Source organism: Sabethes cyaneus, chromosome 2 (genome assembly GCF_943734655.1).
Source record: "Sabethes cyaneus chromosome 2, idSabCyanKW18_F2, whole genome shotgun sequence".
In the NCBI taxonomy this organism is placed as follows: domain Eukaryota; kingdom Metazoa; phylum Arthropoda; class Insecta; order Diptera; family Culicidae; genus Sabethes; species Sabethes cyaneus.
The window spans coordinates 93,240,958-93,313,046 of NC_071354.1; the positions used below are offsets into that span (position 1 = coordinate 93,240,958).

Here is a 72,089-nt window from a genome sequence, read left to right on the forward strand (position 1 = left end):
ATGCAGATTGAAAGTTCAACATGCAACTTGAAAGTAACTAAGAGTTCGGATAATGGTGTCTAAGGAAAGTTAAAAAGCCTTATGTCTATGGATCTATAGCTTGCTAAGCAGATTTACCTGTAATTAACCGAACTTTAAAATTGCCTTGAGTTCGCTGCAAAGAGCGCTAAGCAGCTTCTAAAGAAACGCAGTAAAAAATTTATAAAATAGCACATTAATTTATATTTTTATACTTTTCTATTTTCTACCTCCGCCTCCTTCGAATTTCTATAAAGTCGGTTCATGTGATTAAGATAGACTAAAAAACTCTAACTAACACCTACCGCTGCTGGATTTGAACCCGAGCGTTCCACGTTGAAGCCTATCACAACAGTTCCAGGTTAATTTTATGGACTCAAAAGGAGGAGAAACTACCGCAGGAATAGATGGCAGGTGTGATTGTGATTTTTTTCATCTACAAGATCATCATCGGCTCAATTCCAGTAATTACCGCGACTTCCAGATCTTGCTATATCGTCTATCCAGAAAAACAAGATATTTCATAGGGCAGTATCTGGCGGCCTATAATGGGGCTTGTGCCTCTACGGATCAAGTTGTCAATCTTCGATAAATACTCCACAAATTTCGGAGTACAACGTGCCTACACTTCATATTCTCGTGGATTTTTAAGCAGCATACAATACAGTCAAACGCGGAGAGCTATGGCAGATAATGCACCAGAACGGATTTTAGGACAAACTGATGCGGCTGATCAAAGCTTTCCGGGTCTGCTTTGATAAGCGAGTGGTCATGGATTCGTATCTTAGTAGAATCAGGCCATTCGATGTCAAGTGACTTTAGCATGGGTTTATTTTCAGGCTCCTCATTACTTGACAGTGCTAAAGTCACTATTATAGTTTATAACTGGTCAGAAGAACGCAATAAGCCCTCGCCAGGGAACAGCTATAATGTGGGATAGTACTGGTTGGTAGTAAGAAACCAGTGGGTAAAGTAGAGCAAGCTATGAAGGAAGGGTAAACTCAATACACACAAGCACGCATAAAATTTAATAAGCATATCGCTCACTCAATAGCGATTATAGCAAAAAGAAATGAATCGTATGTATGAGAAACCCCACTACCGCCATTAGACATGAGTCGACTTTCATGACAGTTTTGACAGTGTTTTTGACAGTTTTGAATCCGCGGGACTTTTATACATCTTCGCTCAAATTCCGGAGAAAGGTTGGTTACACAAATAGCTTTTAGTTGGGGTTGAAAAAATTTCGATAAAATCAGTTTTTTGTTGTTTTCCTACAACTGTGTTAAATGCACATGTGGGGTTTCTCAAACAAACGATTCAAATGCAGTGCAGGATACAGCAAACACCTGAGCGATATTACAACCAATCGACAACACTGGTCGCATGTTATTTAACATTGAAGGTTGAAGGTTGTTGAAGGTGCGATTCGGACAACAAGAGGTATGATCTTCGGCAAAAGTAGCAAACTACAACCGTGCTAGTAGGGTAGGAACTCTGGGACGGCGGAAGCAAAGTATGCCAGAAAATGGAGGCCAGCAGAATTGGATTATTAATAAATGCGTCAAAAACCAAATATATGATAGGAAAAGGCTCCAGAGAAAGTAACGTTCGTCTCCAATGGTGACTTTTGACGGCGATGAACTGTAAGTGGTTGATGAGTTCATATATTTTGGTTGATTGCCACCGCCGACAACAAAACGCTAATCAGCCCGGTAGTCCTCTACGGATTTGACCCTGTAATTTTGTGTACGGACGACATGCACTTACGTATTCGAACGAAAAATGTATTTTTGGCGGAGTACAAACCGAAAGCGAAGAAAGGCACTATTTGGAGAGATTCTCATCGTACAACTGGCGGAATCTGTTCTCTTCAAGAACTTCACTGGTGCCAAAAATGGAGGGGACCCAACGTGCTAGAAGGCTCGATCAGGTTGAAGTTGACAAGCGCGGGTCGAGATGCTCAACGAATTAACGATGAGTAGCCTAGATCCGTGTACAGTGGAGAGAAATTCCGTTAGAAGTAAGTATAAAGTAGTGGAAGAGCTTTTTTTGGGAAATGGCGTATGTTACTCTCCGACGTTTCGCTTTTATTTTTAAAGCTTTTTCAAGGAAACGCTATAAACATTGGGATTTTAACTGTATGTCTGTATAGCGATTCCTTGAAAAAGCTTTAAAAATAAAAGCGAAACGTCGGAGAGTAACTAAAAATTTGTTACGATTTTGGTTTGACTACATACGCCATTTCCCAAAAAAAAGCTACAAACAAATACAAGTCGAGACCATACTACGTAGTGGAAGAGTTAAATTTTTAGTGAAATTTCAGGTCTATTTTAATTTTAACTTCAGGCTCAAATTCCAATCCTATCTCAAGTTAAATTTCATATTCAATTTGAAGTTGAATTTAAAGTCCAAATTCAAGTCCATTTTCGTGTTTAATTTTTTTTGTTCTCGTTAAAAAGTTATGGCAAATACAGTGGGATCAGCGCAAGGGAAGTGCATCACTGTACGAAACTTTAAACGCGTTTTCATCGAAACCATGTTTATTCAGCTGGCGGTATCTCAGAATCTAGTGGACTCATTAAGCTAAATTTGAAGATCCGATTTAAAGATCAATTTTAAGTACGATTTCAAATCCACCTTAAGTCCTATTTTGTATTTACAATTTCTCGTCTAATTTTGAGTTTAATTTGAGATCAGGCGTCAAGCCTACATTGGATTAAATTTAAGTCCAATTTCAATTCTAATGTCAAGTACAAGCCCAAGTAACAATGTGAGATTTATTGTACTCTTATGGCGGTCTTCATGGCCAATTTTGGTCTTAAATGCCATCATAAGTGTATAATAAAAGCCAAATTGTTACTTGGGAGTTCAAGTCCGAATCCAAGTTCTAATTTTAACGTAAATTCAAGTCGAATTTTATGTCTAATTTAATGTAACCTAATGAGGAACCCAGAAGTCTGGAGTTTTTAGCCTAATTGGTCGGTATTTTTGCGAAAAATACATTAATTGCGATAAAATAGATATACCATCCTACAATTAGCTAATTTTTTAAGACCGAACATTCTTTCTGAAAGGTCCATACTCCATATTCTTTTTGTTTGTTTTTTTATGGCTTGGGACACACTAATTGTGCTTAAAATTCAGTATTTATGTATTAAGAGAAAACATTGATACAGTTCGTTTTTCTAAGGTTAAGAGCTCCTCATTTATTTCAAAATCAAAATGAATCAATAGGCTAATTAATGTATTTCCGTTTGCTTGCTATTACTTTTTGCTAGCTGCCAGACGACCATTTCAAACCATTTTGTAAACCCAATATTTAGAAACACATTTTAAATATAATAGAGAATAACTGATGACTATCATAGAGTTTTTCCTATTGAACAGGTCTTTTCAGTACTTCATATCAAAAGGTACAATTTTGTCCGCTACTAGACAACACAGTTCGGGTGTCATCATTCCCAGGGAGCTAATTTATCTAAAAGCTAACGAATTCACTCGCCGACACAGAGAAAGAGAGCATGGTTTGCTTTCATTACCAGCCAGCCAGCCACCCACGGCAGCGAGTCGATTTGCGAGGCTTAGTTCCATTTGTAAATTAAAAATGAAGAACTCAACGATGCAGAACAAATTAATTAAAAATTATTTCCTCGGTCATTAGTTTATTTCCCCAGGTTGCTTCCTTTCGAGTGAACCTGGCCTCCTCGGTGACGGTACATCGCATCCGGTGTGACTGGCAAAGAATGACACTTGAGCAGGAAGCTGGCAAAAGTTTTCTGACTTAATTTGAATACACTTTGATGATGTTATTGTGGAAAAATATCAACTTTCCGCTCTCCAGTTGGTTGAGCGACGCTAAGCCATTTCAACTAAGCCGTCGGGGACTTACCGAATCAAGAGTTTTACCAGCAACTGTATTGAAGTTGCAAAATGCAAGAAATGGTAAGATATGGAATTGATGTGAGTAATTTATTCTCGGTCTCTAAAACGATTAGAATAAGATATTCATTTTTCTCGATGAATAAGAAATAAACGGTAATTAATCTTTCATGAGCTTTGCAGGGATACAATTCTTATTGCTTATGAAAATCGTAAAATGGAAAATAAGATAAAATCACTCCATTATGTTATCTTTTTGTTGAAATTTTCAACCAAGCCTGAAGAGAGTGATCTTGCGGTGACTTAAAATCACAGAAAAAATTTAATGTGCTAGACGGCGAATTTCTGGTTTTGTTTTGTATTTTGTGTTTTTTTTTTTGTTTATGATTGGGAATAATTAATGGTTGAAAATTGAAACTGGTGCAGTCACTCGATTAATACAGATCCTATAAGAATATTTTTTGGGTAAAGCGCTAACGTAATATGAAATTCTGATTTGACATTGAAGGGTGAAAAACAATGATAATAATTCAACCCGTATGTGGGCAGAAGTTTTCTATCCCATCAAACTGAATAAATCTATTAATTCGTTTTTGTGTTTTACGTTTCCGCTCCATTGCAGTCTGTTCGTCAGTGAAGATTACAAGCCTGAAAGTGCCATCCACCTACCTGTTAGATAAGAATTCTAAGAATCCGGACCCGCTGATACTGGATTGTGAGTACGAAGTCGACGAGAACGAGAAAGGATTTGTGCTCAAATGGTTCCTAGACGGACAGCCGGTGTACCAGTGGATACCAACCAAGAATCCTTTTCCATTTGTAAGTATGCATAGAAAAACACCTCTTCACTAGCATATTCGTTATGCTTTATACATACAAGCATTTTTTAAATTATGGTGCAAGTTGCGACGAAGGTTTCAAAATTCCATATAGCTTTTTACACGAGCATACAGGATATCTTCTATTTTCTCAGAAAACTTCAATGGAAATGTTTTGATTTTCTTGAATTTCGCTTATTTCAAAAATTCATAACACTTGAACCAAGCATCATAGAACAATAACATTGACATAAGAATGAATGCATACGTCTCAGCAATCCAGCAAAAATATTTGGAAATTGGCGGTTATATCGTATTTTGAAGGTTGTCTTGTGGTACCGGGTAATTTTAGATAGAAATAGAAACTGCTGGATAGAAACTGCTCACTGCTTGATGATGCTGATTGCTGATGCTGATGGCTTAGAGAACTTGTTCAAAACACAAAATATTTGTCATCAAACAACTTAGGCTTATACAAATTTGGAAAAAAATTATGTCCTGGTCCTAAACAAAGGTCCTGATAACTAAACAAAGAAGAAGAAACCAGTGATTATTTGTCCATATTAATTCAAATTTAATACAAAATTTTTGTACAGTACTTAAATTTTAATTCAAACCGAACCAACCTTCAAAGTTTTTCAATTCAAGCACATATAGAACATTGTGGTAGAGATGAATCAGCTTGGTATTAATGGAGTGCTACAGCATCACCTTAAAGAACCGCACGCGTGTAACTTGCGTGTCACTCGGTTAGTTACTTTGTATTTTAGAATAATACAAATTGGTGTTACTTACTAGTTTAGTACTCGGTAACCACGAAATAGTATCGGAATCTAATTATCTTGTAAAAATGGCAATTTAGTTCTCTATAACTTTTTTACTTGGGACGAATGTGCTGTGCTGCGAAGTCTGTCGATAAAGAAAGGTCAAGTTCTTAAGGACGTTTATATCCATAGCCTTGCTTTTTTTGCATGTGCTGTGCTACCGACATTTTTAAAGTAAAAATCTAAGACACTATTCACGTATGAAACCGCTTGTTTCTTGATCAAGCTCTTAGTCAAATGGCCATTTCTGCTGGTTCTCAACAATAACGTGTTTATCTTTGTATATTAAAGAAGCAAACGCAACACTATCAGAAGCGATTGTAATTGCTTGACTAATAGTATTTGCCCAGGTCGGTGATGCACTTCGAATGAAGTTCACTACTGCGGTGGAAGTTGTTCTTCGAATATCAAGGGTTCTAACAGCCCTCTGTCGAAGAACCTTGATCTTTAATTAAAAATTGCCAGACATCGGCATAATAGGTGTCCCGAGTCTTTTTTTAAGCTTCAGATTCAAGCGGTTCGGACAATGTCCTGTTATAAGACCAATATAAATAATTAGATCTTTCTTCGCAAGCTCCAGGATTTTGCGAATCATTGAAATGTTTGGAGAGATAAACCATTACGACTGGCTAGCAATGAAAATGTTATTCCAATTTAATTCCAGTTTCGCAAATTTCCATAATACATACTAAAACTCCATTTTTAAAGCAGAAGAAGATGAAGCTCAGTATAAAAGCAAAATAACTTAACGGGAAACTAGCAGTCATTAGCTTTTCGTCGAAGAGTCCAATTTCGGAAGCAGTTTTTGGAGCCAAAAGCGGGATTCTGTTTATAAAAAAGTAAATACAGCAGTCCCCCGAATAACGCGGTTTCGAATAAGAACGTTTCCAATAAGGACGGTCTCGAGAGATTCCATTAACGCGGTCGAACGTCCTTATTGGAGTCTACGTTGCATATGGGAATTGACTTAATTGGTTCCAACATGGAATAACTCGTGATCCTGACCGTATAGAAGGTTGGTGTCTTCGACAGAGTTATTCAGTACAACAACGGGTTTTCATTGGATTATATTATTGCGGAATTGTCACACTACGTGGCGCTAGCGTACATGTAATACTCTTATATAGGCTATATCTTGCCCTGCTGACTATCTAGAAAGTTGCGGTCTTCGGGAAGGTTGCTCAAATGACTACCACCTCAAAGATGGCACAGAACTGACTCACTACGTGGCGCTAGCGTATATGTAATACTCTTATACAGGCTATATCTTGCACTGCTGACTATCTAGAAAGTTGCGGTCATTGGGAAGGTTGCTCAAATGACTACCATGTTCAAGATGGCACGAAAAATATCGCAGAACTGGTTTACTACGTGGCGCTAGTGTATATGTGATATGCTTAAACAGGCTGTATCTTGCGCTGCTGACTATCTAGAAAGTTGCGATCTTCGGGAAGGTTACTCAAATGGCTGACACCTTCAATGAGGTATGGAAAATAGCACAGAATTCACTCGCGGCGCGTATGTGTAGTATTCTTATACAGGCTGTATCTTGCGATGTTTAACGCTCAACGCTCAATTTTATTTTCTAGCAACATTTACTGCCTCCAAAAAATGTATCGTGCTAATCTACCAATTATTAATGCTACTTCCTAAATGGCCAGAGAAATACCACCAACTCACTTATTTAATTAGTCTCAGTCACGTTTCCAGTTACTCACGTCAGCATTTCCAGTTACTTTCTAAACATTCTTAATGATTCATGAACAATTATATTTGCATTTTTATCACTATTTTTTTTATCGAAACTTGCAACCACTTAATAGGCATTTATGTCACACAGTATTAATAATATGAAGTCAACGGCATACGTAATATTACTTTTAGTAATTCAGCTTTCTCGTGTTGCAATATATTTTCCATGTCCGTGGCAAGTTAAATGCGAGCAGTGAAAACATTCTAAGGAATTTCATCGACTGCCAACGTTGCATTTTCCAGAGGATGTCACTTAAACAACCTTTCCGAAGAAAGCAACTTCTTATACATTACCAAAATCATGAGCTATGGCAAACACAAAAAAATGCCCTGATCTTGAAGATGGTAGTTATTTGAGCAACCTTCCCGAAGACCACAACTTTCCAGATAGTCAGCAGCGTAAGATACAGCCTGTCTAAGCATATCACATATACACTAGCGCCACGTAGTGAGTTAGTTGTGCGCTATTTTTCATGCCATCTTGAAGGTGGTAGTCATTTGAGCAACCTTCCCGAAAAACACAACTTGCTAGATAGTCTGCAGTGCAAGATACAGCCTATACAAAAATATTACATATACGCTAACGCCACGTAGTGAGGCAATTCCGAAATACTACAATCCAACGGAAAGCCCTCGATTTGCTGAACAACTTTGTCGAAGACACTATCGTTCTAGACGGTCAAGATCATGAGTTATTCCATGTTGGAACCAATTAAGTCAATTCCCATATGCAACGTAGACTCGATTATACGGTTTAGATTAACGCGGTTCCTATTAGCGTCCTTATTGGGGAGATTACTGTAATTGAAAAAGCACAAGTTAATGCGCCCTTAGCCACGAACGCAGATTTATCGCAGGTCGAATTGTTTTTCTTCATTTAAAATGTTTAAGTGAATCTTTAGGTGAAATTCATAGACTGTTGTAGACCTATCGAACTGTAGCATACACTTCGACCGAATATTGTTCAAATTTAATATCTTCATACGAAATCTATAGAAAGGTCCGTAGTATCAATATTAGGGAGAGGGACAGTACCTGTAGGCAGGGTTGTCACATGCACAGATTATTCTGTGTTTAACAGATATTTGAAAGAAATCGCCAGTACAGAATCTGTATGCACAGAATACAGATTTTCGCCAATTACACAGATTAAACAGATTTTTGAGCTTTTACTTGAGAGTGAAAGAGACGGAAATAGTCAGCCAAATGACTCTCCGTCTCTTTCACTCTCATTGATTTGCATCTGACAGATTTTTGCCCAGATATTTTTCCTCGCTATACAGATGGCCAGATATTTCCAACAAAAAAACACAGAGTTTTATGTGGCATCCCTGCCTGTAGGAACATACATTCGTAGTCCTACGCCCATCCTATATATGTCTCCGCAGACACAGACACTTGACACAGACACAAAACAATGAAAGAGACGGAGAGTCATTTTGCTGACTATTTCCGACTCTTTCATTCTTATTGTAAAAGCTCAAAAATCTGTTTAATCTGTGTAATTGGCGAAAATCTTTATTCTATACATACAGATTCTGTACAGGTGATTTCTTTCAAATATCTGTTATACACAGAATAATCTGTGCATGTGGCAACCCTGACTGGGACGTTCAATGGCAAGTGGGGCTCACACACACTCTCTTTCGGGTAGTAAGTACCTGAATGCTTTACTGACTAAACTACTGCAGCACGCTTATGGTGGTCTGATACCTAGTTTTGTTTCTTTTAATCCTATCACCAGGGTTGTCCTGCACTCAGTGCATCTATTTTGCTTTTTTAGCTGTAACACCTCTGCCAAACAAAATTCAAAAATGTTATGTATGGGGCATTTATAGAGTCGATTATTATCCATAAGATTGCTGAACTAAGTAATGCTCTATCTTAAGTATTTACGGCGCACTCTCACTTCACACTGGGTGGTGAACAGAGAGCGCTCTGGGTGGCTCAATTTTTAACAGCTAAAAAAGCAAAATAGGTGCACTGAGTACAGCCCTGCCTATCACACCTCACCTAAGCGACAATAATTAGTTTTGTATGATTGCTCTTTGTTTTTGCCGTCGAGATAATAGACTATTATCTTCTCAGTCAGTGTGATAGAAACAGGCTGTCTGTTGCCGGACGTCGCTACGGCAAGTTTAGCGATGCTACCACCAGGGTTGCCACATACACAGATTATTCTGTGTTTAACAGATATATGAAAGAAATCGCCTGTACAGAATCTGTATGCATAGAATACAGATTTTCACCAATTACGCAGATTAAACAGATTTTTAAGTTTTTACAATAAGCGCGAAAGAGATGGAAATAGTCAGCAAAATGAATATCCCTCTCTTTCACTCTCATTGTTTTGCATTGGACAGATTTTTGCACAGATATTTCGCTGTACAGATGGCCAGATTTTTTCAACAAATAACACAGAATTATATGTGGCATCCCTGGCTACCACCACCAATCACCTACCGATTTCAGAATAGTATTTATTTGCTCCATGCTTACCACTTCAAGCTAATCTTTATATAGTAGGGGATTGTCGTCGTGGTTGGGCCACGTTTTGGAATTCGCCCATAACTTTCGATTCAAAAGAAATTTTGGAAATCTAAATAAATCGTGGCAAAGGTCTAAGAATAAGGTATATTTCCGGAAAGTTTTGAACTGATTGCTTGAAAAATAAAAAAGTTAGAGGCATTTACGTGAAGACAAAAAATGTTGTCATAGTCGGGCCATGTTGTACAGCTTGGGTCACCGCAGAAAACCTAAGACATACGTATTGAAATTCTATACAGAGGCATGAAAAGAATGAATTCCGTGAACAACGGCTCATATATGCACAAATACCCTATTTTTAATTGCATTTTTGCGAAATTTTGGCGATCTTGTAAAATCAGTATTGCAGATATTGCCTTTTCCGAATTGTACAACTACAATGAAATTACAACAAAAATCTAAGTATTTATCGTATTAATTTTGCTTCATTTCATCACATTTTACGTAACTGACACACGCGTACCAGGAATAACAATATTATGTAACTAGAATGAACCCAAAATGTTTCTTCACAGGGATTTAGTATATGATATACCCTTTCAGAAAAACATAATCCCAAAATATTCTATCGGTGAAAAATTGAAAAAATCATGTTTAAAGATTTTTGCCGTGACATACTCGAGCAAGACTCGTAGGTTGTTCGGGCGACCAAATAGTTTAAATTTACCTCCAGTGTCTCTCAGCCTCTGAATTCGTCAAAATGGTGTAAGAAATATTTGTAGATAATAAAATTACCTATAATTTTTCCAAACATGGTATTGTTCTATCTCCAATATACACGTCACCAGGGAAGCGAGACCTCCAGCGCATGTAATATGGAAACCAGTTTCTTAACCTTCATCTATTCCTTCATTCCTTCCTGTGCTTCAAAAAAGCACAAATTAAACATTTTCTACTAGATGTTCTAAAGCATGCTCAATAAACTTGTCGGTTTGTAGTTTTTTCGCTATTTTGAATATGAAAAATCCGCTATACAAACAATATTTACCCTATTCAAACTAAAAAAAATTTAAAATTTCTTCATTTAGGGTGATTCAAAAATCGTCACATTTATTGTTTGTAAAAACTCACAACTTTGAAAGTTTTGGTACAATGTAGCAAATTAATAAGTTTTCAAAAGCTTTCTAAAAAATATAAATAATAAGTGCACAAAATTGAGACAAAGTTACAAATATTACGTCAAGTCGTTGTATTGGCAGAGTTATTTATTTTAATCGATATTTTTTCCTGAAAGTTCAAACTATAGCAAACCAACATTCAGCAAACATGAATCTCAAAAGATTTGAATCTCATATTGCAAGAGATTGAATTTTAATTAATATTAACCTAAATTAAATTAAATATTCCAAGAGATTGTCTATCTGACCGGCAATGATCGTACTATCAAATGATCCTACTCAAACAATTCCTCTCAGGTAAGAGTCGAACATGGAGGCTGGTTTGTTAATCTAACATCGAAATGCTAATCAAAAGCATGTTTAAGCCCTCTCTCGTGACAAAAAAAAACAAAATTTCATCCTTGGTTCTAATAATATACTCATATAATTTGCTGGATTTCTCATATTATAGCTTGGTTCGTCTCATGCACCTTCCAGCATTGGACAAAAGGTAGGTGTCAAAATGACAACTTGTCAAGCGTAGCTACCAATATCCCCCCCCCCTCCTCCTTTCCTTTCCGCTCTTCCCCACCTTCAACAAAATTTTCATTTCTTTCCCCTACCGTCCCTTCATAAATTGTAGAACCATCGTTTCAAAAAATATTAATATCGTTTAATGGTTTCATAGCTACTCGAAATCCCATATGAAGTTATCAAGTAGGATCATTCGCCTTGTAATCATTCTGCATAAAATCACTCAGAATTTCAAGTTCCAGTTTTCTGAAGGATAACGTTACACCTACGGATTTGGTTTCATTTGTAATTGAAAAATGGCTAAATATTCACCATCAAAATCTAAAATCCATGATTTGTTTTGCAGAACGTTCTGACCTTTTAGGGAAAAATAACAAATTCCATATGGCCACTAAATATTTCAACGTGAAAATAACAAAATAAATGAGTTGTTAATGGGACTGTTGCTGTAGGCGGCCATGAAAATCATCAAAATCGACCTGGAAACTAAAAAAACTGTTTTTGTTTAAATAACATACGTGACTTCACGAATAACCGTGAGTGGTTAAAACGTCTCTAACAAAAAACACGTGACGGCTTTTCGAAGCGCCCTAATACCAAAAGGTTCACCCTAATGACTAAATTCTCAAATTTGAAACAATTTTGAAACATTCTGCAAAAGATTGCAGCAGTTTTGATACGTGAAGTTGCCAGCGAATTGTATTGAAAGTGCATGTGCATAGGAATCTATAAGATTTTAAATCCCAATATTCCCATACCTACGCAAAATATGTTTTTCATCGAAGATTTTTATATCAAAAATATTACGAAAAACTAAAAGTCAAGAAGTCTTGTAAGCACTTGTATAGAACTTTACGAAGAAATTCATCAAAAGTTAGATTTGTGCTTTTTTCAATGTGAGGAAAAAATGAAGGTTTAGACATTAGTTTCCATGTTACATGCGCTAGAGGTCTCTGTTCCCTGGTGACGTGTATATTGGAGATAGAACAATATCATGTTTGGAAAAATTATAGATAATTTATTTATCGACAAATCTTTCTTATACCATTTTCACGAATTCAGAGGCTGAGAGACACTGGAAGTAAATTTAAACTATTTGGTCGTCAGAACAATGTACGAGTTTTGCTTATTTCATGGAAAAACCTTTAAACATGTTTTTTTCAACTTTTCACCGATAGAATATTTTGGGATTATGTTTTTCTGAAAAGGTTTATTATATACTAAAACCCTGTAAAGAAACATTTTAGGTTCATTCTAGTAAAATAATATTGTTATTCCTGGTACGCGTGTGACATTCTCTGGCGATTATTGCGCTTCTGCGCTTAAAATTATGGTGGCCCAACCATGACTACTCAAGTGACCCGACCTGTACAAATAGCGCTTTTCTAGTATTTCACCTTAGCCTTCCCAAACACCTTACTGGAGGGGATTTTTCTATAGTCTACGTGTGCAGCACAACACACTTCATACATTTTCAAAATTTATCTCGATAATTGCATTTCATGAATCATTTCCTGAAGAAAAGTTCATTGCGCGTGGCAAACTTTTTTTTGGATGATTTAGTCACTGAATTCAGTACGGGTGTTTTGAATATACGATTGAAACTCACAATATTGTGAAAAGTTAGCTATCACAGTAAGAAGTTTTGCAATGATTGTATCATAGATATCATGAGTTACTAAAACTGTAAAATCGTGATGGCCCGACCATAACAGTGTCCCGACGATAACGACAATACCCTACATTTTCCTTACTTTCCCGTTGATTCAATCTTTCTTGAATGTTTAAATATCGCTCGCTGGTTTCACGTACATATATCCCAGCTAGCTTTTATATATGTATATGAAAATTAAAAATCAGCATTACGTACATATATACATGCTAATAAATCGTATTTGATGCGCAAAATTGGCATATCCGTATTTTGGAGGCGATATACGTGATGAGAAATAAACATACGCATGTCATCGATATAAGTAAGGGGGCATCCATAAAGTACGTCACGCTTATAGGGGGGAGGGGGGGTAGACTTAATCGTGACGATTTGTGACGTAGGGGGGAGGGGGGGTATGAAGTTATGTGACGTCACATGAAAAAAAATATCAAATGAAAAATTTATTCGGGAAATTGTATTTTAGCCTTCATTTTAAGACGTTCTGATGGATTTTAAAACAAATAGTTAAATTTTTTGAATGAAAACTTTTTTTCAACATATATGTGTGAACAGGACTCATTTATTCTTCTATGTAGTATAAACTCTCCATTAAGGCTTTACAGAATATGCAGTACACCGCTGAAGAGCTGCTTGAGTACCGTCCTACCTAAAAGATTTTTGCATCCGCAAATAGCAGTCACACAAACTCCTGAGGGGCTACGGGGTGCTACCAGAGACCCACGGCAATGTTTTCCCTTGATATTCGTGCTAAACTCAATCGATCAACATAAACTCAAACCGAAGTTCCACGGCTGCTTTTAAGGTTTTTCGGTATAATTTATACTGCCCCTCACTCAAAAGCTATCTGAAGAATAGAATTTATGCCACTTGCGGACTAAATTTCGCATCTAACGTAGTGTTGAATGATTGCACGATTGAATGAATACACAAAATGACAAAATCTTCCAATGCGTGTTACTGCAAGACGTCAGCAGGAAGTCCTGATTCTTTCAACTAGATCAGACGAATTTGAGTGGATGGATGTAAAGGACGTGGATATGCGCGAAACATTAATCGACTTCACATCAGCGACTTCTGATCATCTTCAAAATCCGTGAATCGATGACTTATAAGCTCGAAAATTTTCCTTATTTTATTTGCTGAAATTCATTTGATAACTTTAAATAAAAAGGTTGAAATGAATATCTATTTTTTTGTTGTGAAGGGGGGGGGGGTTACCGTGACGTGACGTACTTTCTCAGGGGGGTCACCGAAATGTGTGACGAAATGTGACAAGGGGGGGAGGGGGGGTTGATTTTGGTCAAAATTTGCGTGACGTACTAGATGGATGTCGCCTAATCATATTCGACAATATCCGATTAAGCATGACCGCTCCGTACTGCTATACGATTCTGTGCTGAATATCGTATGTATGTCAGCTATTATCATTATACTAAAAATCGACTAAACGACTAAAAATCAACTCGGGCGGACTTTATTAAACTTTAGTTACGATTCCGAATTTGTTAGGGGTTGTTTACCATAATTTTCAGTTATTGATGTACGATTTGGTGCTAGCTGGGATCCTCAGCTCACCTTTGTTAAAATTAGTTAGTTTGGCGGTCTCTTTTCTTTGGTACATTATAGGTGATATTGATGTTTTTCTTAATATAATGGTAGAAAGCAAGATCAAGACAGAAACTTGAAGGTTTATTATGCTGTTTGATCAGTTTCATCAAGCGCAAAGCACTTTTCTGCAAAAACTTTCAAATAAATGTTACCATTCATTGTATCTATACCTAGTAATAATTGAATCGATTATCAGAGCTGGGTTGTCTCTCGCGCCTCGTGGAATCTGCGTAAAGGCACTGTTCTCCATCCTTCCAAAATGCAGCTTGGACTACTCCTACACTCACATCTCTCTACGTGGTCAGTTTCATGAAGGACAGGCGAAATAATGTGTGATATATTTATTATAATGAAGACAATCCATAGCCATCTATACTAGCATTTTCTACATTTACATTCTTTACATTTACATTTACATTTACAGTCTACAGTCTACATTTTTTGTCGCTATGATTAAATATATCAAAGAAACCTTATAGGCAAGCCCCAAAAATCTTTTTGAGAATTAGTTAGGCAAAATTATCTGCCTATAGTAATGCAGTTATGAGTCTCGACGAACATACATTTTTCATTTAGAGTTACAAGCTACATAGAAAATCATATTCTATAAAAGATTTCAGCGAAATAAAGTACGTGACATATCTGCGTTCAAAAATTGTTGCTTTGTTGACAGTCTCCTCCTCTTTAGAAGTTGTTGACGTCTGACGTGCATGAATTTAGAATATGAAATCCAGTTCTATTTGGGACAGTAAGCTTTTAATACTAACTGTCCCGATTCTATGCTAGCTTTCAACAATAGCATAAGCTGTCAGGTCAGCACAACAATAATAGATTTTTCTTCTTTTCAATGGTTTTTTATTTTCAGCAAGCCTTCAAAAACCGCGTCGACACCAGCTACGTCGTGTCACAAGAACGGTTGCACAGGCATCGAGCGATGGCCATCATCAAACCTTTGGCCAACTTCACCGGAGAGTACGCTTGCATGGTTCAAACGTTCGCTTCGATTGACCGGAAGTCAGCCAAGCTGAAAATCATCGGTAAGCCAAAGTCCGCAAACAACTCTTTCTGCTTCAGAATATGTCATACAAGATGAGTGGAAGTTAGGGTGTTCCTAACGTAATATTGTTATAAAACATAATTATTCAAATTCGATCGTTAGTTTTTAGAATTATTTTTTTATCAGCCGAATAGCTTGTAAATTCAAATAGGGTGAATCGTCTAAAATATGGCTCACCCAAATTCTACTACAGCTGTTAGATGCGTTAATCTGCTTCGTTTCTAATTGATTTCACAGTTCAAGAGTCCAAGTTCGATCTCAACTACTATCTAAACGGGGACGGCTACATCACGGTCGATTGCCATGCACGGGACATTTCACCGCTCCCGGAACTGCAGATTCGGTAAGTGTTATCAACTTTCAACCCCATCGTGTTTGACCCGGTATCCATGGTAGCAGCAGCGGCTACAGCTTCAGACTGTAATGACCCGAACTACACTTTTCAACCATGTATGTAAATGGGAACCGACAAAGTTAGCTCAAGCGGAAACAAGGATCTGTTTTGTAAAATAAGCGCAACGAATTTGATGCCGTGATCCATTATGCGACCGGACATCGTTCATTCTCGCGTGTGTGAAGTGACATTGATGGATAGGCAGGACCAATCCACGGTAGCATAGGAGCGGGAAAATAGTAATTTTAAATTTCCAATTTTTCATAAATGACAAAGCGCTCGAGATATGGCAACCGGTATTCACGCTTCACCGGCCGACGAAAATTTAACTCGATATCATGACCGGTATGCATATTTAGCGAATATTGTAAAAGTTTGTCGTAGGTGCCTAGTCACCTGAGTGCTTCGGATGGTTTGGCAACAGATTTGATTGAGATATAAACTGTTTAGACGTTTGCGCATACGTCAAATGAACCGTGGCAAGTCACAACCGGTATAAATATGCGGGAGGATGTGTTTTATTTTAAATTAGTTGTTGACTCAATGGAATTGAAATGAAAAATTTTTATATATCATAATGAGATTGGTATTGCTTTTCGTAAATGAAAAAAAAATCAACTCTAAAGAAGGCAATTAACCTTTTGTAACGAATGAAATGGATTTTCCTTTATGGGCCGATTTTCGGTAATCGAAATATCTCCCACTGCTCCATACGGAAGACCGAAATTGTTTCAATTTATGTAGATTAAATATAACCTGTGAGAGGATGGAAAACAATTCACCATTCACAATAGAGTGTACCAAACAATCGTTAATTGTGTATAAAATAAGGCCATGTAAAGCATAAACATGACGAATTTTTTACTTTATTTACGAAAAAAAATTCTCTTATGTCGGTAGGTAAACTCAATATTTCGATAAATTTACCTTAGTGCAAAACCGAGTGATATATCCTTATAACATCGCAATATTTCAAATTGTCTTTGTACTCACGCAAAAGATTTGCTTAAGGAGAAAGAATGTGGTGAATGTGCGTAACTAAACCCTGAAATATATCCGCTGACAGACTCGTATCACGGAAATGCTATACGATGATTATTTATTTCCATGAATTACATGGAAAAGGCAACGAAGAGGGGCAAACTTTCCCAGCTGAAGATATTGCCCCGTATTCTAGTGGCGAACGTAGTAAAAAAGAATGCCATTGGGCCATGAAAACTGTTGTTCGGATAACGAATACAGTTGTGGAAGCTTGAAAAATAATTGCTACCTGCTTTTGAGAACTCGCATAACAAATCGAGGCACTGAGTAAATTCTTTCTGTCAAGCCCCCCTATTGCATTGCATAAAAGACAGAAAATCGATCCACATAATTGGAACTGCTTTTACCCCGGAGGTTAATGTGATGCTTTCCGGGACGGTGATTTTCATTTTTCTTACATCAAGCTTTCCTAGACTGTCATTCTCAATAAATAGAAAAAACATCCCCAAACAACAGATAAAAGAAGGAAAAAGACACGAAATCAAACCGATTGCAAACATTTTACTTTCTGTTTTTTTTTTCTTTCACTTCTTTACATGTTTCCCCACATCGGACATGCACCGCCCGTCGCCACTCGCAGGATCAACGATAAATTATTCGAAACGCAAAAGCTCAAGTCGGTCCAGGGTGAGAATAATTTGTATAACGTGTCCATCAGTGGCAGCATACCGAAGGAGGAGCTCGAAAGTCCTACCACGATCGAGTGCTTCCTAATGGTGCCGGAGACCAACTACACCAAAAAGCGTTCGACGATTTATTACGGTAAGTGGCAGACATCACGGAAAGCTTGTTATAGTAAGCGATTTTTTCACTTTCTTGGGTTTCGTGCTTTCTCGTGAGTTTTGTGTGTTGGCATTTGTATTTTTTTCTTTTTCTTCCTCGCTCGGTTTTGTTTGTTGTTTCTTCACGAAGGCATGTCTGCTTGGCCGTAGCGAATGTGCACTGTTTTGGAAATACAATTCTAAATGTTAAATCACTGATTGGATGTAATGATTTATAGTCCTGTTCGCACCCCAATCATATCGATCATACCTTTCTAGATTTTCTAGAGACTGTTACATCCTACTGCCGTGAAAACTGTTTACCACCGAAAAGTGAAGGCTTTCTTGTTTCCATCAATTGAAAAGGGAAAAAAAGTTATTGTCTATTTTATCACCGCGTTTACTGAGATCCAAATTCATATATCTTGATTTCCTAATTTTAGATAAATCCAAACAACGTTCCAAAATAAATGAAATTTCCATAACACAATTTCTACATAAGACACATTCCATCGTTACGGGACACTATGCCCACCACGCAAATCAGTTCCTATTCAACCAAATCCCTGGAATTCAACTGGAAAGTAAATTCCTCTTTAGTCACTAATTTTACAAGCTATTTTCCAAAAATTTGGTGAAACAACATCCAATTTACACAGTAAAAAAGGTTGCTAATTGTTTCCCGTAACGCTGGAATGTGTTATAAATAATTAGTTTAATTCCAAAGCTGTCGTCGTTTTGTCGTTAAAAAGATATACTTCAAAAAGAAAAATTTAGTACTGCAAACAACAAAAAAAAAGGAAAAATCTCAAAGAATATCTCTGTCTGGTATCAAATATTAGTTTCTTATTGCCTAGTGAACTCTCCTGCACTTAATTTAAATAACCTGTGGTAGTTGCCGAATTTTAACGTATTTTACGACACTTTTATTCTCTTTCTGAGGTTTTCTGTCGGTGCCGTATTTTTCAGTGCTTTGTTGTTTTCCCGCAAATCGAGCGGAAAGCAAACGATGTCAACTCCTACACGAGCGAGAGGAGTGAGAAGCATACTCCACTGACGAGCATAGGACGAACAGCCGCTAGTGCTGTGTGCTTATATTTTGTTACCTACACACACACATAACTTGAAATTATTAGTTTTAAAGGAATAACGAAAAATTCTTCTTTTAGTAACCACTTTGTTACTTAAAGAGAAATAGCGTTCGTCGCCAGTTGAATAATAACATATACTAATGCATATTGTATACATTATGCAGTCCAATTTTCTGTTATTTGTGTAAAAACGATGACACCATTACGAATTCTGCAATAAAAGCAACTACCCAAGCAACAATTAAGTTTTATTGTACTCTTATGACGGTCTCTATGACTAGTTTCGGTCTTAAATACCATCATAAGAGTGTAATAAAACCTCAAATGTTATTTGGGTAAACAACCATTTAGTACCTGAACTGACAGGAACATCAGAGCTGGAATGACAAAGAGTAACAGGAACGAATTTGAAAACGCTTACGATTTGTTCGATGCCAACTGCAAAGGTGTTGCATCCTATGAGCCCGCCGCGCTGATTTATACTTGGAAAGCGTAGCTGTGTTGGTTTAATTTGTTAACTCATTCCGATACGAAAAAGAAAAATATGGTGGCCAAAACTTTCATACTAGAAGCAACTAATTATCAATTATTTTGAAAGCAATGGGTTGCTAATTGCATATATTTTTACAGCTAAATTTGTACAAAGTTGCAATAATAAACGAGGAATTGTTAATTGCATTAGCTTTTGCTAAGAAAACAAGGTATGGTAGAGTTTGTTTTTAATCTTCCGTTGTGGAAAAATGAATTAATATTCGGCCGCATACAAATTTCCAAAAGTAAAATAAATCTGGCAGCTCTAGTCAGGACGAATTCAAGTTTATCTATAGGGGTTGTTTACCAGTATGGACCCTTCCATATAGAGTAGGGCGGGACATAAGTGCGATGTGTGAAGTTGTCATCAATTTTCGTGAGATATAAAGAAGGACAACAACATAATATATTTTATAGTGATGCAGTAACTCAATGTCTTCACATTCAACTATAAATCATCTGCGGTAATAGTGTTTTGCAAAATAAACTCTTCTTTCTTCTTCAGATCAAGTGCAGATTCGCACTTGACCGCGGGGCAAAAGTGCGAAGCTCGAATCCATGAAATTAGCAAAACTGTAGCTAACAGAACCATATTATCTTCAATCTGCGTTATGTTTCGGCAAGGAATATTCACAATTTGCACCTTTTCTATTTTGCGCTGGTGTATTGCAGCCTCCGTTAGATCGAAACTTTTCCAAACGTTTGTCTTTTGTATCATCAGCGGAAAAACATTGTTTTTCTTCGGCCAACATCTGTAGAGCACACAATTTTCTGCAGATCTTCCAGTTCTAGTATCTGTAATATAGTGCCTAAAGCTGTATATAATTAGTTCTACATTTTTGCCTCGTCCATGAATCGCACTTTTGCCCCGTCCGTGAATCGAACTTTCACCCCGCTAGGCGCTTGACGGGGTTAGATTAAATTACGGAAAAGCGAAATATATTTTGTAAATTCTTTTCACCGTATTTTCAAAACAGATATGTGAGTGATGTAAAACGCTGCTACAAATTTTCAATAAGTAATATCCTCCTGTTGATATCATGTTTGCGGTATAACGAAGAATTACATCAAAACCGCCCTAAAATAACATTTGCAAAGAGGCGAACCAGCCGCAGGCTGAAAACCTCTCTAATAAAAAAAAAAACATTTGCACATAACTCAGCAACTATGCTTCGTAAGCAACCAAAGTTTACGTTAGATTCAAGCTGTCAAAGTAGTCACCCATCCATGTCAATGTAGAAATTTTACTCGGAATATACACCGATAAATTATTGAATCGCACTTTTACCCCTCCTTACTCTAATGAACTGTTACTTACTTTACAAGCCGAGAGCTGCGGTGGCTCTTGCTGTATCAAGAATTCCTTTCCATTATATTTGATTCTGGGCTACTCGTCGCCAATTCGTTGCGCGTCTCGACACACGCAAGCTGGCTTCAACCTGGTCGAGCCATCTAGCACAGTCATCTGGCATCATTGCGACGTGAGCGGGGCACCGAAGCCTCCCAGCTTTCGCCAGGTTTACGATGGGAATCTCTACAAGCAGTGCTTGTAGCCTGTGCCGTGATTCATACGCCTCTGCCACTCTTCGTTTTCCGTTTGTATTCCGCAAAAAAATAGTCCGCAACACCTTTCGTTCAAATATGGCAAGCGCACGCATGTCTTCCGTAGGCAAAGTCGGTCTCTCAAGTCCGTAGAAGACTACCGGTCTGATTAGCGTTTTGTATATCATCTGCTTTGGGCGGCTGCATATGCTGCTTGATTGAAGCGTCTTGTCTGATACATACAATATTACTTCCAGCTTAAAAATATTTTTTGTAGAGATGCGACTCAAAACAGGATAAAGTAAACATGATACACATTATAATTTAAAACATATTTTTTGAATTAAACATAATATGGATTTCGACATTATAAGCAAACATCCATTGAATGATTAGGCGATTTACAATTTGCTGTCAATAAATCATTTTTTTAAAATTTTGCGACTTGGTCCGGTCTGATTTAACACCGACCAAATATTCCCAGTAGGTTTTGGGTGCACCTACTCACGAGCCTACAGCCTACTAGCGTCTTCCTGCGCAGCGCGCTCACGAGTCAAAAAAATGCCAACAACTCATGAGCCCGAGCGTCTCACTAGGATGTTTGCATACACATTTTGTTATACTTATTCTTTCTTTTTTCATCGTATGGTCTTGCTTAAACTTGCGGTAGAAATGCGGTACCTTTTTTCATCTTATGGTCTCGCTTAAACTTGCGGGTAGAGATGCGGTATCAACTGTTGGGTCGCAATGACGAGCGAGACCGACAAGCAACGGTTGTAGCTAAATACCCATTTGCATAAGCTCATCGCAGTGCACAGTAAAAGACGAAGGGAAGTCCAAACGAGATGCTAATGCAAGTGCGTATGAAAAAACTATACCACACGAGTACGGACTTTGCAAAACAGTCTCAAACTCTAGCCTAAACACTAACCCAAACCCTAACGCAAGCCTTAGCTCAAACTCTGGCTTAAACCATAGTCAAACCCTACTCTAAATTCTTTTCCAAACCCTAAGCTAACCCTAACTGTAGTCCAAACGGTACCCTAGCGTTTTCCAAACATTTAGCAAAATAGTATACTGAATTGCTCCAGAGGGTTCAACCACTGTCCTAGTTCAAACCGTGGTCCAAATCCTATCCCAAACCCCAGCTTTAACTGTAGTCTAAACGGTAGCCCAAATTCCGGTCCAAACCCTAGCCCAAACCCTACCCCAAATCCCAGGCCAAACTCAGGCCTTAACACTAGCCCAAACCTTAGCCCCTAGCCCTAGCCCAAACCTCAGGCCAACCTGTAGCTAAAACCGTAGCCCAATTCCTAGACTAAAGGTCATGCCTAGCTCTAACCTAAGCCGTAGCCTAAGCCCTAATCCAGACCCTAGCCCAAACTCTAGCCTAAACCCTTGCCCAAACTGCAACTCATGCTCTAGCCCAAATCCTAGCTTGAGCAAAATTCTAACCTAAACTGTAACCCAAGCCCTAACCTAATCCCTAGCCAAAACTCTATCCTAAATCTTAGTCCAAATCCTAGTCCTAACCCTAGCTTAAACCCCAGCTAAAACTTTAACCCTGGTCTAAGCCCCGGGTTAAACCCTAGCTCAAACTCTAACTTGAACCTTAACGCAAGGCCTAGCCCATACCCCAGCCCAAAACCAAGCCCAACTTTCATCACAACAACATGTTTAACGTAGTTCTAGGGAGTTTTGCAACCGCAAATTAGAGGGTTTGCGATTGTCTGGATTCACTTGGTGGATCTACAGCTTTGTTACCAACCTCAGTCATTTTCCTAAATTTAAAAAATTTCTTTTCCTATATTTGTTGATGGCTAAATCTCGTTCATCAACCTATTCAACAGCCTGTCGCATTGGTATCTCCGATGATTAGCCACCTCTAACCTTTAGATAAAATAATTCTCCGTTTTGATATTACAAAACGTTACAAAACAGGTGTCGATATGGTCTGGTTCCTAATGTAGTTAACCGTTGCAAAAAATGGTGCGATGCTACTGCTGCAGTTTCTTACGACAATAAAATCTGTTTTCGGCAGCTTTAGTATCTCGGTATCTCTCCTTTTCAGTGAGTTCAGTCATAATGCCATGCGTACAACACGTAGTGTAGCCATGGAGGCAATGTTTGCTTGCTGCCCTTGTAGAAGAAAGTAGAGCTCGGCGTACTAAGGTTGCAATAAAACTAAGGTGCTTACTGAGTTAGCTTAACGTCTTATGGCAAGGCCTGCGCAGTACAATTTCTCCATCTATTTCAATCCATGGCAGTTGGTCTTCAGTTCCGCGGGCACCCAGTGCTCGCCAGATATCGCTCCACCTGGTCTTGCCACCTCGCTCGCTGCCCTACTAGCACAGTTGTTATAAACTAGTTGTAGTAACCGATTATTGACTGTTTTCAGTCATAAATAGGTTGCAGCAACCAGAAGTGACAAAAGTGTGCTCCTAGGGTGTGCTCCTAGGGTGTGCCCCTCTTCGTTTTGTTTGTACCGGATTCAATGCGAAAACCATTTTTGCACAATAGATCTCCGGCGTTCTAGCAACATATCCTGCTAAACGTATCCTTCCAGCTTTACCCACTTTCTGAATACTTGGTTTACCGTAGAGATGCGCGAGCTCGTGGTTCTTTCTTCACCTCCATACACTGTTCTCTTGCACTCCGCCAAAGATGGTTCTTAGCACCCGCCGTTAGAAAACTCCGAGTATTCGTAGGTCCGTAGGTCGTAGCATTGTCTACGTTTCGTGCACGTAGAGGAGAACCGGTCTAATTAGCGTTTTGTACAGTGTGCACTTTGTACGGGGGCTCAGATTGTTCGATCGCAAGTGTTTGTGGAGTGCGTAATAGGCCCGACTTCCGCTGACAATATGCCTTTTAATCTCACGGCCGGTATTGCTGTTCTCTGTTGCCAGTGTACCAAGGTATACGAATTTGTCGACTACCTCAAGGTCATCCCCGTAGATTACCACGGTACTGCCCAAGCGGGCCCTGTTTCACTCGGTCCCGATCACCAGCATATACTTCGTTTAAGACGTATTTATCTTCAACCCAATCATCTCTGCTTCGCGTTTTAGTCTGATGTACCGATCTCCCACCCCTTCAAATGTTCCGCCGATAGCATCCACGTCGTTAGCAAAGTAGATAAATTGACTGGATTTATTGAAAATCGTGTCCCGCATTTCGATCGCCGCTCGTCTTATAATACCATCAAGCGCAATGTTGAATAACAGGCAGGAAAGACCATCTCCTTGTCTAAGTTGCCTGCGAGATTCGAATGAATCCGACAATCCACCCGAGATTCTCACACAACACTGCATCGTTGCCATGATAAGTCTAGTAAGCTTACCCGGAAAGCCGTTTTTGCCCAAAATTTTCCATAGCTCTTGTCGGTTTACACTATCATATGCGTCTTTGAAATCGATGAGCATGTGATGCTTGGGGACTCGGAATTCGCGGCACTTCTGGAGGATCTGCCGCAGGGTGAAGATTTCTTGTAGATAGGGCAGCTAATCCCGTCTTTCCACTCCTCCGGTAGTCGTTCCATATCCCAAATTTTGACAATTGGTTGACGCAAACAGCCGGCCAACTTGTCCGGGCCCATTTTAATAAGTTCCGCTCCAATGCCATCCTTTCCCGCTGCTTTGTTGTACTTCAGCCGCTGGATGGCTTCTTTAACTTCCCTTATCGATGGGGGTGGCACATCTTCGTTGCTTGCTACACCAATGTGGTCACTTCCTCCACTATCATGGTCTTCCGCCTGTACACCATCCAGGTGTTCATCGTAGTGCTGTTTCCACCTTGCGATCACGGCACGATCGTCAGTCAAGGTACCACCATCTTTATCTCTGCACATTTCGGCCCGCCGCACAAAACCTTTGCGAGATTCGTTGAGCCTCTGATAGAACTTCCGTGTGTCGTGAAAGCGGTACAGCTGCTCGAGTTCTACGCGCTTCTTCTCCTGGAAGAGTCGGATTTGCTGTCACCGCTTCTGTTTGTATCGCTCCATATTCTGACGGGTGGATCTACGCAGCATGCACTGCGAAATCGATGCCAATGAATTTGCTGACAACCTAGCAATTCATGGCCCTGAACCATTTCTAGGCACCTCGTAAAAGGCGAATTGCAGACATGGCTGTCCACTGGACAGCACTTACTAGAAGTGGCTACATGAGCAATACTGCCTGTTCATCGCACGTTCAGGCTATCACCATATCATCAGTTTCCCGCAAGTAGGTATTCTGCAGCAACTTTTTCCACTGTTAACCTCCAGTTATCAGCCAACAGGATCTAAGCGAGATTTGAACGCTGGTGGAAGTGCAGAGATTTCGTCTCCTATAAGCATAAGCATAGGAAGTGCAGTGATTTCGTCTCATATAAACAAAAAGTCGGTTGTTCAGACGTATCAGCATCTTTGGCTCGAGCAGCCAAAGTTCAGACGTAGTTCTTCTTCGTTAGTTTTGATTTGAATGCGTTGGATAACTGGACGCGAATGTTGCGAAATAGTGATCCGAGTCGATGTTTGGTCTCCAGAAGGTCCGCGCGTGTGTGACATCCAAAAACTGCCGACCGTCAACCAGAACAGGGTGGATATGATATGATTGCAGGCATCTCTCCTAGGATGTTTCCAGCATGGTCATTCCCAAGCAGCACACTTTTCGCGCTTTTGGTTGCAGAAACTTATTTATGACTAAAACTATCCATAAATCGGTTGCAACAACTGATTTGTAACACCTGTGCTATTAGGGTTTCTCTGTCTGCGATGTAGTTAATTACCCCCCTTAGACCGTTATCGTTTGTGGTAGAGTAGAAACTTTCTCTACCAGTAATTTGCATTCCCGATAACGATCTTTATATAATTTTCTGGGCATTCTTCGTACGTTATCGTACGTTATCGTTATCATTATTGTCGACGCTACGTTCCGCGGTAGCAGATGTGATACTCTAAAGTCAAGCCCCCAGTTCTACTGACCGGAATTCTGGTTCTTCCATTTTAGGTCATCTCACTTCCTGAATGGCTACAATCTCGACCGTTATTTTTTGTGGCTCTCTTGCCCCTATACAGCCACTCTGGATGTGGCAATTACAGTGGCAAATCCGAATATTTGAAGATTCATGTGGGAAAAAGTTCAATTGGTTGCCATCCGTAATTGGCAGAATACATATTAAAAAATGCATACTTGCATTGCATTTTGTTCAAACTTTCGAATGGTTCTATGTGGAACCACCCACAAACGTCACCAATTTCTTCTTCATGGCAGATCCCATTTCGACACTGTGCGTTCAAACAAAAAGCGAAGGCGTTGCGTCTGTCGACGTTGTTGCTCCTGAGTTTATCCTGTTTCTTTTCTTTTCCGTTGTTATTAATGTCTACGAGTGCGTGGTACATCAGAGTAGCTTAATAAATAGCACCCCGCATCCCGGCCGGCACCATTTGCCACGGATTTTCGGTGGTCGATGTGGTCGAGTATTACAACCGTCGTCGTCCACGTCTCCGCGGCAAGTTTCTGCCGCTTGCGAACCACTTCCCGCGGTTATTCCAGACAAGATGGATGTGTTATTTCAATTTGTTTTGCATGATAACTTTTACGTATTTGGTGGAAAGCTCGTCTGCTAGTGGCTGTTGCTCTGCAAGCAAAAGGAAATTTTTATTAATTGCTTTGTTCGGCTTGTCCCGAGCACCCCATAAATTTTACTCCGAAGCACTACTTGTGCCGGCGACTGCACAATAATGAGCGCTGTTTTATTATTTGTATGTAGTACAAATGCTTTCGCACTTTTCGACAGACATTTACATAACATAAATGAAAGACAAGGAAAGATTAAACGTGAATAAAGTGGCTTCGCGGATGACGTATCTTGTTGGTGAAATTAGTTAGAAATTATAAACTTTGCAATTCAATCGATGAATTTATGAAATGGTTTGTAGAAATTAATTTTATTTTAAGCATTCTTCAAAGAGATACCTAGATATAACAACGTAGAATTACAAACTCCATCGCAGTTCTGAAACTTAATTCTGAAACAAAAATCTGCAATCAGCTGTCTTTATTCACCTTTTTTTACTGTAAGACACTTCCAAAGTAGAACAACTGGACACGGGAGGTTTTGTGTTTATTTAAATTACAACCGCACACTATCTCCGGTAATCCGAGGATATAGCTAGAAAGACTACCGCTGTGTGCGAGCTGCAAAATTGAGTTTCAAGAAGCGAAAGCTTATTCAGGGTAAGAAGGAAAATACACACTTAGCGAAGAGAAATGGTTCCTTCAGAGGACTTGTTTTTAATTAGCGTGCTTCTGCCTGTTTCTCCATTTATTCATTTTCCACGACAACCGACCAAAATAACTAATGGTAAAAAGCTTTCCCGATTGTGGTGTGACCGGTTCGAGAGAGCGGAAGAAAAATGGTAGCCCGCTGGTTGCATCTTGCAAAAAAGGAAAGAGAATTAAACAGAAGCATGAAAAGTTGATTGTAAATGTTTGCAGCAGCTATTTGCATTTGTTTTACGTTGTACTGCTCGCTGAAGTACGCAACTTACTAATTAGTGAACTAGTTTTCAATTTCATCGTGTCAGATAGCGAGAAGCACTCTCGTTTTTTCTTCCAAAGAGCACAGCTTGACATGAGTTTTTATTTCAAACACAATTCGCAAAAAAAAAGCCATGAAAAGGTCCTTCCGTATTGAGTCGAGCAATTTGTTCAATTTCAGTGAAAGTGATTTTTGTGAATGGTACTAAATTCATTTATTATTAAAAAGATGTTGCATAAAATCTTCATTTCAATATCTTTACTCTTGACTTGGTTAAAATAGCATATAGCGAAAGTGATTTATCGGATCGAAATTTAAAACATTTTAAATAAAATGTTTGAACGGAAATGCTGGAAGGGTCAAAACAGCCTGTATCTTCTCTTAAGTCAGTTAAATTCTTTATAAAGATATTATCATCAAATTAAAATAATCTCCTTAGACACCTGCACAGTATCAAAATCTATTTCCGGTCTAATAAATCGTAGATAAAAAAGCAACACCTTAGGCTCGACTTTTCCAGTTATATAAAAGCGTGCTTGGTTTTATCTAGATCGCCAGTCCGCAACTCTTTCAACGACGTGAACAATGACGAGCTGAAAATTTATGAAGCAAATTTCGCATCCGCGTTTAGTGTTTGGTGTAACCGGTAGAGGGTCGCTTTTTCCGTAGTTGTGGTTACTCTGTTCCACGTCTTGTATTTTTTGGTGACACTAACTTTCGCGAATGTTTAATCAATTATAAACTACCTTAATATAGCACACTTTTGGTTACTATCTCACAATTGCTTTTGATTTGGTTTAATACATTTGAAATGGTGAGTTATAAAAAAGCAGATAACAAAAGTTGGATAGTAAACGAGCCCGTGCTAGGTTAAATCAAAACTTGGTTGGTCATTTTACGTTCATTAAAACTATTTTACTTTACTTTTAAAAATTACAACCATGACACGACAGACTTACCGAAACGGCAACTCAATTAAAGCATTAATAGCGACGATTATCGTTATTGTGCTCTATATGATGCGAACCATCTCATTATACTCTATTTTAACGGGTTTTCCTTTTGTTGGAAAGCTGCGGCTCTCAAACTGCGATAGGATGTGGACATGACAGTAGATCATTCTGCACGTCGCTCTCCTTTGTCGTCCTGCACAACGGTCCTGTGCAATCGTCAGAAAGAGAGATACTGCGCGCGTAACGAGCAAATTTCACTAATTATATGAAACTTTGCTGTCGCGAACTATTCTGTACGGACAATGGTTTTGATCAGACACTAAAGTAGCAGTCAGTGGCTTTATAATTAATTAAACTTCGCGTCTGCCGGGAGCATCCAGAGATGAACACAACAACTACGCGACACCTTTGTTAGTTGCTATTCGGCCGAAAGCTCTGCCAGTGTAGGCTTTATTCACGTAGTAGCGCTAGAAACATGCTCTTCGAAAGCAGTGACATCAGTGTTGCATTTGGCCAGTGGGTCAATCGTTGGGGACTGACTTCCTGGGCTTCCATAGCAATTTTTGCATCTGCACATACAACGAGTGGCTCTGCGAAATATGTTGTGATCGTCCACTACCGGGTGTCATACGCAACGTGCCATTGGTCTTGCTGATGTATTAGAAAGCATTAACTTCTCCTGTATCTGGAAGCACCTTTCGGCCTCCCTCCAATCGGAGAATACCACATATCTAACACATCGTGCGAATTATTCATTGTCTCGAAAAGTCATTTATCAAAGCGGCAATGGCGGAATGATAGTCCCTGTTCCTTCGTCTCTTCCTCTTTCCCTAACACTGACTTCTTCTCTATCACGTTTATATGGTCTGTGACAAATGCTTGTTGCCTTTGATCACTGATGTGTGTGTATGTATGCCTGTATTTATACACATTACCTACCATACGGTAGGGCACTTTTCGGAGAAGTGATGATTAATTGACACGTCGTCGCATTCAGCTTGCTTGCCGCTTGTTGTTTGACTGGAGCTGGGAAACGCCACCGACATCCTTACGGTACCCCCGGTGAGATGCAGAGCGCTTTCGAGGCCGGCATGTGCTGCCAACAGCGTCAATAGTAACTGTTTCACTACTGCTTAATTAATATATAGGTTGTGGAAAGGCGGAACATTTTTATAAATGAATTGCACTGCTTTCTCATTGTATAATGTTCCGGCATTCACGGTGGCGCTAGGTTGTAATCAATTAATTGCGTTTGTTGATTCATTTAATTTTAGATGACTGGGAATATGGTTTTTTGCTTGATTTGCTTGGTTGATTGAATCAGATGGTTGACCAAGGGTGAGAGTAAAAGATAACAGCAATATGACTCATTCGAGCATTTTTCTGTAAAAAAATACCTTTTAAAACTATTCTGATTTAATATTGTCTGGTGGCGATGGTCTACCATGGTATCTGGAATATACATGGGCTAATAAGGGCTATCTTAAAAAATCAAATGTGCCGTGATGGGAGAATACATCTTTCAAATGTTTGGAATGGTTTTGTGTAAGCTTGAAAATAACCATGCGTTCCCGTACTTTGAAGTTTGAAGGAGGCGCATTATTCACCACGATTTCCGCCATTCCGCTTAAACTGAAACGATAAGATTAACCCTCAAGAACTGGTGCTGTTGTATTTGGTACAGCACAAGTGGAATGTTAAATTCATCATGTTATATCTCGGGCAATGAAGAAAGCTACTATCTCCAGCAAAGTCTAAATATTCAATATAATACTCCTCCCGTCTACTGGGGTACAGTGAGTTAAAACCGTCACATTTGTGGATATAGTTTTCAAATGATGACTCTTTAGCTCGTCTGTAGCTATCATCTTTTTCATCATTATTTTTTTAGATTTAAAAAAAAAAAGAAAGAAAAATGTCACACTACAGACGTTTTTTTCCCTACAGCTGTTGAGTAAGCGCACTGCCTATTTTTTCCATGTGTGGACTCATCACTGCGACCAGTATAGTTGATCTATTGTGATATCGCCCGGGTGTTTGCTGTATGACCTGCACTGCATTTCTTTTTGCTATAATCGCTATTGAATGAGCGATATGCTTTTTGAATTTTATGCGTGCTTTGTGTATTGGGGTTTACCCTTCCTTCAAAGCTTGATCCACTTTACCCGCTTATTCCTCGCTGCCAGTACTATCCTATATTATAGCCGTCCCTGGCGAGGACTTATTCGTACCTCTGACCAGTACACTTAGCTATAGGAGCGACATTTGCACTGTCAAGAGGCTTCAGAGGGTAAATATAGAATTCAACATGAAGGAAGGGTAAATGAGAGGCCTGAGAATGAACCCATGCTAAAGTCACTTGACAAGGAATGGCTTGATTCTACTAAGATTCGAACCCACGACTACACGCTTGTCAAAGCAGACTCGATAACCTTGCGGCTACGGAGTCCCCCTAAGCGCATTGCCTATCTACCATATCTATTTTTATAATTTTACAATACCAACTTCACTCCAACAGACTATTCTTAAAACATGGCACTCTCACTTGTTTGTTACTTTTTACGGTGTGAGTAAAAATAACTGAATGTAGTTGAGAGTACATTATTTACATAGGTAGAGTGGCAATAAAATCAATTCGTTACCAACTTTTCAAAAGCGCCTATCTGCAAAATGTCAACAAACCGAGTGAGGGTTTTTTTCCTATGCTAGTCCAGCAGAAAATAACCCTCATTCGGTTTATTTACATTTTGCAGATTGGCCCTTTCGAAAGTTGGTGCCGAATTAAGTGCTTCCGATAAAGGTTTGGGAACAAAAGAAATTGCTTAAAAAATGCTGGGCATCGACGGATCGGTAAACAATTTGAAATAGTAGATTCAACAGTATTTCATGTGATCAAAATACTCAGGGTGCATCAGACCACCAAGCGGAAGAATGGGCGCGGCAGGAGAAATCCCAGGAAAGCCAGGATTGTGGTTAACCAATTCAAGCCTCAATCCATCATTTCGCTTAGGGATTTGGCAACAAAGGCAAAAGCTTCTCTTTGTTCTGTGCGCGTAACGATGAAGGGCTCTAAACTTACTTATTTTATTTAGAAGCGACGGTCCGTCAGTTCAAGGTTAGGCAAGAGAGGTTTCCTGATGTTCAATTTTGTTTTTCACCCCCGCTGGGTCACCCTTGACGATCACCGAAATTTTTAAAGCGGAAACTGTTGAATGTATAAACAACGTCGATGGTTGCTAACCAATCGTTCCGCGCATTTCTGTTCTACAAACTGTGAAAACTAGATCACCTATTTTAACTCACCTTGCGTCAGTGATCCTATGCCGCACGAATTATGGTTCTCCAATATTGTCGGTCCTGGGCTGCCGTTCTACAATTTTCTCGAACATCAGCAGAACGTGCATCGTTCTAGATAGCGCACATCCATCGAGTGCGAGGACTGCCCCGGAGTCTACGAACTTTTGCTGGCCAAAAGTTCCAAGCACTCTTCGATCAATTTTCTTTGGCACCCATGTCCGTGGAGATCCACTGAGAGGATTATTTTTCTGTAGAGCACCAGTTTCGAGTGAATTTGCTCTTTATGGCTACGTAATCCGTAGAAAGCCCGATTCGCAGGCCTTAAAATTTCTTCCAATGATTCCCTTGGTTCAATTCAACGTCATGAAAGCGTTTGTGGTCTAACCCGCTATTCTAAAGCATGATGTTGATCCAACCAGCGTCACACAAACCAGCTTAACGAGTTTTATCAGAAACCTATGTTCTAGCACTATCTGCAACAGCTCGTTTCGTTTGACTGAGTCGCACGCTACCTTTAGGTCCACAAACAGATGATGAGTCTACAAGTCTACAGAGTCTACTCCCGAAACTTGTTTACCGATGCAGGGTAAATATTTGATTCGTCGTGAAGCGACTTCTATGAAAGCAAGCTTGCCGGTCTAGAACTCTACTAGCAGCCGTAGTCTACAGAACTGGATGCGGGATCGATGATGCCCTTTTTTAAAATAGGGTAAATGAGGTTATTTAACCACTCGTCCGGCATTTGTTTTTCTGCCCAGATCCTGATATTGATCCGGTGGATTGTTTCGTTCAGCTGTTCGCTCTCCGCTTCTAGGAGTTCAGCCACGATACCGTCCTTCCCAACAGCCTTACCATGTTTCAGCTCACTAATTAAACTAATTATCATCTCCTGTGTTAGTGACTCCAAAGCTAAGCCATCGCTCACAATCCTGTTCTTGCTATTTACTGTTTTTATCTTCATTTAAAAGCGTCTGGAAATGCTTCTTCCACCTGGCTGCCACCTGCAGGTTGCAAGTTGCCAACACTATCAATGCACATCACAAGCATGGTAAAGTTTTCTCACCTTACCTTACAGCATGTGCTCCTCGTACTCGGGATTTTTTTGATTTTTGTGGGTTCTTTTTTCCGCCGCTCAAGTCTATCTTTCTCTGTTCTGACACGGAGCCGCAGTGAGCATGCGACTCCTGGCCATGTTTTTCTCCCTCTCTGATATTCTGCATCAAACGAGCTGTTACGCTATCCTTCACGCATCAACCGCTCTCAATGATTTCCATGGCACCATGGGTGCTTCTTCACAACCCACTTATATTTTCTACCTTTTCTTCCTGCTGTTCTGCGATTCGTGGGTCTTGCTTTCTAATGGTGTCCGCTGCCACACCATCTGCCGTTATCCGCTGGATGTTGAAACGCAGAGTTTTCTCAGTGCGAGCCCTCATCGAGTTTGATAACCTTGCAAGAATTTTTCATACGAGGTGGTAGTGGTTAGAGGCGATATATGGTTAATCAGACCATGATCCATCTACGAGCTAGAGTCCCCATTAGGATGTCTCCAGGTGTGTTTCTAAATATTCAGATGTTGAAAGTATGTGCTACAAATGGGCATACTTGCGATCGCGGCACAGTTGATGAATCTCAGACTGTCGTACTGCGCGTTTGCATCTCCGATGATGATTTTCACGGCATCTTTTGGGCACTCTTCCTAGGTTCGCTCGAGACTGCCGTAGAATTCGTCATTAACATCATCGGATGTATCATTTGACGGAGCGTAAACTAGTAGTAATTAGATCGTAGCTTAAGAACTTGCTTTCAATTTTCAACACACAAATACAGTCATCTACGGACCTCTACCGGGTAACTCGCAGCTCTACAAAACCAACTCTACGCTCTGTCTGTCTAACGCCTCTGTAGTAGATGTGGTACTTGACAGAAGTGCCCGCAATAAGGTCTACGGCACGGAACTCCTTTCTCCGGAATTTGGCCACCAAACTTCCCGATTATCTACTATCTGCATTTGGAGTCTATTGAGCTCTCGAACAAGGAAGCAAACTCATTCCGGTTCATGAATGATTCTGAAATTCCAGGTATCGAATTTCGAATAGTTAGCCATTAAGGTAAAATTAGTCATCATCGATTTTGCAAATTTCAAAATCAGTTTTTTTTGTTTGAAACAAACATTTTGTTCATGAAAATATATTCGGTGTGTTCAGATTGGCAAAAAAATGCAATGAATACATTTCTATAAACAGAACCCCGCTTTTGGGTTCAAAAACTGCTTCCGAAATTGGACTCTCCGAAGAAAAGTTTATGACTGCTAATTTCCCGTTAATCATTTTCTTGTTCTCTGTCGTCTCCTTATCCGATTGATCCGTTCTGTATTTCCATTTTCGTTGTTCGTGGTATGTGAGAGTTTCCGTGTGACCCCTTATCGGGGTCATTTTTTTCTGTATGGACTCATCACATCATATTGAGTGAGCGATATGCTGATTCAATTATATGCGTGCTTGTGTGTAATTGGGTACCATTCCTTCAATGCGTTTCTCTACTTTATCCACCTTGTTCCACATGACAGCGCTGTCCCCAATTATAACCATCCATAGCACAACTAACCAGTGCATTTTACTATAATGGTCATTTTTGCACTGTCAACAGACGTGATAGGGTGATGAGGGTTCTGAGAATAAACCCGTGCTAAAGTCATTTATTTATTTATTTATTTATTATTATTAAAGTCAACAGGTAAAACATCACCCCAATGACAGAGCTAACTACACAACTACAGATAAATTATACTACAAGCAAATATACAACAGAAATCAACATAAAACACGTCTAAAACTACACTTATTTGTTTCTCGCGATACATTAAAATTAAATACATAGTAACAAGTGTTGAAAATACGAGACATACTACGTACTGGCTCATGTAAGCCATAATTTGTTCTTGCTGGAGTAACGTTGAGAAACGAATGAGATCGAAGACTTCGGCGACGTATATTGATATCCAGCATGCTGAGCAGTGTAGAGGAATCAATATTACCCTGCAGAAGATCACCAATAAAACATGCTTTTGCCACATTTCGTCTCTCCTCTAGTAAATCCAAGTTGATGAGCATACAACGACTTTTATAGCTGGGTAGGTTCAATGGAGCCGTCCATCTAAGATGACGTAAAGCAAAGCGGATGAATTTTCGCTGAATAGCCTCAACGCGTCGAGTTTCATTTTGGTAATACGGGGACCAGACGACCGACGCATATTCCAGCACAGGTCGCACAATTGAGCAATATAATGTTTTTAGGCAATAGATATCCTTGAATTTTTTCGCAAAGCGAAATAAGAAGCCCAGCTGTGAAGAAGCTTTAGTCACTACGTATGAGATGTGGTCCTTGAATGTTACTTTAGTGTCCAGCAGAATTCCCAAATCCTTAACTGTGGATTCACGATGCAAACGTGCGCCTTCTATGGCATAGTCAAAGTGAAAAAGTGAGCGTTTTCGGCCAAATGAGATTACCGAGCACTTAGATACATTTAGCGATAAACGATTGATTCGACACCATTCAGCGAAGACTTCCAACTGTTTCTGCAGAAAGACTGTGTCTTGAGGCTCCTGTATCGTATGGTAAAGTTTCAAATCGTCAGCATACGAGAGTTTCAGGCATTTTAAGATAAAGTTCACATCGTTCATGTACAGTAGGAATAAAAACGGCCCTAGGTGGCTTCCTTGTGGAACACCAGAACAAACTGGAAATGGCGATGAAATGTGATCACTGATTTTCACAGACATGCTTCGTCCGCTAAGGTATGATTGAAGCCAGAGAAGCATATGTTCATTCATGCCAAGTCGTTCAAATTTAGCAATTGCGATTTGATGATTCATTTTATCAAATGCTGCGGATAGGTCAGTGTATATAGCGTCTACTTGATGACCCTTCTCTATTTGGCGTATTACAAACGAGGTGAAACAGGTCAAGTTGGTTGTTGTAGATCGTTTGGGCATAAATCCGTGCTGATCCGACGAAATGTAGTGATTGTATCTCAGAGTAAGCTCCTGAAGAATTATCAGTTCGAACAATTTAGACGTGGCACTTAATGCAGCTATGCCCCGATAGTTCGAGACGATTCGCTTGCAACCTTTTTTGAAAACAGGAAAAACATATGATTGTTTCCAGCAGTTTGGAAATACGCCAGTAGCCAAGGATAGGTTGAACACTGTTGTAAGCGGTTTAGCAAGTGTCTCCATACAGCGCTTCAAAATGATTGAAGGGATACCGTCAGGGCCATATCCCATGGAGGATTTTAATACTTTTCCAGCTGATGTGACCATATCAGCGGAGACAACAAACGGCAGCGCAGGAACGGAAAGTTGAGGAACATTTTCAGTGGCGGCAGCTACATCCTGCGGTTCGAGATATTCGTCAGTGAAAACATTACTAAAGTGAGAACGGAATAAGTCGGCAATGTCAACGGTTGAATCAGCTTCAATTTGTCCATTGGACATCGTAGAGGGCAATCCTGATTCTTTACGCTGTTCATTCACGTATCGCCAGAAACTTTTAGGATTTGCCTTCAGGCGGCGTTGCAGATTATTCTGGTAGGCGTTATACAGGCGGTCGTTGAGTTGCTTGTAATTAATGTTTGCAGCTACATATCTTATCCTCGTCGCGTCAGTACGGTATTTGCTATATTGTCTGAGGGCTGCACGTTTAGCTGTTTTGAGGCACTTGAGATCGGCGTTTGTCCAGGCTGGTTTAGCCGGTACGTATTTTGATTTTACGGGTACGAATTGGTCGATAGCATACGCAATGATGCTAGAAATCGTCGTCGCAGCGAGACTGGCGTCATAATCACAAAGAACTTCGTCCCAATCAACATGCGCCAGAAAATCGTTCATGCCATTGAAATTAGCCTTTCTGTAGTCATATGAGAGGCTTTCAGAAACGTCCTGGAAGCGTTGTTGTGGGTTAATCTTTAGCTGCGTTAGTATGGGAGGATGATGCTTGCAGAATTTTACTAGTGGTGCCGGAGCCTCCATAACCGTGCAGTCTACACATAATTCATCACTAACGAAGCACAGATCCAAAATACGATGATTTTCGTTTTCAATCGCGCATATCTGTCTAAGTCCAGCGGTACTATATGCATCAAGTAGTTTTTTTGCAGCTGTACTAATAGAGGAACGAGAGGTGTTTGCAAAAAGAGAACTGCAAGAATTACGCTGCCAAGAGATCGCGCTTAAGTTGAAATCACCAAAAACTATAATTTTATCTCTAGGCTCCAATTGCGAAACTACCCAGTTGAGTGACTCGAGATGGCAATCGATTAGATTATCGTCGTTAATCCGATCTGGAGGGATATAGACTACACAAAGGTAGATAGCTGCGTCAACAGTGGCAATGGCGACCCACAATTGTTCGACTTTCGAACAATCTGGGGGGTTTACTATACGGGATTTAAAATTAGAGCGAACAGCTAACAAAACACCACCTCCAGTGGTTTTATGACTATTCGAAGGCGACCGGTCTTGCCGGTAAACGGAGTAAGAGTCGTTAAACAGCTGGCTTGTCGTTGTATTTTGATTCATCCAGGTTTCGGTTAGGGCGTAGACGTCAAAACAGCCGTCGGCGAAAGCTGACTGGTACTCAGCAATAGAGGTGTTAATTCCGCCAACGTTCTGATAATATATAAGGGCGTTCGAGGCAGCTGATGTCGGATTAGCCATAAAGGGGGGCATCCTAGGAGTTGGAGGATCGTCAGCGTCGATATTAGTGTTACTGCTAGGATACTTGCCAAAGTGAGAAGCTTGGAAGACCCCTTCACCGGCACTAGACTCAGGGCCGGGACGGCTTGGATGGCAGGAACGAGAGAATTGTGATCGGCTATCGGTAACTGCAACAGGCTTGACTGAGCTAGGCGGATAAGGGGCTTCCATGATGCGTTGTGATTGGCGTCCCGGACCGGATGTTGATGAACAGAACTGCGTTGGAGAACAGCGAACAGACGAGGCGTATAAATGCGGCAAAGATGTAGATGTAGCTAAGTTGCAGTCGGATGTGACAGCAAATGAACCCCGGCTGGAAGCGGAAGAGCGTTGAGGAAGTGGGAGGCCATCGTATGGTACGTACTTGCCTGTGAGAGTGGGTTGGAGGACCTCGACCGCAGGTTCGACAACAGGACCGCGACGACTATGATGACCGAAGGCAGCGAACGGCTGGACTGTGTCGACCTGGGAGGAGGCCTCCATAGAGCTTTCTGATATGCATCGCGGTGTCGTTAGTCCATCATATCCGTTTCTTCCGTTACCAAGGGGGCGCTGGACGTTAGATTTATTGGCACGGTGCCATTGCGAGTTGGTGTCACTTCTGGCTTCCAAAAATTTGCACTAGTCCGAGTATCCTGGAATTCCCGATAAACGATTCCTTTCGGCCAGGTCGAAGGAGACAGTGCTTGAGCTTTGAAATTAGTGCTTAATCCAATTTTGAAGGAAATAAAGGACAGAGTGTTTATATCGCGTCCTTTTCCAACAAGGCTTACAACATTGACATCGTCAGTTTGTAAACGGCGGGAAACTAAGGCTCGCACTTGCTCGACGGTAACATCACGAGAGATACGTGATAAATATAGCCAAAATCGTTCAGTGGGTGCAGCAGCGAAATTTCCGAGTGACGGTGATAGTGACTCGGATGTGCCAAGCATAAGGGGTTGTGCTTGCCCCATGTTAACACTAGGCTTCTTGAAAAGCCGACGGCGTTTAGTTGAGACGAAGCCTGAGGCAGAAAGCTTTGATGTTTTGGGTGTCATCGAGTTGGAATTGATGAGTACGGAAAAGTTTGATCTAATTTCATTTTTCAACTCGACTAATATCTCCTGTTTCAAACATTCAACAATTTCGTTATGCGCAGAAAGTACTTTTTCCTGGCCCGATTCGTACGCCGCACGAACTGCCTTCCTCATACGGATGTCGTTCATCAGGTTCGAACACGTCTTGCACATCCAAAAAAGCTGGTCATTTTTTATCACTTCATCGATTGCAGACAAAGCGATCCCACAGCATGATGGATGAAATACCGCATTACAAAAACCACGGCAAGTAACATGCGAATCCGTGATTTCATTAGCACATGAATGGCAAATCGTAGCCATGTTATACAAAATCGAAGCTGACACAATCTCTTGTTAGAAAAAATAAATTACACCAAAGCGCAGTAATTTATTTTCAAATAATCTCCTACTACTCGAACGCCGCTGCCACTCAATACACGCGTAGCGAAAAGACAAAATAGAAGCGAGAGATGATTCAGCACCGTACCACACACGACGAACAATGCGACGACGTTGAATTGCTGTTACCAGATCGATGCGATCGATGCTAGAGAAACACTTTCAACACTCTGTTTACGATCGTATCTGCACGAAATGAATAATACTTGGATGTAAATCGACGGAAGTAAATAGCGCTTTATCTACTGATTGCTTTGCAGATCTAATTAATCACAAAAACCACGGAAAACCAAAATAATTCGAAGCGCGTACGCAACTGCTACTATCAACTATTGATTGAAGATTAGAAGCCATGACCATTCGCTTGTCAAAGCAAACTCGGTAACCTTGCGGTTACAGAGCTCCCCTGTCGGGGTCATGATACTTACATCCCGCTGATGGGAGTGCCATCTTAGGTGTAGCTTACGGGATACAGCATTGCATTCATATTCAGCCGCTCGCTCCGAGACAGACGCTGTTTGGGCAGCCCCTCACCTAGGGAACAGGCGCTCAAGTTCGCACCTGCTAGCTTATTTACTATGTACAGGATGTTCAATAAGTTCGAATACAACTTTTCATCGTTGTGTAAGTGCGCATCAAGTGCATTCTGTATATTGGTATTGGTATCAGCTTTACCCTGATATATAAGCTAACCGACGCGCAAGGTGTCGACTAGATGTCATTTGTTATTTGTTTACCGCGCGTGATGAAGGAGTAAAATAAAGTTGTTTGCGAGAGGGGAGCGACCCGGCGACATATTTCGGCGGTTGAAATTCCACGGGTGATGCGGAATTTCATCTATAATACCATCCGTCGGTACCGGGAGACGGGCTCGACCAAGGACCGTGCTAGATCCGGATGACCTGGATGTGTCGATCGGGACTGCCCACACCATCATGGCGAAGGTCCTGGGATGCAAGCCGTACAAGAAACGCAAGGTTCACGGGGTAACGGACGCTACAACGAAGAAGAGGCTGGACAGAGCAAAACTGATACTTTCGCGGCACGCTGATCAGGAGTTCGTGTTTTCTGATGAGAAACTTTTCATCTTGCAACAGCAGCACAATGTCTAGAATGATCGGTTGTGGGCGCCGACGTTGGCCAGCATCACCCGTCCCACATAATCTTTCCGCGGTTCCAGAGCGCCGCGTCGGTGATGGTTTGGGGACCGTATCCAAGCGTGGGAAGCTTCCACTGGTGTTTATCGAGCAAAACGTGAAAATCAATACCGCGTACTATAAGACCGAGGTTCTGGCGAAGATTGTGGCCCCAGCACTTCGTGACCTCTACGGGAAAAATCATTACGTCTTTCAACAGGACGGCGCACCGGCCCACCCGGCGAATATCGTCCAAGCGTGGTTTGTCTGATTTTCTCGATAAGACTTTGTGGCCTCCCAGCTCCCCGGATCTTAATCCCGGATCTTAAAAAATTTAAGAAGCTCATTTCCAAGATCTGGGACGAGCTTCCCGTACAAATGGGGTGGAACGGAAGTCAGTTATGCAGAAGGCGAGCCACAAAACATCTTATCGATCGATCTTATCGTTCGTGTTCTGACGGTTTTTGGTTTTTTCCTCGTCATGATTTGGAGTAACTAGTTTTTTAGGTGTAGTCATTTTTAGGTTCGATGTCCATTTGTAGAGGACACTTCCAGCGTGTTCGTGACATATCCGACGTAGAGGTGGGGATTCGTTTAAAAGCGCTGGTCACTTGCTGGTCGTCGCTGCGACATCCAGCTTCTGATTTGCCCCCAGTCAAAGCTATCTGACTGTTGAAAACCGTTTACCGTACACTTTTATAACACTGTTTTAAAGGTGATACAACTATGAAATGAGGGCTGTTCTGGTTTTGAAATGCGTCAAGTAGAAGTCGACTAAATTTTAATCATAATAGTAATGAGTAAAGCAAAGCACGGCTAGATGCTACATTCCATTATCGAAACTTGACCTTATATTTTTATACGACAGACTTCCCAGCCAGCTGTTGGAGTTCGGGACAATTGCAGGGCCAGTTGCTACGATTTTTACCTTTGTTATACTATATAATTACCTTTGTTATACTATATAACAAAGGTTTAGAAATTGGTCGAAAAACACGAAATTGATCCGAGGCCCGCAGGGCCGAATGACATATACCAATCGATAGAGCTCGACGAACTGAGCAATGTCTGTGTGTGTGTGTGTGTATGTGTGTATGTGTGTATGTGTGTATGTGCAGCTCATTTTCTATCGCCTGTTTCTCGAAGATGGCTGAACCGATTTGATCGCTTTTACTTTTGTTTGAAAGGTATTATTGTCTAGTATATCACTATTGAATTGCTTTGCGGTCCGACGTTTCGTTTAAAAGTTATAAGCAAAAATGTGAAAACTACGTGACACGCGTTTCTCTTGAACTACGCAACCAATTTTAACAATCTTAGTACCAAACGAAAGATCTTGCTGTTACTAAACTTTTTACCAAGTTTTATTGAAAACGGACAAGCAGTTTAAAAGTTAGCCTTAAAAAACCATTTTTGATAAGGTTCAAATGATCGCCTGTTTCTCAGAGATGGCCAAACCGATTTATGCGCTATTAGTTTTATTTGGCAGGTAATATAGCCGGATAGATCACTATTGAATGGTTTTTGGATTGGACGTTTAATTTGAAAGTTATGAGCAATCGTATACACCACACCAAAATTAACAATAATTTATAATGATTTTAACCAAGATAATTTACCTAATTTCAATTATTTTAATATCAAACGAGAGGTTTTGACACTACGAATATATTTACAAAATTTCATAAGAATTGGTTTTACCGGTCAAAAGATATCAATCCTCGAACGCTCGCGCCAACTTTTGCAACACAGTTACTCGCGCGCACAATAACCCAAAACCAAAGAAAACGTGTGCACTAGAGTTTTGACTAGGAAAACTTGTTTTTAAGTTTATCGAACCTTTGGAAGAGTTTCTTGAAATTGAATGCTCTTTCATCTGGTGCAATTTAAATTTGGATTAATCCCCCTAAAAGTGAAAAAAAAAAAATTTTTTTTCAGTTTCAATATAACACATTGATATGTTCTGCAAAGTTTTAGAGCCTATTATTACAAGAAATTTTGCTGAAGACTGTAACCTGAGATAGAAGCGAAGACAGAGAAATCTTATTTATTGTTTCTGTATTTGTAAAATCAGTTTTTCTATTTTAGCTCTTTTTGTAATTGTTGTATGACTTTTTCATGTGTTACAAAGTTATACAAATAGTAAAAATACACAACTTTGCTGAAAATAGTATACCTCTATGTTTGCTTGTTTAGGAACTGTAGAACTTTGATTATAAAAATACCCTGATATTAACCCCGAATTACTCGACTACCAACTGACGGATACATTTTAAACATTTTACATTTGCTGATAGTTTTGCTACATACAGACATCATTTTTCCATATGAAGTAACGTGAAAAAATTCCAGTTTGGGGCCAATAGCGGTACACTACACCTCACATGCTGCTTGCTTCGTTTCTGTGCTCTCGGTTTATGCTGATCTATTTTCCTAAAAATTTAAAGTATTATTGCATTGAATAATTCAGACATTTTGCTGAACATTTTTTTGAAGAATATACGTTAGTTAAACACCGATTGGTAAATATGGCATTTAAAAACCTACACATGTTATTATGAATACAACAGTGTGAGTAACCGAAGGTTAATAAAAATTGATGAAATTTTTTCAAGAAAACCTTATTGATGCATAATTATGCATAGTTCAAAAACCTATAAACTAGACCTTTACTACGCAATGTATATGTTAAAGAATAATATTTCTTCTTACAACTTACTTTTACTTGCACTTACCCACATTAGTAACAACTTACTCAACAATTTCATGAGAAAAAGAACTATCAAAATTTGTAAGTGCTACTATTTTGTTCAAATTTTGTAAGCTTATTCAATTTCCAAAATTTTTATGTAAACCAACGCACAATGCAACGTTAACTAATAGATGAATTATGTTCCGAAGACGTGTAGATTTCTATCTCAAAAAGCAAGTAAGACCGTATAACAAAGGTTCCTTTCACCAATAGGTGGATTAAATCAGGTTTTTTGACTCTAACAGCCTCTCCCAGTCGAGATTCGAACATACGACTGGTTTATTAGACCAGCGACATATCTCGTAGACAACTCGGAGGCCAATATTAATGAGTGTTAGTGCCTTAAAAAATTACTGCAGGCCAAGCACAATGAGGTCCGATATTAATCGATAGTAGTTTATAGATTGGCTAAGAATATCCTTATCGTTCGAGCGATATATGCTAATAATGGCCCTCACTATACAAAAGCAGAAATTTAAAAATATAATTACCTTCTAACATGTGAGTTTGCTTTAAATCATCCGTCATTTGAACGGGCGCATTACCAACCTGATTATATAAACGAAATCACTTATCCAATTGATGTTTGCAGTGGAATGTAATACATAATTAGCAATCACTCCTTCCTGTCGCAAGCCTGATCTAGTTTCGATTCCTCCCTGGATTCGCTATAGCAAATCTTTGAATTGGGTAACGACGACGACAGGGTAAGACCGTGCGACCGACCGCTCCGGCTTGTTGCGAGCAGTGCAAGCAAAACAGAACAAATGTGGTTATATAATTGTGATAACACCACACCGCCGTTGCCATTGCCATGAAACCGAAACAATCGCTCTGCCAACATTATCATATGCAAACCAAACCTTCCAATTTGGGCACCGCCAGTTGTGGCCGAGTGGTCAAGGCGCATCCACAGTCGGCCGGACATTTGCAAACCGGGCATAGAGATGTCAACCACGTAAGCGCACATGTGTACGTGGCAGTAGGCATGTTGGCGTCACGAGGCGATCTTGAAGCTCGGATGATGTGATGAGTGTGGAATTATATTTCGGAAATGATTGGGCCCTAATCTGCACAGCGGACGGGTTTAATCGCAATCTATGTCGATGGGATATGTGCACATAGAAAAATCATTTTTGCTGAATTCCAGCAGGTAAAGTTTTTTCCTGCGTTATATAACGGAGTTAAATTGAAAGAAATGTTGTTGCTTTGACGTACTTTAGAGAACGGTCTAAAATTTAATGTCCCACACAAAATACCACATTTCTTGTTTCAGTGTACATAGGTACATGTGGAAAGGGTGCACACGCCTAACTTCACCGTATCGTTAGCGCTGGCCCGCTTTGTTTGGCACCTAGCAGTAGATCTCATATTGATTTCGATAGGCAATTAATTCCTGCGCCTAATGTGGTTCTAGAGGGGGCTCAACAGCGTTAACAGCATTAGTTTTTGGCACTTCTGCTAGAGTTGTTTCCCACGCGATAGCTGCCGGTAAGAGCCTGGGTTGGGATGCGTATGAATAGGCGGTCGGTGGTCGTTCAACTAACTTCAGCCTGGATGAATTTAATTAAAACACATTCTGAGCTATTGGCCCGGTAGGCAAGGTGATTGGCAGTAATTTTCTACAAGTGTGGTTAGCGGCTGTAGGGTGCGAGTTATTATCGCACACGGAGTGCCGTATTTACATAAATATCATAAAATACTGCAGTAATTGAAATTGGGTGTCCGTAACCGTTTTCAAGTGTTATATAAAGCGACAAGTTTTATTAAAGCTATTGCAGTTTATGATTCGCAAGTTATGGCTCCAGAATATCACTAACTACAAATTGAATTCGGCTGATGCTAAGTCTGCTTTCGCCTATTAAAATATGATCATGATTTTACCGGAATAAAATATCTTGTCATAGTTCCGGGGGATGGCTTTAATCCTCTGATCTAATGGACGGTATGGATGGAGCATCACGTGACTGCTCACACCCATCCCATTCAATTTATGCGAGTTTTGTGCATCCTAACTAACGTCCAAAATATATTCAGTTGAAGTCCACCGTCCTTCACCCTTGTTTATTTTATTTTTCAGATCCCGCCAAATATTACCGGGAGCACATTTGGCTTGCTAACATCATTCCCAGTGATGATTTGATCCGCTTATCCTCAATTTTGAAGATGGCTCAAATAGTCGAAGGTGGTTTTGATTACGTGTGTTATAGGTTGCCTTCACGTTGTCACGTTTGTCATGTTTGCTCACATGTTGAACTGCACAGTCTTTGAAGTTCCAATCATGAAGTGCAGTTTGCTCTGCTTTAGTCAAACAAAAAGACTCTAATAATGCTGTTTATTCATTAGATTGTATACTAACAAGCTCTGATTTGCGTATGAAATTGCATCTTTTGATATGCATGCCGTTTGATCGAAATGATATGTGCATTCATGCAAGGAACCCCTTTTCCAATCATCGTCGTTTTTATATTTGAAGAAGAACAGCATTTTATCAAGAATATCGTCCCACATCTGTCCTTTTCTGTTTTCTACTGCTATCGTTGATCAGGACCATGCAAAAAATAAACGACACTTTGATTAAATACTATTCGACAAGGCACAATCGAAACCGCATTGTGTGACGGAAGCAAACATAAGCCAATACATCGTACTGCCTCGTCAATAAAACGGATCTGTCTCCGTTCAGTTGCCGGTTTCCGTTCAGTTCATCAGCTTCGTGTACGGAGCATTCTTTTGTGAACTCTCAATGTAGAGATCTTCGGAGCGCAAAAAACCATCCCTCCCGTTAAGGTCGGTCTAAACCACGCCATGGAACACACAACGGCCGTACTGATCCCTATCTTAAAACAATACGTAGCGGGGAAAATTGATGGCATGAAAATCAAACGAAGCACGAGATGAAAGCGGTTTATGATTTACTCTTGCGGCCCGTTCGGATTCTCCACTTCCGATAGCAAAGCGCCCGCCCGCCCCAGCCAATCGACGGTTGGCCATTCATACCACTGTCCCGTTGTCTTCACGAGTGTCTACTGGCTGTGCTTTCCGGAATCGTTAGTTTGATTTTTATTGCTTTCGTCGTCGGAACATTGTTTTGTGGGCCATGCCAAAGTGCGCTGCTGTTTTCTTAGTTAGAATTCGAGTACGGCAGCTTGTTGTTACATCTAAATTGAGGAAGCGGAACGATTGCGGAACTGGTAGGGGTAGGAAAATAGAAAAAAGACTAGAGACTTCACCTGAAAAAGCTTCTTCGATATACAATACGTTTCTGAAGACGGAATGTCGTTTAAGGGAGCGTAAAAGTTTTATTACCTCATTTTTTGACTTATTTCAAACTTTTTGTTTTCGATAACACAAAAGACGATTGCTTCGGATTTATGCCTTTTAAACGTTGAACTTCAGACTAATTTTAATATTAAACATTATGTTTTATATGAGAACTTCTCCCGATTACGAGTTCTTTAAGTTTAAGTCTTTAATCATTCATAAAAATGATAAAATTCTTTTAGCGTTCAGGGGTAATTCTAAAACGACATTGAATCAAAACTAAACTTCTTTATTCGAAATGTTGTAAACAAGTTAGGAGAGTCATCTACAAAAACACACCGGGCCGTTTACTTATAAAACACATCCTCTTAAACGTTGCTTCAATAACTTTCCCTTATCTAATTTTCCGCTCTTTCCCCTGCACGCCTTGTCCTATTCTTTTGGATCCTATCAGCCAGTATTGTGAAACCCACACTTGTGTGACCTAATGTTCTCACACGTGTTCTCGTTCTAATGAACATGCCGGCATAAACATCCCTTTCGGACTCTCGTTCTTATTTATTCATGCACTGTGACGAGTTTTTGCGAGCTATATTTAGCTAACCCAGCTATGGTCGTAGCTCTCGTTCGTCGTTGCAGCCCGAGCAGCTAATACCGATTACTCACGAGGGCTTGCACTCTCACCCACATGTCGAGCCGAGGGTGTAAGATGAAGAAAAAGTAATGCTAAATCTGTATCCTTGTTTGTCGCTAGCCATTGCGGGCAACTGGCTGATCACGAGTTGTTTACCTCTTGAGCGAGCTATGCAGAAAGACGCTACGAGTCTATGCGTTCGCGAGTGTGTAGATAGCAGAATGTCTGCACGTAGCAACGACGAACGTTTGTCGTACGATTGCGTCAGTGGCGTAAGCGTTAGATGCGTTGCTTCTCAGAATTGCTCGCGTGAGAGTAGGCATCATTTGCTTCTCGCTCGATTTGCAACATTACTATCAACGTATTCATTTCCTTACTTTCTTCTACTATTCCCTACGTTAATTGTAAAAAAACTACCGCTATAAAAAATTAATTATATGCCTGTTCTCTTAAAAAGATCGAAACAAAAAAAACGACGTTGTTCGATGCTAACAAAATTCGACTACGTGATGACAGACTTCCTGGATAGCAATTTTATACGGCAGTCGGTAGGAGATGTGTGGTTGACATTTTCAAGCATATGAAACCGTCGAAGGTCGCCAAGAAATATATGGTTTGGCAGGTCATCTCTACCTGTGAGTTGAAAAGCGATATTTTCATTTTAATCGAGACCGTCAATTAAGAAATGTACATGATTAAGTGCCTGGAAAATCGCCTGTCTGCCTTTTCTGAAGCAGCACGATTATTCCGTGCTGTTTTGATTTGATTTGGTATCCTATCTTTACGGTCATGGATTAGTATACTACCAATAGCCTATATTCACCTAAAGACTGAAACCCTCCCAACATTACAACAATCGAGAAACATTGAGCTATCGTCAAGCGGAACCTGATGAAAACCCATAAAACTGTTGGAAGCGAGAAGCTTTTTAAGGAAACTGACGTTCTGCGCCAACCAAGGTAGACGAGATGGCAGCCCAGATAACACCAGATCGTAATAGAAAGTCCACATTAAGTCGTATGCATAACCGTATGCAGTCGTAATTGCATTCCTCGAAACGTCAGCTGAACGTAAAATAAAGTTTTCGTAAGAAACCCGAGACCGAAAAGCCACATCTTTCAATAATGATTGGAGTATGTCAAAGTGAAGTGTACAATTAGTTGTTTTGCAGTTGCGCGTGCCGTCACATGCAATATATGGCTGTGAATTATAAAGCAGTATGGATGATTGTAACATTTAGTTATCCATCTGTTCTGGAAGTGGCCATCTTCCAGGTATCTACTCATTACTGTCCCGAATAATTCGGGAGCCTCTAAAATAGCCGCTTTAATGGCCAAATTCGGGATTCCGTTTGGTCCCGCTGCCTTGCTCGGCTTTAGGGATTTAGCTATCTGAGTTAGTTCCTCGTTCGTAACCGTCGCTTCCTCCACGAACTCTAAATCGCCGTCGCCCACGTTAATTTGGATGTTCGGCAGGGAGGCACGCTTATTTTTCGTTAGATTGTTAATGGTTTTAAATTCGTGCCATTCGAATCGTCAAATTCACAGAACAATATAATGCGATCTCGCAAAACACCAACTAAATGCTAATTTTACTCAGCACTTTAATTGCCAAAACTAGAATATGTCAAACTGAGCAAAGGCTGAATTTGCATACAGTGCATATCTGTTTAATTGTTGAACGTCTACATTAAGAACCAGCAACTCAAATAAGTACAATGGCTTTCAATACCAAAATGTTAGAACGCACTAGAAAAGCTAAGGCTAAGAATCGAATTATAAAAGTATAAATTGTCATTCAGCATGTATTTACAAGTTTAAAACATATTTTTGATTGTTGTCAGCTTCAGTGGATTTTTGACTTCCTGTAATATATTCATTTTATGTTTTGAATATTATATTTGCTTGTTAGAAATTGTATTTCAATCAATATTTATTTACCATCAGGCACATATGTATTTCGAAAATTAATTGTCACTGAATGCGATGTTGCTATCAAAAATGTTTTCGTCGGTCGGTGATTAAACGCACTGTAAATCAATTGAAAATTTTAATGCGAGCTTGCCAATTTAATTGATTGGTTGAAAATTGGATTATGAAACCGGTATTAACAGGTATTAATCGAAATGATAAGTTTTATTTAAATATCATAAGCAAATTATTTTTCTGAAAAAATTGTTGACTTTAAAGATAAATTTGACTTTAAAACAAAGCTCAACGTAACTTTGTTTAAATTATTCGCTATTTATAACTGTAATGTTTATTCCGTTTTCTACTGTATGTGAGTGCACTGGCATGGCAAGATGTTTTAGTTTTATTGGATTGTGGTACGTGCCGCAGCATATATAAATAATAATGCGTCTCCATCATTTTTTTCGAATGGAGTGTGATAGCATTACGAAGAAACGATAAACGTGATTGGTTGATCAATATCGCTATATAATAAACTTTTAATTAAAATTTAAAGGAATATAATCGTTTCTTCACTTCAAGTTCCATTCCGTAGGCACTTATTTACCTCCTAATTGTCCAGTGTTTTACTTCATGTAATGACAAAATGTGTGAAGCTCTACGGCTGCATCAACGTCCCTTCTGATAAAATCGCGGAGGAAAGCTTGAGCTGTATCAACACAAGTATCATTTTCACCGAAAAAAAAACAAGCACGCCTTAAGCTGTTGTACCTTGTCGTTTTGCAATTTTAATGTACCGTTTATTTATCACCTTCCGTAAACAATTTTTGCAAGCATTCATCATACTTTACCTAAACAAGTTTCTTCTTTTCCCTTTTAACATAAATACAAAAGCGCGCAAAACTAAAACTAACACTAAACCGCTTCCAGAATCTCATCTGAGAACCACAACCAGCACAGTAGCAACCACCACGATCGTTGGAATGCTGCAAGCGGCACCGGAAAATTTGCTGAAAAAGGGTAAGGAAACACAAGGCGAACCGAAGCGAAAGACAGCGCGAATCTCGCCCCGCGACCAACAACACACCAAAATAGCGAAAATAATCTGAACAATATGGCATACACGGTGTAAGTTAAATGATGTCAGTGCTCGTCACAATACGCTTGGTGAAAATGGTAATTGTTGTCCGTTTGTGTTTGGATTCCACAAAAAAAAATCTACACTCGTATCCAAGTTGTGCTCAAAAAGCATCGCTTAGCAGAAATAAGCACAGATCCCACATGAATCTGATATGATGAATTCAAATTCAACGGATGATAATAATTGCCGTTCTACCCTAACTAAACACCGTGCATGGCAAAGTTGTGGAAAAATAAAAGATCAACAAAAAAACTTCACCAAGCAAAAAGTACGCCTTTCGTTTGTTGGTTTTAATTTCGTTTCACGTTCCTTCATCTTTGCTGTTACGTCTTGTGTTCTCATGGTGAAGTTCTAGGTTTTTAATTTGCATTCAGTGTTTATTTACAATGTTCTCGTTTCTGTACGTTTTGCATCCTGGGCGACGAGTCTGATCCAACTAGTTTTTTTCCAGCAACACTCTCTCTCTCTCTCGCTCGCTCGCTCTGAATCGCTGGCCGGCCGGCCTTACAAAAACGGTAGCAGGCCACAGAAAAGCTTTCACATCTATAAATCTGTGGCTTTTGTTGGGCTTTCGTGCCTTTCGCGATAAGACTAGAGTTCTGGAGAAAAAGGGAGTGAAAGAGTGAAAAAATGAAAATCTGCGGCTTTTCTAATTATTGGAGCGAAGCTACAATGAATTGTGTGTTCTTTTTTGCTGACTTTTTTGTTTTTTTATTTCAGCCGAGCCAAACGAAACGCTAGCTGAGAGCAACCAGGGTAATGAGATTTTCCTTTTGGTGTTTGCCGGTTTAATTGCTTATTTTTGTTTAAAAAAACATGCAGCATTCCTTTTGTTATTCAGCTGAGCTTTAATAAACCAAGTAACTACATTTTCAACATTCACTGTTGTTTTGATGGCTAACACAATACAATCAGCATGAGCGCATAGAATCAGTTATTTTCATGTTGCAGAGATTATCGTTTAATGAGTATGCCTCGGTTGGTGTCATACCAAGTGGTTGAGCACATAGTTATCAGGCATCGTACGTTGTTCATTCGGGTGCGAACCAGGGAAACGAAACAAAAGAATTGTTTTCATAAAATTGAAATAAAAATAAATCAAACAAAACCAAAGGAAGAATAACACAAATATAAATTAGAGATAAGAGAAACTCAAGATCAGGGCAGAAACGGAACTAAATTCAAACTAGATCATAAGCATTCAAAATTTGCACTCGTTTTTTTGTTTTAGCTTATAATGAAGGCAGGCAATATTTGACTTATAAATAGTCCTGGGTACAGAATTTGAGTTCGAATCCTGGTATAGTACACAGGTTCTAGTAAAAATTCTAAAGCCACTTAGTTTTATTTGAATTTTATAAAGGGTTTATTGCAGTAATAATCATTTCTTCTGGATTTATTATGGCACTAGCTGTCTCGACAAAGTTTGTATTGCCACAAATTAAACTGTACTGTACATAAATTGTAAATCTCAGATGACCTTTGTCACGATCTGGAATTTGCAAGTTTCCAAGGGTTGAGCTCCTTTTAATGGTTCATTTTAGCATTCACGTCAACTATGAAACCATGTACAATTTTCAATTTTTCCTCGCAGTAAAGTAGGAAGCAACTCCCTCTATTGCTACGCCAGATAAATAAAGCTGATAGCATTAAAATATTCGCCGTGATTGTATAACACTTCGCGGAATACCATTTCTCGGGTAAGATTTCCTTCTTACTCGCTATCGCTCGTTCGGACATTCCTGCCTCCAAAAACACTCACATGCCAAATTAGGTCTATTTTTTTTGGTTAAACCTCTAGTTATGCAGAAATTTGCATTTCGTTAGTAAGGGCACCCCCTCCCCCTCGCTTTTAGTAAGGGAAGAAGGTGAGGGCTTTCAAACCACCATAGAGAAAAATTCTACCTCCAGAAAACCCCACATACCAAATTTGGCTTGATTTGCTTGATTAGTTCTCGAGTTATGCAGAAATTTGTGTTTCATTTGTGTGGAAGCCCAAGTAACAATTTTAAGTTTTATTACGTTCCACTAGTGGTATTCATGACCAATTCCATAAAACCACTGATAAAACTATGAGCTCCACCAGAACTTTCTGATGACCGCTATAAAACTGCCTTCCAACCAAGTGGCCCACTTTTTTTTGTTTTGATTATAGTCACTTTAACAGCTTAGATCATTCGTGACTTCTGCGGGGTTGGGATTTGAACCCGGGTCCTCGGCGTGAATGCTAACCAGTACGCCGGGACTGACCCCTCAAGTGGCCCACTCTTCAGAAGGTTTTCATAACCTCTATAAGAATCAGGTCGTAAGCTGAAGTTGTCTTAAAACCGCTTACTGAAGTAGTCTCAAAAAAAAAGCAGCAATAATACCGGATATGCTTTCCGCTGCTCGATAACTACCGGCATGAGTTTATAAGGCTTTTTGCTACAAAGCTATAAAACATACAGCTTGCTCTGGTGAAAGGCTAAATCCGTCCGCCAGCTTTGTTAACTTGAAAATATATCCGTGAGCAGAAGTTTTACTGTCAGATCATCCTGATTGTTTTAGTTTGCAGCGACCATAATAAAATATCCCATAGAATAATTACGGGGAAGTCCTCTACGCTCGAACACTTAAGGTTTTTGGGATAAAACTCAAAAAATACCGGTTTTATTACATCTGTTTCCACTTTAATGTAGAGAAAAACAATATTATAAGCAAAAAAAATATAAAGAAACAAAATTTGCGCTGCAAGGTTAATTTTGAAAGTAGATAGTATACAAATGTATACTTACAAATTAGCTCAAATCGAAAGCTGTCCGCTATGCTCGGACATAATAAACTGATCTATTAAAACCTGCATCAAAAGTTGTCACCAATTTTTTCTAGTTTTTCCGCTATTTTTTCAACGAAGAGACTATTAATGGATTCTCTCAAGTGAGAACATAATGTTTCGCTGAAGTTTGTGTTTATTCTACACGTAGCTGCCACGGCCTCATAAAGGGTTGAAGTGCTGACACCATGATCAAAAAGATCTACTGCTGCTATTATAAGAATACTACCTGATTGCCTGATCTTAGTGGGATCCTTTGTCTCTCCACTTGTACATCTGTTATTGTAACGAAAATTACCATAATACAAGAAAAAAACCCTTTTTCTTCTTTTGAATGAATCTACTCCCTTTGTCAGGTCACCCCTCTCCCCGCCTGTAGTCATCCAGCCGATTGTTGCCTTCTTATCCTCCTGTGGCCCTATAAAGCGAGACATAGTCTTTTTTACATTATTGACCCTCCCCCTTGTCAATGACCACCATATTCCCCCCAAAATTAATCTCCTCTTGTCATCTAGCCACTTTTACAATCACAACTGCTATCAATACAAATGCATGAGAAACGTACCCCTTTACCGATTTGAGCTCCTTCTTTGTAAGAGATCTCGCCCACACTGATTCTTATATGTCAAGCAATATGTGTGCCACGTTTTGTGAAAAACCGTCCGGACGTTCCAGACTTATGTGGAACCTACATTCATACTCACGTTTCTCATTCCCTCGCTGTTCGCTCCCTCCCGACCAGCTCTCTTTTCTGTTACGTACCCAATTATGCATCTCTTTGTTCCGTCTATTATAGGGTAAGGAACGAGTTAAGCAGTGTTACCTATTTTAATCAGTTGAACATAAATGATCCGAAAATGCACTTTTTTATTCATATTTTCAAAATCTTTTGATAGGATCATCTTCACAAATCACTTAACCATACATTTGGTTCACACAAACACAATTTATTGGGTTTCCGACAAGAAATATGATGAATTAAAAATTGTTGTCCAAAAACGTACATTTTTCAGCTGCTCTTCAGCAATCGCCACCTTGCTACTGACGAATTCATCAAATTTTCAGCACTGATTACAACCACTCTGAAAGTCAAGCACTCAATTGTCACATACCATATTATTCAGTCTCTTTTTTTCTATTATCTAAGGCTTTGTCACTAGCCGAAAGTTTTATTATTTTCTAACAAAACTGAAAACAAATTCTGAATTGATGGAACCTGTTCACCAGTAGCAGCAGCTGCAGCACAACTGATGAACTATCGTGTTGCCAAGATACTGTTTCAGTTCTGGAAATAAGAATTTTAAGTTTGAAATTAACTGAAACCTCCTATGGTGAAAACGTGGTTCAATACTTTTAAGAGAAATGTATGTTCATAATTAATTTTTCTTTATTAAAAACAACACAAAAGACAGCTTTTTCAATAATTTTCGAAGATTTTCTCAGTGATTTAATGAAGCAACGATGTGTTTCAATGTTATTTGCTTTGACAACACTGTTCTAAAGTTAGATCGTGTGCACTTCTATGTTTGCCTCTTTTGTTCTCCCACCATCCTTATGAACAGCGAGTGAGACGTCAAACTCGCAGTTTCCCATAAGAACACCAGAGAATAAAAGAGACGACGAATACCGTTTGCCGAACGGTGCGGTGAGTGTATGCCCCGATAAACAATTTAGACAGATGGAATTTTACGCATATGCCGATACGCTATGCCAATTGCGCATCAGATGCCGATTAGTAGGTCGCGGATAGGAACGCGAACTTACTGAATAGGGGGAAAAGTTCGAGGGATTTTTTAACGGGACGTAAAAAAATTCAGATTTCAGGATTGCTGAAAACAGCACCCTGCGGGTGAAAATGGGTTCGGTGTGTTCAAAATTAGTTCCACCGCTCCAACTTTTAAAGCGAAAAATCAAAAGTTTAGCTCAACAATAGTGTCTTCCAATGGTAACAGCTTGAAGAACTAAAGATAGCAAGAAGATTGGTATGCTGATATTCCCCACTTAGTCAACCCATCGCTTGTAATAAGGTAAAACAATCAGTGACCCGCTTAGACTGCTTAAAACTAGTTCTTTACCCTAGTTGAACCAACGACTGATAAGTTTATTCTAACCCGTTTTACTGACGGGATGACGAAACAGTACAGGCACTTGCTACTTGCTACCTTTACAGTTGTCCCGTCAGTCAAACGTGTTGGAGTAAGCTTCTCAGTCGGTGGTTTAACTACAATAGACGGAGAAAGAGATACACCTACAATATGTGTCTATAAACGACTCAACCCGCCAGTATTGGTGGAGTTTAAAATACGTTGCACGCTTAATAAGGGGTCAGTGATGTTAAAAATTCAAAATCTCATAACTCATTAAAAATCAAAATCAACTGTGAATCACGTCAACTTGATTTTATGCAGAATAAACTCACGTGTGAGTTTTTCTGCTTTCATAGCAAGAAGCACAAAACTCACACATATTTCTTCCCGCGTGATCATATTCTGCTTTGCTTCAACTGCTACCCGGAGCTATACACATATACATACAAATTCGTTGTTGAACAGCATAGGCATTCTCTCGTGCGATACGTAACTGTGAGTGAGCGTGAGAGAATGAATCTCTAAATAAATCGTAAAGTTAGACTAAAACGCACATTTAAACTACATTTTTATCTGATTCTTAAAAGGCTTTTTACTTTCTAGTTAAGAAAAGAAATCCCGCGAAGGAAAAATGTAAATTCCGCCAATATGTTTGCCATCTTTATTCATGAATGGTAAATGGTAGCTTTTTTCGCTGCTGATGTTTTCTCTGGCGGTTAATTCTCTTTCGCTCTCTGGTTCGTTGTATGAAATGCCAGCCAGAAGAATTAAGCAAAATGCTCACAGCTGAATTTGGTTCACATCGCATAGCAACAGAGACATCGCGTATAATAGCAAAAGAAATTCATATGAAAGTTTTACGCTTGTGATCAAGGTTGAAATTTCTTGTACTTGAAATCTCATTGAGGTTTTTGCTGCTATGAATTTTTCAACACTGTAAGGGGTTCTTGGAGTCTCCATTTTATCCAGTCCGCTGTGGTTCAAAGGTTCATCTTACTTCTTAACTCTACCATATCTTGCCATCTAAAGAATTCATTTTCACTGTACCCGGTCCTGGGCTACTCGTCGCTAATTCGTTGAGCGTCTCAACACACCCGAATTAGCTTCAATGTGGTCGAGCTAACGTGCATTCACCGTAACTGTTCGCGTTCAACTTTATCCTATGTTGTCCTGAAATCCAAGAAAATACAATACATGGACACGTTGTACTCCCGAGTAAAAATTTGATCCGAAGTAGAACGAGTCCCTATAAAGCCCGCCTGATACTCCCCTACGAATTCTCTTGATATTGGGGATAGACGATGCAACAAAATCTGGGAGAGCACCTTGTAGGTAGCGTTGCCTAGCGTAATGCCGCAATTACAGTAATCTAGCCGATCGCCCTTTTTGTAAATGGGACAGACCACGCTTTCGCTTTGCCGTTGCTAGCGGTTCTTGGACATTTTTGTAGAGGTCTGCTGGGTGTCGGTCCTATTATTCTTCAGCTGACCGAACTATCGGTACAATTTATTTTAATCGAAAAAATCATTTTTTCTTTATAAAGGCTCTACTACAACGCATACAGTTATCTTGCCTTGTGATAAATACCTTGTGTTTGATACATTAATATCCTATAATCATTTTTAAAAATTGCAGAATTTCAAAATTTCCATAATGCACAAAAAAAATTTAATACGCATATGCTGCACAACTACAGAAACTGCTAAAAAAATTATTATTCATTCGGATACCGGCTGACCCGACAAATTTCGCATTGCCACAAATTAAACTGTGTTGTAGATAAATCGTGAATCTCGGATGACCTTTGTCACAATCTCGAGTTTTGTAAGTTTCTGAGAAGCTCAACCTTAGATGTTTCATTTTGACAGTTACATAACTACGAAAGCATGGGTAATTTAATATACGAATTTGTAATTTTTTCTCACAGTAAAGTAGAAAACCCCCCGTTGCCTAGCCAGATAAAATAAAACGGATAGCTCTTAAATATTCGACGTGATTGTTTAACATTTCGCCAAATACCATTTCGCGAAAAACCTTGTACTATTTCACGCGGAATGTACTATTTCACGGAAAACCTTTTCGTGGAAAGTACCTTTTCGATCCTCGGGGTGATCCTCACCTTACTCGCTGTCGTTCGTTCGGAACCAACTGAAGGATAGCAATAGAGATCAGTAGACCTAGGAAAACAACTAAACCTGGACAGAGGTGATTGCTGCGGGGTGGTTGCAAATAGTTTTTGGTGATCTTGTTATTGACTGGTATGTTTTATGGAAGAGTCCAAAATTTCTCGAGCTCGATTAGTTTATGAGTTACGCAAAAATTTCTCTTTTATTTGTATGAGAATCTTTATCCCCCTACTACAGGGGTGAGGGGTCTCAAACCATCATAAAATAAATTCATGCCTCCAAAATCCCTCAAATGCTAAATCTTTTTCCATATGTTTGATTGGTTCTCGAGTTATGAGGAAATTTGTATTTCATTTGTATGGGAGCCCCCCGTCTTAAAGGGGGAGGGGTCATAATTCACCATAAAAAAACTGCTGCCTCCTAAAACCCCGACATGCCAAATTTGGTTCCATTTGCTTGATTAGTTCTGGAGTTATGAGGAAATTTGTCTTTCATTTATAAGGGAGCCCCCCCTCCTGAACAGGGAAGGGGTCCTAATTCATAAAAAAAATCTTACCTCCTAACACCCCTACATGCCAAATTGGGTTCCATTTGCTTGATTAGTTCTCGAAATAAGAGGAAATCTGTATTTCATTTTTATGGGAGCCCCGCTTCTTAGGGGGAGAGGGGTCTCTAACTATCATAAGAACCTTCCTCGGCCCCTACATGCAAATTTTCACGCCGATCGGTTTAGTAGTTTTCGATTCTATATGGAACATACCGACAGACAGACAGACAGACAGAAATCCATTTTTATAGGTATAGATTGTATTATGGCCGCTAAAAACCAAATTGTTCAAGATGAGCTTGTATTTTCACAAAATTTTTTTGTTTAACGACACTTTCATTTTAATTCAAGAGCTATGAACTATTGTAAGGAAATATAGGAAACGTCGAGTTATTAAATTATTTTTTCGTTAATAAGTCCATCAACTACACTCGTTTACTAAATTTCATGAAATCTTTAGACTCTTCAGCCCGAAAATCGCTATCGCATGCGAAGTTATTGAAAATAATTTGTTTTTACATAGATGCTTTTCTCAAACAAGCTTCGTCAGCCATAAGAGAATTTCTTTAGTCAAAATAGTATTCATCAAACTGTTTTCAAGATATCATCTTTCTAAAGCAACACATTTAGATGCTTTGAAAAACTAATCGTCATTTTGATGGTTTTGTTGCATTACTATGGTGCGCTGGTGTGGCTCAAACTTAGGTGGCAGAGGAAAACTAAACTGAACAACTTGGCATTCTAGAAGCGTTCTCTGCTCAATGGTATTTTTTGTATATCAATGTTTATTACGGCGCGGCGCGGATGCAAGTATTAAAAAAATTCCTGGGCCGTCCACCAATTTTTACTGAGCGTAAGATATGTAATATCTATAAGCTAAGTTAAAAATCTCAATTTGAGCTTATGAATATTTGACATAAAACAAAATTATGAAAATTCGATGAAATCATGACCGAACTGACATATTGCAACACAAGGTCATAAGTGATAATTACCACTCGATAGACATAGGATTCCGAAAGCATTGTGTTAGATTTCGAAGCATGCAATTGCAATTCTTTGTCGTAGCTCAGGACCATGTTGAAATTAATGAAAGTAGTTTTCAAACCAGTTGTCCATTGAGAAGGAACCAACGAGCGTCGCTGTGTCAAGCTCAGACTATGGACTGCGTCAATAATGCCGTCAACAATACCGATTTCTTTCGTGCAGTTGATACTCACGGTAGCAAACGTTATGCTGTGCAAGCTTCTATTTGCATCCAGCAAGTATGGCCAAGTTTTTCTTATGTATAATTGGCTTACATTTTCTTAGTTTTATTGATTTCTATTGTTTTTTTTACTAAAATGAGTATGACTATTTTGTCGCAGAATTGTTCTACATTTTGTCTATCCAACGACGTATTGATTGTCAACATTTGTGCAGTAGCACGACAGTTCTAAGCGTTCAAAATATTTATTATAGGCGTTTCATTTTTGTGTTATAGTATTAATATAAATTAAAGTCAATTTAAAGAACAGTGAACTAGACACAGACGTGATACGCCCCCGAGATAGAGCCCGGAAATATTGGTGCAAGACATTTGTAATAGTAACAGTACATATTTGCCTAACTTAAAAGGTAGACATTCTTTCTTTGTCTATTGTAAATATTATGCCAGGATGCTTTTTTGTTATTATTTAATTATTGTTTTATGGTTACTGAATGATTTCATATGTTTCATGAAGCGTTTCGACCTAAAACAAACAGTCCTCCACACTGTTATTCCCTAGGGCTTGTTTTAATAATTTGTTCCAGAGAGGATTGTTACCGAAAAACTAATATACTAATGGATTCTACCAGTTGGAAACCATCCATCGTTTCATATAGTTATTTTTTTCTGTTTATAATTTTCCCAACTCTTCATTATAAACTTGCCCCCGGGTGACTTGCAAGCTAATAATAAATAGCCAATGTACAAAATAACACCACTCTCGTGATGATTTCATTAGTGATAACCAATTTATTTTTTCTTTTCCCATTTTCCCTTTTTTCCACCGCAGAACTGAATGCCACCGATGGGAGCAGTGCAACGGCGTTGCCGGTGCAGATGCGCTCTACTTCAGGCCTGATAGCGACGCTGTTGACGATTGTCCTCATTTTCACGTCGACGTTGTTGTAGATGAACTTTCGGCAGTACACCGATGAAGTGGAGATTCGTGATCGATATTTGCATATACATTTTGTCCATACATAGATAAGCATTGCAATGAGAACAATGTAGCCTGCAGCTACCCTTTTGAGAGGAGGAAGCAAAAACACCCCCCGAAATACTGTGACTTCGAATGGGCGAGCGTTTGGATGGTGAGTGTTTGCGCGCAGAAAATGATGTGTAGATATCGTAGGATTCGCGTCGTTGTGTTGCAGCTGTTGAATCGAATCGCAAGGAATACGGCTAGTCGTGGCGTTCCTTAAGGGAACAACTGGGAGCTGTCCCAAGAAGTGCTCGTTAGTCAATAGAAGGTACTACACGACTTCGTCCCCTATAGTCGTGCATAAGTGTTAAAACGTGCTAGTTTTTATTGATTAACATCTCTCTCTATACTAGAGTTTAGGTTTATCGCAGTCATTGTTTAAGCCCTAAGCAGATTTCACTATTTGTTTTACACCCCCGATACCAAAGCTTAATAACCAAACCAAACTGTAATCATCTCGATACCAAATAAGCAACTCGAAGATGGTACGATGCGCTAAATAGTCATTCGAGAGTAAGTAGTTGAATGTTTTATATAGATTTTTTATATGTGTATAACAAAACCCGTCTCACTCAAAACTGTCTCTATAACCAGAAGAGATCTGTTTTTTCAGTGTGTCACCACAGACGATCCTTAAATTCTCAATCGCGTCAAGGGAACAGCTCGCGATAAAGTAACAACTAAGAAGATAAACAGCAAAGAGAACAATTGAGAACAATTATTGATGTATTTTACAACAAAAGAAAGGAAAATATGATGCCTTATGAAATATATATTAAAACACACTTTTTTATGACATCCGAGAATTGAAGGACGCAAGAAAAATGCATTGAATGAAATTACCAAAATTATTACTATGTAAGCGAAAAACGGTGATAGTTTTCAAAAAATTGTCCCGTTCAGTGTTCTAAAGGAAGCGGATACAAGAAGCCAAGCCCGGCTGAGGAGGATAAACTAAAGTGGAGAACAAACATATGCAACTCTATATATAGTCATACTAAATTTATATATTTAAAAGCACTAGAGTAAGCGGGAACGAAGAACTAAAATCGAAGAAAAAAACAACCAATTAGCGAGTCGCCTGTTTAATCCGATAAAAAATTTGCAGCCAGTTCTATAAGTATGTAAAAATCAACAGATAAAGAATACTTATTTTTCGGTTTTTGTAAAACAACTGCGGAGGAATACCATAATGTCTGAAATAAAAGGGGAGTGATATTCGGGATATACAAAAAAAAGCGTTGTTTCAATGTGCTTTCAATCACTACTTTTATCACATCATGTTACGCCGATCATCGGTGTTGTAACAATGCCCATTCTTTTATTTTATATATTATATGACACGCATTAATAATAAGTTTCAGTTTACAACTCCAAACTGGGTGTTTGGTTTGATGAACATGACACGTGCGTCAGTGTTTTAGTTATTGCACGGTAGGTACATCACGTCCTTTTGATAGAATATATGCATAATATACATTCAGTGTTCCACAAACAGAAAGTACTTGAATAAATCAATTCGGCAACGTATTTATATATTTGGTCTTTGACTTGATTTATTCTGTTAAAAACTGCCACTTTTATTTTAAGCTTTTTAAAGCGTTTTGTTTCAAGGTTATGGGAAGTATCTTTCCGTCATTATTTTTTAACGCAATCACCAAACTTAAACAAAACAAAAACTTTTGACTTTGACTTCGGTTTTGACTAGATTTTGTGCTGTGATGAGTCATAATAAAAAAATGTTTGATATCAAAAAAACAAACGTCACGCTACAATGTGATACAAGTCCCCATGCAACATGACACCCACTGCCTCGATACCGGTTTATGTTTCAGCAAAATAATTTCAATATCATATAACATACTTCAATCACGGCGCAATCGGATTGGTTACCCGGAGGATTATAGTCGATCAAGCCTAAATTCCAGAGCTAATTAGTTCCAGTTATGGACAAAATAAACTTTATTGATGCAATATATCCTTTCATGTTTAGATAGATGTCCCACAAACTTCTAGACCGCATTAATATGTCGGCTCATCGGCAATGTTTAATTCCGGAAGGTGAACTTTGTGTGAATAGCAACCATATCTAAAGTGGAATTGATTGAGCCTGATTTGATGCCTCGACTGCAAGTCCCTTCCGCCGTAGGCGTATCGATTTACTGTTTGTATAATACTTGGGTATAGTAGTAATCAGAGCCGACTTGTTAGCATCCTTCCATGGCATCTATTAGAATATTATTCCACTAGAATAATTATCGCAGGTAATTACTTAATCCTATGAATGGTAATTTGCACCCTTCAGCTCGGGCTCTTAGCAACCAAGCCTAAGCGCAATTATTTCCATTCCCATGCGGTAAGCAGTGGCTGTTTGAATCCATGAAAGTGAAATTGAATGGAAAATTGATTTACTATCGAACCTCGGGCAGCCTCGCTTCTTATGACCGGTCTATATCTTAATATCTCCAATATAAAACCACGGACTTCGGTCCGCAGTCGCGCCAGGTTATTAAATTTGCATTTCTGATACGCTATGCTCTTTACCTTCGTCTTCGTCTATGTTTTGACGTTATCCATCGAATCGATAAATAAACGTCACTACTGAAATGGTGCTTCTCAAGCATTCTTATTTTGCTCGTATTTCACTAAGTTAGCACAATAGAAATAATCGATATAACCAACTATGTATCAAAAAACCTGACTTAATCCACCTGTTGGTGAAAGGAACCGTTGTTATACCATCTCATTTGTCATTTGAGATAGAATTCGACACGTCTTCGGAACAGACTTTTTGATAAGACTATGGTTATCATCAATATATTATACTGAATAAATTTGTAAAATATTTGAAAGTAATCAAAAAATCGTGTGTTCTTCTACCCAAGAAGAATTGATATCTAAGGGGGGACACTACACTGGAAAGTCAAAAAATTCGTTTGTTTATGTGAGACTTTTACCTTCCGAAATGTTGAGCCCAAAGAATTTTTCGATACGTGGTATCCTTAAAAATTTACAATAAAAACTGTGGGATCACCTAAAGGGGAAGTGCATAGCTGTGCAATAATTTAAACGCACTTTCTTCGAAATCCTGTTTTTTCAGCGGCGGTACGCGTATCTCAGTATGTTTAGGACCGATTTGGTTGAATTTTTTTTCGACATGAAAAAATAAATTATCCAAATTGTGACATAAATAGCAGTATTTCGTTATCTCAAATTTTAAATTTCTGTTGCATTTTTAAACAAATCGTGACATTTCGCAAACAATCAGCAAAGTATCTTATTTTACTGTGTTCTACAACTTTTGTGAAGGCACTGTGCTTTACTGGACGCATTTAAAAAAAAAAACAAAAGTTTGTATCACCCTAATAGATGCATTTTCGGTCACATAGCGTAAAAAGTTGCGCTATATTTTTTAAATAAACTTTTTTAAAGACATACCACTTGGAAAATTACGCATTTTTACGTAAGAGCAAATGATCGCGTTTTCGATTCATAACTCTGATCAAATTTAGCAGATATAGTCAGAGCCAGTAGGCCCCTCGTTTGATCTGATGAATTATCTAGTAGAAATCGTTTCAATTAATTGTAAATTTTACTATGTTGTACACGATTGCTCATAACTTTCAAATTAAACATCCAATCAAAACAAATCAATAGTGATCTATGAGGCTATATTACCTGTCAAATGAGGCTAATAGCGCATTAAACGGTTTAGTCATCTCTGAGAAACGTTCGACTAATAGAGATTGTATTGATTGATTCAGTCATCTTCGAGAAACAGGCGACACACACACACACACACACACACACACACACACACACACACACACACACACACACACACACACACACACACACACACACACACACACACACACACACACACACACACACACACACACACACACGCACACACCATTTCGATTGGTATATGACACTCAGTGTTGCAATTTTTCGACTGAAAATTCAAACACCGAATATTTTTTAATCTTAATGTAAAGGATTACGTTTGACAGAAAGCTTTTTCTCACTCATTTATATTTTTTCCCTCTCGACTGCTTGCATCTGTTTAACTTAAGCACAAAGCCGTATGAGCATAGCTGTATATATATATTGAGCAGTGATTGACATACAATATCAATATCATTAAGATCCTGTTGATATTGAAATATCAATATCATTGAGACGCTGTCAATATCATGAATGTCTAATATCAAATTCTGAAAAATTATTGTATGATTCAATAATTGAGTTAGATAATATCAATGAAAATGATAATATTTGACTTTTTAATTTCAGCCATTCAATATCATCAGTGTCTTAGTGATGTTGATATTGACAGCACCATTCAATGCGCGATAGAACCTAGTGAATGAACTCGACACTACCAAAATAATTTTGACGGATTGATCTGAAATAAACGAAATAAGCGACATAAACTTTTTCTCAACTTTGTATAAGCCTAAATGTCCCTCGGTAAAAACGATTGTTGGGAGTGTTCTCTTTTGAGTTAGTATGCATTCCTTCTCTTTTCAGGTTGTTCCAAAGTTGTTTGGCTGGCAGATGCAAAATTTCGCTTATTACCCTCTGCTAAAAGCAGAAATATAACCGATTATGCCTTTCACTGCTTGATTGCAACTTGATCTGCTGAAGATTTTCATTTTGTTCCACAATAGCCTTAAAACCAATAAAGAAACGTAGTATAACTTAGAACTGTTACTTGGATAAAGCATAAAGTGTGCCGTGTAAAAATTTAAACCATCCAGGCAGCTTTATTAACATATATAGCCATGAGCAGAAAAGTTAAGAAAAATTACTGTCAGATCATCCTGATCGATTTGGTTCACAGCGACAATAATAACATATCCGCAATAATATGTAATAAATTTTCAGCAGTTTCCGTAGTTGTGCAGCATATGCGCATTAAATTTTATCGTGCATACCGGAAATTAAAATTAACGTGCCATCATAATTATTCAATTTTTGGAATTGTTGTTTCGCGACCAAAAAAATGCTAGAAATCGGCAATTTGGCCTCGCATAATCTTGTACTCTAAATTTTTTTTAAAACAGCGGCGATAAATAGGTTGGTCAGGATGTTACCATATTAATAGTACCATAAAACTTACAATAAAACTTACATGTCGGTTTGACAAGTAACAGCAATAAGATCAACTTTGGTTGGTGCACCATATTGTATTGCTGCACCCCACTTACAGTAAGTTTATAAGAGATGACTGCGACACAACCAGTTTTATCGTGGTCATATATGTAAACACAATAAATTTCTTTATTAACAGTTATCGAAGTGGAGCTATCGGCTGTTGATGATTCCAAACTTTATGTTTTCGGCAGGACAGTCAAACGGCAAAGCAAAGCGACACTTATTTATTCTATACCCGACGCACAGAGGAGTAACTAGGGTAAACAGCTGGCCACAATAAGAAAAACATTTTTTTCGGTCTTAAATTAAATAATAGATTAAATAGATTAAATAGATGCTGCACAAAGTACTTTTAGTCAAAACACGTAAACACATACCTGTAAGTTTTGGCAGGTGTACAAACATTGACAATATTTGAAACATTTTTTTTTAAATCATCAAGCATCAGTAAACGGTTTCCATCAGAAATAAACAAAAAGATTAACAAAGGATATCTATCAAAACATAGGTTCATCATAAGTAATTCTAATTGATTTGTAGGAAGAAAATTTAAAATTTTGAAAATATGACTTGTTTTGAATAGTTGTGTCAAACAACTATTTTTTTGCAATTTTGTGCTTTTTCAATGGTAAAAAAGTTATCAAATCTTGCAGGATCTGGTCATATATTCTATGGAGGAATGAATCTTTGTGGTATTCTGAACAAATCGGTATGTGAAGCTCATCCGGAAACGTCCGGACCGGCATTTGCGATCCTTTTGAAAATTATTTGTTTCACATTGTTTTCAAGGAAACATCGGCAATTCGCATCTAGTTGCGTACTTTTGTGCAAGATAATTCACCTTGAATACAAAGGGGCACACTAGCTATACTACATGTCTAAGGATTATGAGGTCTGTTCTCCAGATGTGTCACTATTTGAATCAACATTTCCATTCAACAAAATTCACAATATCTTAGAAAAGATTTTAACTATGTCATTTTATGTAGTAGAACTTCTTGAGAAAGATGTTAAATACATCGAAACGTTGAGCATAGAACAAATAAGTGTCGTTTTGCTTTGCCGTTTGACTGTACTGCCGAAAACATAAAGTTTATTAACTTTCATAAAACTGTTGGTTTTACAGCTAGCTATGAGCAATTTGGTATTCCTGGTATTGCGCAACACCATGATAAAACCAAAGGTATTTTTTAATTCATACCGCAATAAAACCTTCACAAAATTCAAATAAAACCTAGCGGCTTTAGAATTGTTACTTGGGTACGCTTATTCAAAACACACAATGAATACCCAACGCTGCTAAAAACAAGTTCTCTGAAGTGCACAGCATTTTCATACACGCACATGCACCGTTCTTAATGGCGCGACCGCACTGACTGCGAACAATCCCTTTTGTGGTTATCAACCAGCGAGTTATGGTAACTTTAGCGCCAACACGCATTCCTGCAGCAGCGATGTGCAGATTCGTGTATATCCATTTTTTCCATCGTACTACAACCGTTGCAACTTTTACCACACGTTCAAGTACTCATTACAGACAGTTGCCCGTCACAGTGCATAGTGGGCTGGAATAGAAATTTTGCAATAGATTCTCGCCAGTTTTGTTTTGAACCGTATAAATTGGTCAAATTGTTGTTGGTTGAAAAAATAAAACACTATTATAAAAGCCCCTGTATTATTTCATTTCCAAAATTTGGAAAGTCAACTTCATTGTATGGGAAACTATAAACAACATTTTTCCTAAATATCTACTTTGGATCACTGTGCAGTGTTAGCATGGATATACTTAACAATTTCGATTTTGATAAAATCCTCAGATATCGTGCTACTAATAATAAAAACTATTACAAACATTTTTTTATAAACTGTCAGGCAATGCTTGTAAATATTCCTGTTTTGGCAATCCTGGTATGAACTTCATGTTTCTAAATTACTTTTCACTATACCAATATATCCAAGATTTATGAATTATCACTTCATTAAAGCTCAGACCCTTCAATTACGCTCGCGTTTTAGAATTACATTTTTTGTCTTGTTTCAATTGATACTTTTCGGTGAAAATTGTTAAGAAAAATATGTTTAAATGTATTTACGTTTCGGTCTGCTTGTTTTTGCCATCCTCAGAAAATATTATAAATATTTGACACACAATATTCTATTCGATTATTTTCGTTATTAATCACCTGTAATTATTTTTGTAGCGATATCTCCATCAAATCAAAATGAATATAACAATTTTCTCGGCAAAGCATCAATTGAAGCATGACAAGTATTTTCACATGGTGTTTAAAATACACCAAAAAAAGGACTACGGTGTTCATCAATTTGGTAAAATCATTGTTATTGATTTTATGTATTATGTGAAAATATTTTACAATTTCATGATCCTTAATTTAATATAACTTTCCGGAGCCGGCTCTTGCATGATTCCAAAAATGAACGTGGATCACATGTGTGGATCGATCATATCTGGCTGCATATGGTAGGGTATGCCAGTTCACTGTCCACAATGCCCACGGCGCAGAAAATTTGCATTTACATTTCACCAAGAGGTTCAATTTCAAGTGTGCAACTCAGCATCCCTGAAAGCCACCACCATCGCTGTTTGTGTAAGTGCGGGAGTAAAAAATATAAACTCTGCTGCCACTGTTGCAGCATCAATTTCAGATTTGTGCTCACTCCAGCGTATCGTTCGTTCCCTGTCTCCCTAACATGCTTCTGTCAAAGTCAGGCACGACACTACATTGACTTTTTGACAAGGGCTGCTTTAACGGCCATAAGTTTGCAGTCGAGCATAAGCGTAGAAATGAAGCAGTCGTTCCATGTGCACTCACTCACTACTTGCTACTATGATATGTCATGAGCATATTGGATAACTTTTTCAAAAATTGGTTCTTTCTGGTTCAGTTGTCCCGTCAAGTGCATATACGAACGTGTTCCTCAGACCCGGCAAAACTGGGCAACATCATCTGACAGCGATATTCGGAGCGTTAAAAAATATCCGCCTGTATCAAACTGATTGCCTATACAATACATAGGCACTGTGTGTATGGCCGTTGTTTGCAGCTAGCATTTTTGCATATGAAAAGTTCAGCGGAGAAAAGAATCATGAATTATAACAGTTTTGTGTTTCGGGTTGCAAAGAAAAATTGTTTTTAGTTTTTTATCCCGTGCCTTAGATACGGAAAGGTGAACTTGACGTGTATTGTTAGATACGGAATACTACTAGTAATAGTGGCGTCAGCTTATATCTTCCGGAAAGAAAAGAAAACACGATATGCATATTTTTAGGAACTAAAAGAAGCTTCCTATTGGTTTTTGGAGTTTTATTTGTATGTTAAATTATATCTCAGAAACGGATGATAAACAAATGAAATTTCTAGTTGTTTGTTTCAGTTTTTTTGTTTGTATGTTATGCAATTTCAAAAGCAGCTCAATCAAACACATAAGATTATGAAATGAATAATATAAGATCCAGTGAAAACTCTATCATGCAATTTTTAATTTAAAAAAGCTTTAAAAATAAAATATAAAGTTTAAGCATTAAGCTTTTGGAATGGTGATGAAGTAGGTGATTACCATTAATTTATTTTTGGACAGATGAATTGTTCTCTTTTAAACATTAAAGTTTTATTTATGAAATTAGTATTTCTAAATGCTCAGCAGTGTAAACATAACCTCTGAGATCTAATAATAACAAAATTGAGAGACCTTCCTTTACAATATTCTTTTATCAATATCTAGTTTTAAACAAATGAGTATAAAACATTTAATTATCAAACATCACCACAAACTTCAAAACATTCAGTCAAAATATTTCATTCGACAAAGAAAAATCAAACGAACTGTGATTCTACTGAACAAACACAAGTTACCCTGGTAGGGTTTATATTGGTTGTACTTGTGAAATACTAGTCATAAAACTGTGAACATCCAAGGGCCTGTGACGTGAGACTGATGTTGATTTTTCTCGAAATGCACCGTGCACCTATATTAGTTTATCCTAAACAAGCAAAAACATGAGCCGGGCCTCGCGGTCGCGCAACAAATCCATTTTTAGTTAGCGGTTTTGTTGAGGAGAAGTTTCTGCCACGGAAGAAGTGGTTGAGCTAACCGAATCAACTTTGATAGGCCAACTGCAATCGTAATTTTTTTTCATTGAAGCTTCGTGCTGTGGGTTCGTATTTAAGGACTAGTTTTCACTCGTTATTGCACAGAGCTAGTTGACAGTAGCCCCCCATTTTAAAGAGGAGAGGAGTCATAATTCCCCTTATAAAGAGGGGAGGGGTCTCAATTTACTATAGAATAAATTTTTGTCACCGAAAACACCCACATGCCAAATTTTGTTCTATTTGCTTGATTAGTTGTCGAGTTATGCAGAAATTTGTGTTTCATTTGTATGGGAGCCCCCCCTCTTAGTGGGGGGAGGGGTTTCTAACCATCACTAAAACCTTTCCTGGCCCCAAAAAACCTCTACATGTATATTTTCATGCCGATTGATTCAGTAGTTTTCGATTCTATAAGGAACATACGGACAGACAGACAGACAGAAATCCTTCTTTATAGGTATAGATTTAGACTCAAATTTTCGGACACAAGTTTTTAACGAAAATGGATGGGATGTTATGTCGGTTCGTCGGTGATATTACAGCCTCCTCCCACTCCTCCGGTAGCTTCACTGTGATGCCATCTTTGCCGGCTGCCTTATTCACTGCCATCGGTCACTTAACCTATTGTGGGTTTCGGCATATCTTCATCCGCCATACTGATGTAGATTCCTCCTGCTGTCTTGTTGTTTCCTCTTTACGCCATTCAGGTGCTTATTGTAATGCTGCTTCCACCTTGCAATCACCTCACGTTTATCCAACAAGATTCCTCCATCTTACTTCCACAAAGTTTAGGCTCGCGGCACAAAACGACAACGGAATACGTTGAGTTTCTTTTTGAATTTACGTGTTAACCGGGAACGATACAACTGTTGCATTTCTTCGCACTCCATTTCTACTAGGTGGCGCTTTTTATCCCAGGAAATTGGTTCTGCTGACTTGCTTTCCGTTGGTATTGTTCCCTGCGCTGTATTCTTCTCATCTAACATTGTCAGGCATTCCTCGTCCACCGTTCTACCTTCGCCAGCTCTGTTGATGGCTGCTTTGATGCTGTTCTGGAAGTTCAGTCACCGCCACAGATGTTCTGCCGATAATATCCATGTCATCGGCAAAGCAGACGAATTGACTAGATTTGTTGAATATCGTGCCCCGTGTGTTGATATCCGCTCGGTTCATAACACCTTGTAGCGCTATGTTGAACAGCAGGCATGAAAGACCATCACCTTGACGAAGCCCTCTGTGTGATTCGAATGAACTTGACAATCCACCCGAAATCCGAACATAGTACTGTGTATCATCCATCATAGATTTAATCAGTTTGATGAGCTTCCTGGGGAAGCTGTTCTCGTCCATGATTTTCCATAGCTCTTTCCGGTCGATGGTATCATATGCGGCTTTGAAGTCAACGAATAAATGATACGTGGGAGCTCTGTATTCACGGCCCTTTTGGAGGATTTGCCGCAGTGTAAATATTTGATCCGTTGTAGACCGACCTTCGACGAAGCCGGCTTGATAAGTACCCACAAATCTATTCGCAATTAGTGATAGACGGCGGAAAATGATTTGGGACAGCACTTTATAGGCGGGATTGAGAACGGTGATACCCCGATAGTTCTCACAGTCCAACTTGTCGCCCTTTTTGTAGATCGGGCAGATAACCCCATCTTTCCGCTCCTCCGGTAGCTGTTCCGTATCCCAAATTCTAACAATTAGTCGGTACAGACAAACGGCCAGCTTTTCTGGTCCCATTTTAATAAGCTCCGCTCCGATGCCATCTTTTCCAGCTGACTTGTTGTTCTTTAGCTGCATGATGGCCTCCTTAACCTTCCGTTACTCGCGCCGTTGTATTTTGTACAACACTTGTAGATTTTTGGATGCCATTTTGTTATAAAGTAACAGATCGATGTCAAACCAAAATATATTCTTCAATAAACTTATTATGAACAAAATGACATAATTATTTAATAAATTAATGCTTTGAACTGTTCAGCAAAATAGATGAGCTTGAACCGAAATCGCAGAAACGATGCAAGCGGCGTGTGAGGGGTACCGCACTTGGTCCGTACTGGAATTTTCTCTTATTTTTTCAAAAGGGAAAATGGTTTCTATATACAGCAAAGTTATTTAGCAGTTCATGGTCATTCCGCAGGTGTGCAAAAGTTCATAATTTCGTGACTTCACGGCGCTAGTGTATGGGCTAGTTTTCTGAATGTGTTTTATCTACGGAATCTGTTTATTTGTATGATCCTGTTTTCAGAAAATGTTTTAGTGGACCAAAAATGCTAGGCTGATAAACGGAAGTATCCAATTTTCACACTATGTATCATCACTGTGCAAAAAAACTTTCTGACCATCCTGCCCAAGTAAATCAAAACACCACATCAGCCCTACTTTCTAACCACAGATGCCCCACTTTCTGCCACCTACAGAAATGGTATCATGTGATGAGATGATTTATGTGAAAAATATCTAAGAAAACATGATAACTACTAGAAAAAAAATTAATCAATAGAATGCTACATCATTTACGAACGATAAAAGGATCTTTCTGAATGCAGCAACTTGTATATGGCCGCAATTGTAAGATGTACAATTTACAGCGGGTTTTGGCGCCACCTGGTGACAAACTTATAAAATTTTATCCCCCAAACGATAGGTCTTAACCTATTGATTAACTTTGCTGAAGACAGTAACTTTCTAAATAGCCAGGATTCCGAGATATTCCGAGATAAAAAGTGTTGTACAAAATACAACGCGCGAGTATCCGTGTTACAAAAGTTGGCGCGAGTAACGGAAGGTTAACTTCGCCAATCGTTGGGGCTGGCACCTCTTCCCCGTTTGTTGCACCGTCGAAATCGTTTTCCCCGCCGCCATGGTGCTCCGCCTGGGCGCCATTCAGGTGTTCGTCGAAGTGTTGCTTCCACCTATCGGTCACCTTACGATCGTCCGCCAGAATACTGCTAGTCTTATCCCGACACATTTCGGCTCGCGGCACAAAGCCTTTGCGGGAACCGTGTGAA

The 72,089-nt window shown here is 39.0% G+C and overlaps 1 protein-coding gene across 1 annotated transcript; it reads left to right on the top strand.

Annotated features, from left to right (window-relative positions):
• Positions 1 to 1,995: 1,995 nt before the first annotated feature.
• On the top strand, positions 1,996 to 59,727 carry LOC128735695 (uncharacterized). Its single transcript, XM_053830179.1, has 7 exons — positions 1,996 to 2,041; positions 4,523 to 4,719; positions 15,621 to 15,792; positions 16,050 to 16,155; positions 17,828 to 18,009; positions 49,751 to 49,876; positions 59,609 to 59,727. Exons 1-7 carry the CDS (start codon positions 1,996 to 1,998, stop codon positions 59,725 to 59,727), a joined length of 948 nt encoding a protein of 315 aa, XP_053686154.1.
• The last annotated feature ends 12,362 nt before the right edge of the window (positions 59,728 to 72,089 follow it).

What these genes read in the sequence shown, in the direction of transcription:
- LOC128735695 (XM_053830179.1), top strand. Translation starts at nt 1,996, where the DNA reads ATGAGTAGCCTAGATCCGTGTACAGTGGAGAGAAATTCCGTTAGAA. An exon ending in CCAAGAATCCTTTTCCATTT is followed by an intron (nt 4,720 to 15,620) that starts GTAAGTATGCAT and finishes TTTTATTTTCAG; the next exon opens with CAAGCCTTCAAAAACCGCGT. An exon ending in CTCCCGGAACTGCAGATTCG is followed by an intron (nt 16,156 to 17,827) that starts GTAAGTGTTATC and finishes CGCCACTCGCAG; the next exon opens with GATCAACGATAAATTATTCG.